At 42.3% G+C, this 70,843-nt stretch overlaps 3 protein-coding genes across 7 annotated transcripts in view; 2 read left to right on the forward strand and 1 right to left on the reverse strand.

The window, feature by feature from the left end:
- Window positions 1-2,778: 2,778 nt before the first annotated feature.
- On the forward strand, window positions 2,779-11,792 carry Adprh (ADP-ribosylarginine hydrolase). Of its 2 annotated transcripts, none has more exons than XM_046458022.2 (5): window positions 2,779-2,936; window positions 3,735-3,837; window positions 5,517-5,871; window positions 8,104-8,464; window positions 9,278-11,792. In XM_046458022.2, the coding sequence occupies exons 3-5, from the start codon at window positions 5,559-5,561 to the stop codon at window positions 9,690-9,692; spliced, it is 1,089 nt and encodes a 362-aa protein (XP_046313978.1). In that variant the 5' UTR covers window positions 2,779-2,936; window positions 3,735-3,837; window positions 5,517-5,558; the 3' UTR covers window positions 9,693-11,792. The 2 variants fall into 2 exon arrangements, with proteins under 2 accessions (XP_046313978.1, XP_046313979.1); XM_046458023.2 differs by lacking the exon at window positions 2,779-2,936 and adding an exon at window positions 2,958-3,075.
- Window positions 11,793-18,988: 7,196 nt separating this feature from the next.
- Pla1a (phospholipase A1 member A) lies at window positions 18,989-51,149 on the forward strand. 3 transcript variants are annotated; one of them, XR_009228057.1, is made up of 11 exons: window positions 18,989-19,167; window positions 32,711-32,912; window positions 34,668-34,845; window positions 35,300-35,408; window positions 36,171-36,272; window positions 39,155-39,244; window positions 41,103-41,270; window positions 42,779-42,868; window positions 47,292-47,404; window positions 49,644-49,808; window positions 50,436-51,149. XR_009228057.1 is itself a non-coding variant. In XM_046457905.2 (11 exons), exons 1-11 carry the CDS (start codon window positions 19,095-19,097, stop codon window positions 50,518-50,520), a joined length of 1,371 nt encoding a protein of 456 aa, XP_046313861.1. In that variant the 5' UTR covers window positions 18,991-19,094; the 3' UTR covers window positions 50,521-51,149. The 3 variants fall into 3 exon arrangements, 2 of the variants coding, with proteins under 2 accessions (XP_046313861.1, XP_046313862.1); XM_046457905.2 differs by having other exon boundaries at window positions 18,991-19,167; window positions 47,292-47,400; XM_046457906.2 differs by lacking the exon at window positions 32,711-32,912 and having other exon boundaries at window positions 19,027-19,167; window positions 47,292-47,400.
- A 15,392-nt stretch (window positions 51,150-66,541) lies between these two features.
- The window catches only part of Popdc2 (popeye domain containing 2), an 18,915-nt gene continuing 14,613 nt past the window's right edge, over window positions 66,542-70,843 (reverse strand). For both annotated transcript variants that reach the window (XM_046458112.2, XM_046458113.2), the window contains exon 4: window positions 66,542-67,017. Coding sequence is in view for 1 of the 2 variants with exons in the window: in XM_046458113.2 (XP_046314069.1) it covers window positions 66,932-67,017 (86 nt within the window). In the remaining variant the exon portion in view is untranslated. The remainder of the gene's footprint in view (window positions 67,018-70,843) is intronic.

Raw genomic sequence — 70,843 nt, forward strand, 5'->3', positions numbered from 1 at the left:
GGGTCAAATGGTGGTTCCATTCCAAGTTTTCTAAGGAATCTCCATACTGCTTTCCAGAATGGCTGTACCAATTTGCAGTCCCACCAGCAATGTATGAGTGTGCCTTTCCCCCCACATCCTCGCCAACACTTATTGTTGTTTGTATTCTTAACAACTGCTGTTCTGACTGGAGTGAGATGAAATCTTAGAGTAGTTTTAATTTGCATTTCTCTAATTACTAGAGATGTTGAACAGACCAATATCCCTGATGAATGTAGAAGCAAAATTTCTCAAAATTCTAGCAAATTGCCTACAAAAACATATTTTAAAAATTGTGCACAATGATCAAGTGGAGTTCATTCCAGGGATGCAAGGTTGGTTCAACATACAGAAACCAATAAATGTAATTCATCACATCAATAGATTGAAGGATAAGAATTGTGATTATATTAATTGATGTTCAAAACACTGTCATATTCAAAAACACAAGAAAAATTATGGATAGTAAGAGCATACCTCAACATTGTAAAAACTATCTATGCTAAATCCAAGGCCAACACCATCCTAAATGGAGAAAAATTGGAAGCATTCCCACTAAAAACTGGAAGAAGACAGGGATGCCCTCTTTCACCACTTCCATTCAACATAGTTCTTGAAACTCTAGACAGAGCAATTAGATTAAAGAAATTAAAGGAATATGAATAGGAAAAGAAGAGTTCAGGCTATCATTATTTGCTGACGACATGATTCTATACTTAGTGGATTATTATTTTTTAATTGTTTTTAGTTGTAGGTGGACAAATAACCTTTATTTTATTTTTTTATGTGGTGCTGAGGATCGAACCCAGGGCCTCACACTTGCTAATCAAGTGCTCTATCACTGAGCCATAACCCCAGCTCCCTTAGTGGATTATTTTTGAGCTGGCAATTTTTATTTGATTTCTTAATATTCTTCAAAAATCAGCTCTCATTGTGTCCTTTAAAGCCTAGTATCAATATATTCTATAAAGTCTATTCTGTTGATCCAATTATTGCTTGACTTACTCTAAGTGCACTTAGTGAATTTTTTGGTACACTTAGATGCTGTATTAGTTAGGGAAGCAGAACCAATAGTGTGTATATACATGTGTAATGCTGTGTACATACTAATAATATGTTAATAATATATATAATAATATGTACTAATATACTATAAACTAATAATATATACTAAAACTATATATATATATATATATATATATATATATATATATATATATATATATATATGGAGACAGATTGATTTACTTTAAGGAATTGGTTTCTAAAACTGTGAGGCTGGCAAGTTTAAAATACTACTTATAGGCCAGTATTTATTTATTTATTTTTGTACTGGGGTTTGGATCCAGCGGTGCTTTACCACTGACCTACATCCCCCATCCTTTTTATTTTTTGAGAGGGGCACTAAGTTGTTGAGGGTCTCACTCAGTTGCTAAGGCTGGCCTCCAACTTGTGAGTCACTGGACCAATTAGGGCTGATTTTTTGCTGCTTAAATCCTAAGGCAATCTGCTGGCACAATCAACCTCTTCCTGGGGAGACAAATATTTTCCTTTGGGGTTTTCAACTGATTGTTTGAGGTTCACCCACAATATGGAGGGCAATATGCTTTTCTTAAGGACTACAGATTTAAACGTGAATCTCATTTTAAAAATATTTTCACAAAGACATATGGAATAACACAAGTGAATATCTGGGTTTTTGTGGCCCAGCAAATTGACATATAAGCTTAGCAATCTAAGTGTTCCCTGAGTCTTTTTGAATTGACTGTACAGGATATGTAAGGATAAGATGCTTTTGGGTTCCTATTTCTCCTGTACTTTCTTTGGTCTTCATATTTTCCCAACTTTAATTCCTTTTGACACATTTATATCTTGCGGTATATGAAGGAACTTTGTTGCTTTTTATTTACTAGAGAATGGGGCCCTATTAACCATTTCCTGTTAGCTCACTCTCTAACATTACAATTTTTTTAAACTCTCCTTATTTAGGCAGTCATTTTACACATGCAGACCCAGGAAGTGTCAGAGATTTGTTGAATTTGTGTTGATTTTCTGTGCTTCTGTTTTTCTTCTCTTCAATTTTGGCCTTGGTGTAGTAGGAGAGGAATTGTGCGCCAGGCCCTCCTACTCTTTTGGTACCAGTCTGTGAGGGATTTTATCCTACAAGCATCACCTTATGTGAACCTTTGGAGTTGATACAGTAATTGATAAAGCTAAGGAGGTTGTTTTTTTTTTTTTTTTTTTTTGGCTTAAAAATTGTATTTACAAAATGACCCTATCCCATCCCAAATGTGCTCAAGATAAAGACTGTAAGTATATACAACCCGAGTGGTGGAATCCCATTTTACTGGGGAAGTGGGGATAGAACCAAGGCCAGGGCATGATCAGTACTGTTTTTACATTATTTGTGCAAATACTGTCACTTTTGCCCAGGAAAGCCTGGCATGAATATAGGCCAAAGTGTCAGCCCAGGGCCACACGTGAGTCACTGAGACACCCAGACCAGGGCCAGGATCCCGGAGCCTCCACGTTCTCCAGCACCAGGAGCTTCTCAGAGCCCTGCAGAGCATCGGTGGTCAGTGACAGCGGTTCCCGATGCTGGGGCTGGGACGCAGAAGGACGCGGCCTACACGGAATCCGCTTTCCCGGCCCGGAGACCCGCTGGATCCGGTCTGGCCAAGCGCAAGGAGGCGGCGCTTGCTGGCGATCTGCTGAACTTGGGCGCGGCCCGGGTCTTGGCCCCGCGGCTCCGCCCTCGGCCCCGAGGCTCCGCCCCCGCCCTGGTTCCGCGTGCTCCCGGCTCCCGAGGCGGCCACCCCCAGCCTGGCACTCCGGGATAGCCTGGCTTCTTCCGCAACCAGAATTCCAGGCCGAGGATCCGCCCTCGTGCCTAGCGCTCCTCTCTCGGAGGCCACCAGGTACATCTTTCTCCACCAGACGCCGCTCTCCTTTTGGTGACCCAGTACCCGTTTCCGGCGCCCCCAGCTCGCACCTCCCCTTGGCAGGTCCCAGCCCCGCGCGCATCCTGAAAGTGGAGGGGCCTCCGTGATTCCCAGTGTGGGTGCCAGCCGCTTTGCAAATCCTATGTGTTTGTATGCTGACCTCTTCCTCCCCAGCCCGCCCCCCCCCCGCAAAAAAAAAAAAGAAAGCAGAGGACCGTAGTTTTGAGTGTACAGAATGTGAACTGTGAAGCTTTAGAAAAGTTTTAGGAAAAACAGCGTTCCGTGTGGGAGACTAGGTAATGTGCGAATGTGAAATCGAATTTCAGAAAAAGGTGAGGGTCCTCTTCCTCCACCTTGCCGCGACTCACAAAACACACGTTAGGGTGGAGCCGGAAAGAATTACACAAAAGAAGCCGAGGACTTTGGGAGGGAAGATAAAGGATGTTGAAAGTTAGCCCTCAGGGGACAGCTAAGCTTGCTTGGGCTCTGAGAGTCTCAGCCCAAGACCAGATCTCAGGGAAGCATCGACATCCCCCTCCTTCTCTGGTCCCTTTTACAGATGGGAAAATCTCAAGCTCCAGGAGGGATGGTTTGTTTACAGTCACACAACAAATTCTTATGTGAGCCAGAATTCCAGTCCTAGGCTTCATTTATAAATAACAAAATATGTAAATCAGGCTTTAAAAATATAATTTGTGAGCCAAGAAGCTCCAGCCTCCTCAGGAACTGCGCTTTGGATGTTCAGTTCATCTTCATCATTCACTGCTTCTCCAGGGGTTTGCCAACCTGCCCTCCCTGGCCTGGGGCAGTGCAGCTGGAGAAGGACTCCAGAAGACCAAGGAGGACCTGATCTAAACCCTGGCAAGATACCATTTAGGTGAGTGGAGGGGAAGAAGAGCAATTAAGTGAAGAAGGAGCTTGAGCAGAGCTCAAACTTAAAAAGTGTTTGCCAGTCTGTTCAAGGGGGGTGGATGGCTAGGGTGGGCAGATGGTGGAAGGATTTGAACCTGATGCTCCAGGGAATGGGGCACACTGGGGAACTTGGGAAAGAAGGGGAGGGGGCTGTTAGGAAATGCACCTGCAGGGAAGCCAGCAATTTAGCAGGAAATTTTTTTTATTTGTTCTAATTAGTTCTACATGACAGTAGAATGCATTTTGACACATACATGAATGGAGTATAACTTCTTATTCTTCTGGTTGTACATGATGTAGGATCACACTGGTTATGTAATCATATACGAACATAGGGCAATAATGTCTGATTCATTCTACTGCCCTTTTCACCCCCACCCACCTCCCCTCCCTTCACTCTCCTCTGTCTAATGTGAAGTACCTCTATTCTTCCCCAGCCCCACCCCCTTATTTTGAATTAGCATTCACATATCAGAGAACTTTTGGCCGTTGGTTTTTTGGGATTGGCTTATTTTGCTTAGCTTGATAATCTCCAGCTCCGTCCATTTACTGGCAAATGCCATAATTTCATTCTTCTTTAAGGCTGAGTAATATTTTATCGTGTATACATACCACATTTTCTTTATCCATTCATCTGTTGAAGGGCACCTAGACTGGGTCCATAATTTAGGTATAATTTAGCAAGGATTTAATCTGAGCTGGGCATACCGAGATCTCAGTACTCTAGAATTCCATGATTTAAAAGAAAAACAAAGTTTAAATATTGCTATTGAAGCAAAGATTATGGGGAGAAAGTATTCTGTTTCAATAACTGAAAAACCTTTTCTCTGGTTACACATGAATAATAAAAATAATTACAAAAATAGTGCCAACTGTGCACCTGTATTGTTCTCAGTGCTTTATGAAAATTAACTCATTGACTGCTCACAACAAATCCATTAGAATGTTGCTATTATTATCCTTACTATTTTACACATGTGTAGGCTGAGGCCCCAATGGGTTGCCCAAGGTAAGTAGGCCAGGGCTGAGGCATAATGGAGTAACACACTGGAATTTCCGGCCCGTAATCTGAAGATTCCAGTCCGGGGGTTTTCACCTCTGAGTATGTGAACTTAGCTTCTATGAGACCCAGGTTCCTTATCTGTGAAATGTGTATTGCAATCCTTCCCTGCTAGTACTTAGCTTCTATGAGCCCCAGTTTCCTTATCTGTGAAATGTGTACTGCAATCCTTCCCTACTAGTGAGACTGCATTGTGATACTTCCAAGGTCAAGTCTCAACTAAAAAGAAAATTAAACACTTGGATTGACTTGCATAATTTAATAGGCTTGCTGTTCACCAAGAGGCAAAGATATCGTCATAGTTAAAATCCTGGGCTTTGTAGCCTGCTAGACCTTCATCAGAATCCCAGTCCTGCTTCATGTTAGCTCTGTGACCTGAGACAAGTCTCTTAATATTTCTGAAACTGTTTCATCTCCATGATCCTCAGTTTTCTCAGATACAAGATGGACCTAATGATACAGTCCTTATAGAGCAGTTATGAGGATAAACGAGATGTACTTAATATGATGCCTATAAGAAGTAAATGCTCAATCAAATGTACTCGGAGCTCTTATTTTTCTGATTCTTTTCCATTCTCCTTCAGGTATCTATATTGCCCCCTAGGACAGCCCCTGCAGAGCCCAGCATGTGTGGGGGACTGCTGGAGAGGTATATGGCTGCCATGGTGCTAAGTGCAGCTGGAGATGCCTTGGGATACTTCAACGGGAAGTGGGAGTTCCTCCGGGACGGGGAGAAGATACACAAACAGTTGGCCCAGCTGGGCGGCTTGGAAGCCATCGACGTGGGGCATTGGAGAGTCAGCGATGACACTGTGATGCACCTGGCCACAGCAGAGGCCCTCCTGGAAGCTGGGAAAGCCCCTAACTTGACTCGACTGTATTCTCTCCTTGCTAAGTATTACCAAGACTGCATGGAAGACATGGATGGCCGGGCACCAGGTGAAGGCTGGGGAGGGTGAAAAGAACACAGGCCCAAGGAAATCTTTAAGAACGTTTTCCTTAAGTTTGGTACAAACTCAAAAACAAAAAAGAAAAATGTTGATGGAAATTTAAATATTGAGTGAACACCAGCATGGTGGCTGCACGCACCTGTAATTCCAGTTACTTGAAAGGCTGAGGCAGAAGGATCACAAGTTCGAGGCCAGCCTCCTCAATGTAGAGAGACCTTGTCTCAAAAAAGGGGAGGGAATCAGCTGAGGATATAGCCTGGTGACAGTGCTCCTGAGTTCAATCCCCAGTACCACAGATAGAAATAAATATATATCAAGGAAACAGTAGTGTTGATAGTAGTTGTGCTAAAAATAGAAACAAATGTCTTGTAATTTACTTAATAATAGCTGTGCATTTCCACATGTAAAATTATGCAGGTGAATAGTTGCTGATATGGAAAGGTATTATACATTAAGTGAAAAGAAGTAGATTTTAAAACAGTAGATGTTTTATGAAACTGCTGTCATTAAAAGTGTAGACATGTAGCTCTGTGTTGGGAGAAGTCTGGAAGAATATAAGCAAAGATGCTAATAATTATATGTAAGTAATAGGAGTAGTTATTTGTTTTCCTTTTACTTATTTGTATTTTTAAAATTTTTGTTGTTGGTGGTTTTTTTTGTCATTCCTGTTTTTGTTTTTGTGGCAGTGAGAATTGAACCCAGGGATGCTCTACCACTGAGCTACATCCCCAATCCTTTTTTTAGAACTTTATTTTGAGACAAGGTCTCACTAAGTTTCCTAGGCTGGCCTCTAGCTTGTGATCCTTCTGCCTTGCCCTCCCAAATAGCTGGGTTGCGGGAGACCAACCTTGTGCACATGACTGAGTTGGTCTCCCACAGCTGGTATTTTCTAAGTTTTTGTAATCAACAAGCATAAAGGAAAACATATTTTTTTCTCTTAAAGAAAAATGGAAAGGATTCTGTAGAGATTCCTCATGTAGTCCTAGGTCTTCTCACAAATGGTCTTGGCCACTTTGGGAACTTGTTAGAGTCCCTCAGGCCATGAGGTGATTTGGGTCACCTTTTTCTTGCCCATCAGATTGACCCCTCTTCCTGTATTAGTCTATTAGGGCTACCATAACAAAATACCATAAATTGGGTGGCTTAAACATTTATTTTCTCATAGTTCTGGTTGTTAGAAGTCAGAGTCGAGTTGGCAGGTGTGACTTCTTCTGAAGCCTCTCTTGGCTTGAAGATGGCCATCTTCCGTGTCCTCATGTGGTGCGTGCAACCTGTGTATCCAGGTTTCTCTTCACCCTAATGCCTCATTTTAGCGTCATCACCTCTTGAGAGGCCCTGTCTCCAAATTGAGGTACTGGATGTTTGGGCTTTAGCCTATAAATTTGGAAGAATAAAGTTCAGCCCAGATTACCTCCTAATGAAAGCGCCTCTCCACCATACCCAGGGGCCTCTCGTGAGCTTAAGGATGGTCCTTAGAAGCCAATCCCTTTTCATCCTTTCTTTGCAGCTAATATCTCCTTAGTTTAGCACATAGAATATTTTCTTTGTCTACCTATGCCATCCATGAACATAGATGTGAATTAACTGACTCATAAGGGAACAATAATATTACACTCCAAAGTATGCTTTGCCATCACTTGGCTCCATGTGTATTCACAGCCCTCAGTACAATAAGTCAGTGGACAAGCCTGCTTATGCCACTGTCACAAAGGGACAGCCCAGGTCCACTACTCCTTATCTGAGCCCAGTGCTTCACCCTACAATTTGTGTCTTCTTTCCAACATCTACAGACTCTAATTAGCAGGTTCTTATTGAGCTCTTGAAGGACTTGGGTTTTGAAGTCTGGTGGATTTTACTAGGCCACTAACTAGCTGGTTATATGTTTTTGTTTTTTTTTTTAGAACTTTATCTTATTCATTTAAAACAGAGAATAATGTGTTATACTGACTTTATTGAATTCTTGTAATGTCTCTATGATAATTGGTAAAGATTCTAGGGCTCTTTATATGAATCTGCTTCTTTTTAAATTAATATTATCATGCAAAGGATTATATAAGAAGTACAGCACCTTGTTTGGTTGGGGCTTAGAGTCCAGGGGCATCTGTTGTCATAATTTCTTGCCTTTCCCTTTCCATCAGGGAACTTAAGAGATTAAGTTCCTTCTTCCTCCTGGGGCTTGGCTTTGGTTCCACTGACCGCCATGCTGGCCTGATTCCTCCAGGTGGTGCCTCGGTGCAGAACGCCATGCAGCTGGAGCCGGACAAGCCCAATGGCTGGAGGATTCCTTTCAACAGCCATGAAGGTGGTTGTGGGGCTGCCATGCGGGCCATGTGCATTGGTCTCAGGTTCCCTCACCACAGTCAACTGGACATGCTGATCCAAGTGAGCATTGAGAGCGGTCGAATGACCCACCACCACCCAACAGGCTACCTGGGAGCCCTCGCATCAGCTCTTTTTACAGCCTATGCTGTGAATGGCAAACCCCCGCAGCAGTGGGGGAAAGGACTGATGGAAGTGCTACCAGAAGCTAAAAAGTACGTCGTCCAATCAGGCTACTTCGTGGAGGAGAATCTTCAGCATTGGTGAGTCTTTAGATTCCTGCGCAGGCTGGAATGTGGGTGAATCTGCGTATGTATATCCAAGATTCAGAGATGTCCACAGCCAACATGGTTTTCACCACTCAGCTCCCTGCTAAGGATTTCAAGTTCCCTTCCAGCCACAGTTACCCCAGAGCAGCCAAGTGGGCACCTCGATGAGCAGTGTAGCCACAGTGCCTCCATGTTATGTTGGGATTCTGTTTTGTGTTTTCTATGATTTTTGTGGCCCTCTTGTGTTATTTTCCAAGAATTGTTTCCCTCTTACTTGGAGCTTGCTTGTTTAGTATCGGCTCGACATATAAACAATATTTTTAAATCCTTTCTTAGAAGCTCAAGAGCTAGGTTTCCCACTAGCTAAATAATAAGTGGTAAGGCCACTTCTTCCCCTTTTTGTAAGTTCACTTTACATTCCCTTTCTTAGAATAAAAAGGTTCAGAGACTTTCTGCTGAAGTCACGCCGGTCTTGATGTCCTAAAGTTCCCCAGGAAAGATGACATTTGGTATTTCTCTCCACCTAGGAAAAATAAACCTTTATTTCTTACCTTTTAACTTGATATATATCTATATTCTTTATTTAGCAACCTGGTCAGTGTCTTGTTGGATGTAGATGCTTAGTGAAAATTTGTTACATGAATCACACTTGGAACTGATTTTGATTTTCTTTGTTGTTGGTGATACTAATGCAAGAAGTTGAAGTTGGAATTTTCTCTCGTCACACACACCCACCTGGCACCTTTTCCTTACAGCTTTAGACTTTAGTTTTTCAGTTGACTATAGATTTTCTTTTTCTTCCTACAGGTCCTACTTCCAAAATCAATGGGAAAATTACCTGAAACTTAGAGGGATTTCTGATGGCAAGTCAGCCCCTACCTTCCCCCAGCCCTTCAATGTGAAGGAGAGGGATCAGTTCTACACTTCTCTGAGCTATTCTGGCTGGGGTGGCAGCAGCGGACACGATGCCCCCATGATTGCCTATGATGCCATCCTTGCCGCTGGAGACTCCTGGAAGGAGCTTGCCCACCGAGCCTTTTTCCACGGTGGAGACAGCGATTCTACAGCAGCCATTGCTGCCTGCTGGTGGGGAGTTATGCATGGTTTTAAAGGAGTGAGACCCTCCAACTATGAGAAGCTAGAATACAGACACAGGCTGGAAGAGGCAGCTGGGGCTTTATATTCTCTTGCGTCAGAGAAAGACGCTGCAACGAGCCTTTAGGGAGATGTGAGGTTCATTTCCTGGGGCTCCTTCTGTTCAGTTTCTTTTCACTTTTTAACCTTGTACTCAGGGAGTTTTGAGACAAGTCCCTTGAGCACATTGAGGTCAAGCTTTCCAGACTCACCCTTTTCTTTCTGAAGCTATTGTAATAAAGTCTTTTATCTTTGTTGATGGGGTCCACATCTCCTAAGCTAGAAATCTCATCGCCTCGCATTTGAGTCTTCATTTTCATCATCCAATCATTCTAAAAGATTTTTCTGTTTCTTCTTCAGTTGGGTTACCCCTGCCCCAAGTGGACTCTGAGACAAGGATTTATTCGAGTGGAAGGAGTTTATTTGGAAGGCAGTTCCAGGAAGCATGAGTAGGAGAATGGGGAAGTGAGACTGGGAGGGAAAGGAAGCGAACAGGGTGTGTGAGTGAGCAGGTTTCCACTGTGGGCAGTTGGGCTGCAGTCCATCCGGGCCCTCTGCCTAAGGCAGTCTGCAGAGTTATTCCACCTAAAGAGCAAGCAAGCCTGGGGTATTGATCCACCAACTTCCATCTGGTGTATCTCAGCTTGCCTTTTGCACAAGCCAAACATGAATGTCTTCAGATGAGGACTCAGAGGTGCTTGCAACAGTGAGCTGTAAGGTATATGGGAACAGTGAGAGGTGCACGTGAGGCCCTAACAGCATCTGCTAGGCTGTTGTACCTCTTAATATACTTTAGATCTATATTCTTTTACTTCGTTGCACTGAGTATTTTTCAGTGAATTCTGCCATCCAAGGAGCTCAGGCCTAGGCAGATGCTGCTTCTAGCTTCTCTCAGGAGTTCCTCGTGGCTTTTCAAATGTTACCAGTTTTGTTAGTATCTGCTTGTCTGTATTCTCCCCTGACAGAACATAGCCCAGTGCCTGGGCACCCAGTAGACACTCCATCAGTATATATTAAATGAATGCTGCTACCTGCTCTCCTATCTGGTGTCCCCTCGTGACCCTTGGGAGTTATCTGGACAAATAGTTTGATCATGCTAAGCTTCTAGTCAGGTTCCAGTGAATACATCATCCCCTTTATTTCTTGACGCAATTCTTTCTCCTTTTCTGCCTGGTAAATTCTCACTCATCCTCCAAGGCCCAGCTCAGACAGAACCTGCCAGGTGAAATCTCTGATTGCCAGGCAGTTGGTCACTGTCATCTCACTTCATCCACAGCCTTCTGTCCCAGCCCTGTCACCACACTGATCCTGTTGTGGAGTGATGGTGTGTTCTGGGTCAACCTCAGGCACACACTGTCCAGCAACCAGCTGGCTTGGAAATGAGAAGCCATGTCATCTTTCTGTGATCACCTCCAGTCTGCCAGGAGAGTAGGTAAAGGCCCATCCTTGTTGGGTGTTGTTAGGTGGTGAGGATGAGAACTCCTGTGCTTCCCCTTACAGTACAACCCCAGAATATGACTCCTGTGATTTCTCCTACAGATCTCTGGTTTTCAGCTGGGAGTGGGGTTGGGCTTTGTCTTTTCAAGTCCTTCAGCCTCTTTAGGGTGTGGTGGAGGAGGTGGAGGGAGGGTTGGGGGTGTCTTGGCATCTGTTCTGTGCTGTGGTGCTTCACCACAATTGGAGACAACCAGAAAATAGGGGGGAAAAAACTCTTATTATATTTAGTTACTCATTCTCACTCTTCATCACAGGCACACCTCAAAAAATTGACTTTTAGACTCCTTTTTCTCAAACCTCAACATTCCTCCCCAAACCTCACTTTTGGCTGATGACCTCGCTTCCTATTTCTCTAAGAAAATAGAAGCGATGAGAAGAGAACAATCACACCCTCCCATCATCACCTCTGCCCATCCACCTGCATCATCCTTCCTGACCATAGTGCTGCAGAAAGAGAGGGGGAGAGAGAGGGAGAGGGAGAGGGATGAGGGAGAGGGAGAGGGATGAAGGAGAGGGGGAGAGAGTGAGGAGGAAGAAGGATGAGAATGAATGGGGGAATGAGATAAACTTCACTCTATGCATAATGTTAGAGAAAACCAATAAAAATGATCTTAAACACAGTAATAAGTTTCTCATGTTCATTCCATTAACATTTGTGCACTGAAAGCAGAATAAACCACAGGTAACATTACGGACTGAGGATGCTTTTGTGACTTGTTGTGGATGGTGCTTCCTTTGCTTTTCTTCATTACCTAAGATGGCTTGATGCTAGAAGTCTTGGTGCCATAGTTTGGGTATGAAAATAGGGAAAAAATATGGATATGAGGTGTCCATCAGAAGCTCCTGCGTTAATACAGGAATGTTCAGAGGTAACGTGATGGATTGTGAGAGCTAAAATCTAACCAGTCCATCCTAACTGGGAGGAAACCTTAGGCAGGTGGGCTGTGGCTGGAGGAGGTGGTGCCCTGGAAGTGTTTGTCTTCCCTTCAGGCCCTTTCCATCTCTCTCTGCTTCCTGGCCACCATGAGCTGAGCAGTGCTCCTCCACCATGTCCTTCCGCCATGATGTCCCACCTCACCTTTGGCCCAGAGCAATAGAGCCGTCCCACCATGGACCAACTTCTGCAAATGTAAGCTGAAATAAACTTTCCCTCCTCTGAGCTGGTCTTATCAGGTGTTCTGGTCACAGTGACACTAAGCTATCACACTTGACAATAATTTTCTTTCAAGATCTGTCAAGTTAGCATTGATTGACCCACCTTTCTCCAACCACATTCTCCATTTATTCTTCATTTTCTACCTCTTCAGAGTAAGTAAATCTGCATCTTTTTTTTTTTTTTTTAAACAGCTACAAAGCTACTGGGCTGTTGTAGGCAAGGAGCAGAGGCTCTGATGATTTCACAGTCCACCCAGCCTACTGGACCAACTCCTCAAGGAATGACTGCCTGGGATCTGGGGCCATTCATATAGGGACTGGGGACGGCCTTCATAACTTTTTTTTCAGGGGAGGAGGCATTTGGGATGAGTGACACCTGGGGAGGTGGTGAAACCCCTTCCATTTGGGAAAGGAAAAGGAAAATGAGGAACAGTATTGTTGTGTGTCAGGCAGTTCACAGCAACCTATTATTGAATGAAGAAATTGGGCTCAGAGAGGTTGCCATCTGTTGAAAGTCACACAGCTAGGGTGAGATAGAGCTGGGTTTCAAACCCAGGTTTGTCTCTATAAGAGAGTAAAATATCAAGCCATAATGTTTTCCCTACTCTTCTACACCACTCGGCACTTCTGACAACAGATATTTGGGAGTCATTTCCCCATATACTAGGCAAGTTTCCAGCAGACACAGCTGGCTGTCCTCTAAAATAATTCAATTATGACACTGTCTACCTTGAGTTTGCATCGGATCCCACAGGTTGAGGGGTTGTTCCCACAAGACTGCCCCACCTGAGATGCCAATCAAAAGTTGAAGGTGGCAACCTGTGCTTCGTGCCAACCAACTGTGGATCAGAGCTCCCACGACTCCCTTCTACGTTCAATTAATTTGCTGGAGCAGTTCAAAGAACTCAGGGAAACACTTATTTAGGCTTATCAGTTTATTATAAAAAGGCGCTCACAGAGGTCACAGATAAACTGTCAGATGGACGTGAGATGCATAGGGCAAGGTGTTCCTCCCAGAAACTATTATGTGTTTAACAATTTGAAAGCTCCCCAGAGCTTGGAAAAGGGAGGGTCAACCAAAATCAAATTTTGGTTTTGTGGCAGTTTCATTATATAGAGCATGATTGATTTCATCAGTGATGGTTGGAGGCCAACTTAGCCTTTGGCCTCTCTCCCCTCCCTGGAGGTGGGGGGTGGGGTGGGGATGAAAGTTCCAACCCTCTAATCACATAATCAGTGGTTCCCCTGGCAACCAGTGTCCCTTCTGAGGCTATCCAGGATCCCATCTAGAGTCATCTCACTAGAACAAAACAAAACAACCCTCCCCCAATACAAAAACAAAAACCTTCAGGAAATTGCAAAGGTCATAGGAGCTCTATGTAAGGAAACAGAGTCAAAGATCAAATATTAGGGGGAAAAAAAAGATTCTCTTGCATCCTAATCTATAGGTTTTAGGAGCTCTGTGCCAGGAACTGGGTAGAGACGGACACCAAATCTATATTTCTTACTCTATGGAACATTACAGTCTCCAAGGCCTTTTACCTTTGCACTCTAATACACTCTAATGCTTAATTACAAGAGTTAGAAAAGTATTCCTTAGAGACAAATGAAACTCAGGAAAGGCTGGTGATGGGGATGGCCGGGCCCTTTTCAATTCCCGCACCAAGTACTGAACAAAAAGCATGTGGGTTTGAGATCCACATTTGGTGGCAGGGTAGGAAGAGGGCAGAGCAGAGTTCAGGTGCAGTTGTGAGATGGGCAGTGTCCTCACGCTCCAGCACTCTCCCTCCTCAGAGGGCCTCCTCTGCCCCTGCCCTCATTCCATCCTCTGGCCATTGAGAAGCCCCTGCCCAATGCTTGGACCATAATACCCACTTCTGTCTCTGTGTCATGTTTGGTTACAGCTGCCCACCGCCCCCCCCTTGCCAAAGCTCCCACTTCCCCTTTCTAGGCCTTATTGTCATCGTGTATACTATCTGAGTGACCTTTCAGGGTCTCTGGGTTTAGACTCTGATACCCAAAGAATGTGAGTCTGAAATGGGTTTGTGTGAAGCTGGGGACAGAATCAAAGAAAGAATCCTTGGGTGTCTCCCCCTCTACCCACTGAAGTTTGTATTGTTAATAAAAGATCATGCCTCAAACCAGCGTTTCCCATAATTTTGTCTGGGCTATGATCAGTCTTCCCTCATGGCCAATGCCAGAAGGCAAAGGTGACACATTCCACCTGCCCACACACTTCCGAGGCTGCTTGTGTTGTCTTCCTGTAAATCTGCCTTCTGAGATACATTTATTGAAACATATTTCAATAAAACATCTAGTCTGTATTAGTATGGGTGATAAGTGGATAGGTATGGCAGGAACAGGGAAGGTGAGATCTGAAAAAATGAAATTGGAAAACATGACTTTGAGCAAACAAGGAATTTCCAGCAAGATGATTTTATTTTTATTTGCAGTGCTGAGGATGAAACCCAGAGCCTCATGTATGCCAGGCAAGCACTCTACCACTGAGATACCCAGCAGGATGATGTCCATGGAGACTGTTCAGTAGAGGTGACATTTGAAATGATGTGGCCTTTCTGGCATTTCTACTGCACCAAGCCCAAATCCAGGGGACTTGGAAAGGGGGCACTCTCCAAACGTGTACATTTGCTCCCTACTGCAGGAATATGGGGATGACTGTGAATCTCTGCTTCCTGGCCATGAGTAACAAGCCTGCTTGAGGCTTGCTCTGTGATATTTTTCAGAGAGCTTCTTTGAAATGTGTTTTGCTACCAAACATGCTATTGGCCCCACTGAGTCTCAGATTACGAGGACTAACCTCAGTTGGGGCTAATGATGCTTCCCTTGACAATGTCCTAAAAATGAGACTAGTGTAGTGTTTTAGAATAAAATTCTTGCCCTGTCATTTTTTTGTAGTCTTGGGAAGCTATCAAACCTGGCTCTGCCTCTTCCCACATGTGTAAAATGAGGCTAATAGTAGCATCTACTTTATGGGATTGTATGTTTTGCAAATAGTATCTGGCCCATGCTAAACACTCACAAATGGAACATGTCAGCACACACTACCTACATATTACTGATATCTTTTAAAAAAATGTATACAGAGTCTTCTTTCTGCCAGCCTGTCATGAAATGGGAGACCCAGGGAAATCCCCAGACACATCACTTCCAGCCAGTTTCTTCTACTATTTGGGAAACTTCTGACACAACCCACAGGGTTTTCTCTCCCTTCAATTTTCTTGTGACACTGGCTTGCAGCACCACATGTCCCAGAATGTGTGATATACCCAGAAGCTCACAAATAATTTTTCTTTGAAGTTAGGCGCTCTCCAGGAACAAACACTAAATCACAGAATTAAAAAAAATATATTTTTAGTAGTAGTTTGACAAAATATGTTTTTTAAATTTATTTATTTATTTATTTTTTTTAATTTTTTTTAGTTATTGATTGACCTTTATTTATTTACTTATATGTGGTGCTGGGAATCGAACCCAGTGCCTCACACATGCTAAGCAAGCACTCTACCAACTGAGCCACACCCCCAGCCCCAATTTATTTATTTTTATGTGGTGTTGAGGATCGAACCCAGTGCCTTGCACATGCTAGGTGAGCACTCTACCACTGAGCCACAACCCCAGCCTCTAAACGGTAGAATTTTAGCATCAACTCTCTCATTTCAAAGCTGCCAACAATTTTCAATCTCTCTTCAATACTTGGGGACACAGGGGCTGGGGATGTGGTTCAAGCAGTAACGCGCTCGCCTGGCATGCACGGGGCGCTGGGTTCCATCCTCAGCACCATATAAAAATAAAATACAGATGTTGTGTCCACTGAAAACTGAAAAAAAAAAAACTTGGGGACACAAAAATTCTCTGTTAGGGCAAAACCACAGTGGTCTTTTGTCTGAATAAATGTAAGACTCCACCTTTCTGAGAACAGACAGAAATATAGCTGTTTTAAAATAAAGGCTAGAGACTGAGGTTGTAGCTCAATGGTAGAGCTCTTGCTTAGCATGCATGAGCTGCTGAATTCCATGCCCAGTAGGAAAAAAAGAAAGTTAGAATGATGTAGTCTGGAGTAAAAGGGGCAGGAAACGCTTTCTTTCTCCATAAGAATTTAGCTTGTTCTATATGTGAAGCAGTTTCACTGCCTACTGTTTACCAACTTGTCAGAGTCTGGTGAGACAGCACACCCGTGTATACACCAGTTACAGGAAGCAGGCTTGTTACTCATGGCCAGGAAGCAGAGATTCATTGGCAACCACTTCCCCAAGGCTCAGGAATGCTGCCCAGGCAGATGGAGTTTCATTTGCATCTGCTCCAACTGCGTCACAGCTGAGGAGCCCCAGAGAGCAGCCTGCCCTGGTTTTACACCCTAGGGACACATGATTTGCTGGGCTAAAGCATTGAAGGACATCCTGATTCTGGGAAGGGGGAGGAATGGAAGAGGGCTCAGGTTGTTCCAGCCAGTTCTCCACTATTTCAGGATACTGCGTTCCCAGCACATTCTGCAGTTAATCTTGAGAACTACAAACAAGAAGTGGGGGAAACTGGGTTGATTCAAGGCCACTAGAGAACTGTCCTGTACTATGCTTGTATATTATGACTTTTTCTGAGCGGAGCATGTATTTGTAAGTGCATGTGTGCCTGCATGTGCACATGTGCATGTGCTTACACATAGTACATATGGGACACCAGGAATGGAGGCTCCAAATTCATTCTATTCACCTCCCATTGGAAAGGAATCTGGCAAAAGATTGGACTCTATGAAAAAAATCCCAGGATTAATAAATTAATTAAATAAAATCCCAATTTTAGTGCTCAACTCACAATGGCTCAAGCTCCAATCCTAGGATTGGAGCTTGAGCCATTGTGAGTTGAGCACTAAAATTTCGTGACACGTTCTATGTACTGAGATTCTATGCAACCTTAAAGACTGAGGCAACTCCAAAATATCTTGTTTAGTGTGAAAAACAAGGTTCAGAAAAGTTTGTATAATAGGCCAAAAATGTGTGAAATTCAGAAAAAGGATGAGATAGAATATTCTAGAAGGACGTGCAAGAAAATGATAATGACTGCCTTCTATAGTGCTAGGGAACTGGCAAGTGGAGGTGCATGGAGATTTATTTTTTGCCATATGCTTTCATACTATCTGATTTTTTAAAAAGCATATGTGTGTAGAACTATAAGGATAAACACTTTAAAAATTGATGTGAACTCATTTTGCAGTCAAAGCTGGTGAGGCCTAAAATTATTTCCTGAGATAGGTTTAGAGGCAGAGTCACTTTCTGCTGGGCTGACCCTGACTAATGGCTGACCAGGGCGTGGCTGCCAATACAGGCCCATTTCTACAAGACACGGGACTGCTTTAGCAGGAGACTTTGACTTAAGGACTCCCCGTTGGCCTGGGAAGCATGTTCTAGGAACTGTGCTACAGTCCATGGCTGTTTCTAGGTTGTCTTCTTTTCTTCCCACTTTCTTTCATAAGTGTCAGAACGGCATTCCAATCTGAAGGCTGTCACCACCTTCTTCAACATCCCTTATTCTTCACAGTATTGGCCCAATAAACTTCTTGCACATCTAGTCACACCCTAGAGTCTTCTCCCAGGACCTGAACTAATATATCTGGCCTGGTCTCTGCCATCAGAGCTGCCTTCAACATGCCCTGCTTATTGCTGTGCTCTTTCCTGATGGCAGCAGTGCTGAAACAGTGGGATCATGTGCACAAGGGAAAGCAAGGGCTGACTTCAGCCCTGATGGTGCAGCACCAATGCCTCTTTGGGGTCGGTGATACCAGCAGAGCTTCAGAGTGTGGGGTTCTGAGGCTAACTGGTTCTGCTTGAAATCCCAGCTCTGCATGACCGCGTACAAGTTACTTAACTTCTCCATGCCTGACGGCTATGGAACACACGTGTGTAGACAGAATTCATCCCACAGAGTTATTGGGCAGAAAGGACAATCCTGGCCCTGCTGCGGGGAGGTCTGCCTTGCAGTGATGGCTTACAATTTAGGGAGTGCTGCCCAGGCAAGTGCCCTGCCCTCCCTCTTTCACCTGCCTACAAATAGCTTCCTGTGGTTTCTGCCACTCCTTTGGGTGAAGTGGCCACATGGTACACTGGACCCACCCTGGTTCCGGGCCCCCGCTCTGTGACTTTCACCAACAGCGTGGACTTTTTCTTCTTCTATTCTTCTATTTCTGTATTTGTGAATCCAGGAAGTTGTACATCTCTTCTTTGAGGTTGAATCTTACTTCTAGCCCCAAGATGCTAGGAAGGTTGTACTCTCCAGAAGCGAATTTCATTGTCTTTCATTCTGTCCAATAAATGCACACTTAATGCGTCTCATTGGTGCCATTCTGTGCTAGGCCTTGGGGATTCAAAAGTGAAAGAGAAGGTCTTCACCTTCAAGTTGCTCAGTCTTCCCGGGGAGAAAAACATGACCACAGACAATTTCAGTATAGCAAGACTATTGTGACCACCTAGAGATGAAAGGCTTCAACCCTGGTCATTACTGACATTTTGTAATGGGAAATGGGAGAGGTTCAGGAAATGGTTTCCTGATCGTGTTTGATTCAGGGAGGAAGAACAGTGTGTTTCAATGTCTCCTTGGTTTTTTTTTTTTTTGGGTGGGGAGTAAAGGGTATTTGTTTTTATTGAGAAGAAGAAATGGAAAACTCTGGAGGTTAAACAAATAGGAAGAGTTTATTTTTCTTTTATGGCTTATGAGGCCAGTTAATGATTAGTGAGCCCCAAGCGGGTGTTGGTGGTAGGCCGGCCTGTGTGCTCTGTCTGACATTAGGGGTCTGCTTCATACTAGCACTGAGACTCCAGGCTCAGCGATGCCCCCAGACCTCTGGGCGAGAAGCTTCTGGTTGTGGGGACCTCTTTTGTGGCTCAGCGTTGGAAGTTCAGGTATGTTGGGGGCTCGGGCCTTGGGTGGAACTTATCTTAGTCAGAGAGTTTATTTCTTAAATTGTCTACATACGCAATACTAACTGTTGGGAGGTCCCCTAAAAACCCTTTCTTAGCCTCTCCCAAAGTGAATTTAAAAGAGGGAGGAAAAAACCCCTACTATCATAATGGGAATGATTGGTAAACAGGGCACTTTCTCAGGTCACAAAAATTGAAACTTCCCTTGGTTGACTCATTTTCTAAAACCTGCGTTATAATCTTCTTCACCTTGCACAAGCCAGGGTGACTATAAGAAAGCAAAATTTAATTAATATTCATTTTTATCTTAAAAATGTGCATTTTCCCAAGTTATATTTAATGTTAAAAATTAAAGTTTACAATCTAATAACGATTTTGTCACTGAGATTGTGATGTCCTTTCTAATGCCACTGACCTAACTCAAGTTCGGGTTTGTCACACGTCCCTGGCTGGATTATGATAATTAGTTTCTGTGCTCCCCTTAGAGCAACCTCCCTCAGATGCCATTTGTGTTGTATCTTTCCCCTGGTAAAGAATCAGCCCATGGTTCCCACTTGCTTTATATAGCAAACTGACACATACACTGCCCCTCCCCACCCCACCTACCAGGGCAACACCTTCAGAAAGAGCCCCTCCTTATGCTTCTGAAAGCAGACTGCTTTTTAGTCTTCTTCACAAGATGTTTCTCTCATCCCTTAGCTTTAGAATGTGTTGTTCCTCTGCCTGGGGTTGCTTATACAACCCTTCGGTTATTTCTGTTTTTTTGGGGGGTAGGGGTACTGAGGATTGAACCCAGAGGGCTTAACAACTGAGCCACACACCCAGTCCTTTTTTGTCTTTTATTTTGAGACAGGGTATATTGCTAAGTTGCTTAGGGCCTTGCTAAATTGCTGAGGCTGGCTTTGAACTTGCGATCCTCTTGCCTTAGCCTCTGGAGTCATTGGGATTACAGGTGCGGGCCACCATGCCTGTCCCCTTGGGTTACTTCTATTCTTCACATCTTCCAGGAGCCCTCCCATGGTTCCTCTCTCTCTTGCAACACTTCATTCCTCTGCAACACCTTTTACCTGCTCCAAAGTCCACATGGTGATGTGACTGTGTTCTCTCCTTGCACCCAGGGGCTTTTCAAGGTGCTGCTTGGCTTCCCATGGGCTTTCTCCTGCTTCAATCATTTGCTTCCTCAAAGTGTGGATATGATTTCCTGCCTCTTTTAACACGCTTCTCACTGTGCTCTGTATACCACAGATGCTCAATGAGTATTGCTGTATCGCTACTCAGGGGAGCTCAGGTCAAGCAAGAGGGAACAGGCTCTGGGTCAGGACAAACTGATTGGAACCCTGGTTCTGTTTCTTCATGGTTGTTTGACTCTGAGGAAGTAACTTTTCTTTACCTGTAATTGGAGATTATCCTTACCAAATAGGAACACTGTGAAAGCTAAATGAGACAATCTCTGCACAAGGTCTGACCTTTTGCAATTGCTTTTTCTCTGGTGATTTTATTATTGGTGAATGGTTGTATGGGACAATGGAAGAGGAGGGGACAGGGCTGCAATGGAGCTACTTTGGAGAGAAGATGGGAGGTGTCCCTGAAGGTTCTTGGGTGAGCTATAGAGGTGGACTTGGCAGCCAATTTGCTCCTGTTTAGCAGCTCCATGCCTACTACAGGGCCAGGAAGCATCTGTTTGGTTGTGTTGGTTTGAAACTCAAGGTGGGAGAACTAGTAGCAAACTGCCTTCAAACTCTTTTTGGAACCTCATCTTTCAGCAAGCCTAGAAGCCTCAGGCACAGACTAAAAATACTCAGAAGGGGACTGAAATGGAGCAAATTATATTCCATGCATGCACTATTATGTTGAAAAGAACCCACTATTAGGTATAACTACAATGCACTAATAAAAGCACTTAAAAAAGAGTTCAGAAATACTGATCCAGGTAGCAGAGTTGGGGTCAGGATAAAGCTAATCCAGTTCCATCTTCATGTGTGGGCAGCATTCTAGACGCCATGCGCAGGAAATAAGCTGGTAATAATTTAATAGCAGGGCCTTTGTCTGCCTCCATTTTTCTCTTCACAGCTATCTGTTGCAGACCATTCTCTATTTCCCATCTATTTCTCTTCCTTCCCACTTTAACTGAGTGTGTTATCAACGGTGACAATACACATTGAATCAATGTTTTCTGTTCTTTTAAAAGTGCTATATTGGAAATCAAAATGGACAGGTGGATAGGTGGAGATACTGTGTGTGTGACCAAGAGGGACACGTGCCAAAAGGGAAAGGAAAAAGAGCGTAACAGCATTAAGACAGTCGAGAAGCAGAGAGATCAAGAGAAAGGAAAGGAAAGGAAGAGATCAAATGAGCATGAAGGAGGGAGGTTAAGGAGGTGCTGAGATGCCAGTTGATCAGGAGGGTCCCTCTGTCACACTGGCACGGCAGCCAATGCTCACAGGCCCTGTGGAAGGTAACCCTCTTGTTTCTTGACTGGGCATCTTCACAACCTTCCATAGCAAACCAGGCCGCAGCAGCTTTCTCCTTGGACTGGGGGAGGTCAAGGCTGTTGAGCTTGCTCCTTGATCAAACTGTCCCTTGTGTGTGCAGGCAGGCTGTGTGTGCTCCCTTAGGTGGTTTCTGAAGTCTTCTACCTGAGTCAGGTGTTCTCTCATCACCTGTGTTCCTGGCTGCAGACCTGATGTCTGTTTCCCGCTTACTTTTAACTTTCCCCTCTGGACTTTGAGTCCCTGAAGGTGGCTATGGTTGTATTTTACTCATCCTCAAATCCCCAGAGCCTAACCTAGGACATGGCCCTCAAGAACCATTCAATAAACCAAAGGCCATGACAGCTTAGGAGAAACTGAGCAGATTACAGGCCTCGTTTTCACTTCTTGACATATTTGGTAGATTAATTAAATGACCCTAGTTCTGAAGTAACACTTTCACCAAAAAATGGGGTTCAGAGAGTGAATAATTTCAGCCACGTTGCTGACCAAGTGATCTGTAGGTCATGAGAGAACATGGCTGTGTCTGCCGAGGAGGCTGGGGCTCAGAGGGAGTGCAGGTTCAGGGCCTGCAGTGTTGAGCTGAGGGAAGAGGTGGCTGGGGAGGAGAAGCCAGGGTTGGACCTGCAATGCTGGCCTCTCATAAGCCAGCCAATGCCATCTTTGTTGAAGGCTGGGCTGTCCCTACATGTCTGGCAAGAGCCCACCCTCAAGTCAGCTGTGTTGAGAACCCCTGCCCTCCTCCCACCCCGCAGTGTCCTCTGAAAGCATGGTGGAGGGAGCCCATAACCCCAGACACACACCCCTGTCTCCTCCATTACCTCCACATTGGACAGCACAGTGTCTAGCTATGGTTTTGAGCCCCCTTTTGTTCCTGTCAGTGCACCCCATTCCCTTCTCAGCCCAGGCCATACAATCAGATTGCTCTAGACAAAGAAAATTTTTTAAAACAAAAGCATGGGTGAGATACCAGTCTGCAGAACACACCTCAGACAAGTAAAGACAGGATCATAGAGATGACGTTTCTAACATTTACAGAACATAGGTCAACCTGTGTGAACCACAAGCAGCCCAGGCGAGGAAAAGGAGCCCTATGCATTGGGCCCCGAGATTCACTTCCCATGGGGGAAGCTGGGGCTTTGCCAGGGTCGTAGGAACGTTTCTTTAACACTTGTTCAGCACTCAGGCCCAGGAATGGGAAACTATGGGTGCTTTTCAGACTCGGACAAGCCATTATGTAATTCTCTACCTCTCCTTTTTATTGTTTATAAACCCCTGGCATGTCATGGAGATAAAGTGAGCACAAGGAAAAAATTGCAAGTTTTAAGATTCAAAAATTTTCAAAAGGGTACAAGCGATACATGGAAATATATGCAAATAGGAAAAACTCCCACAGTTCTAAAGATATGCTATAAACTATATATATATATATATATATATATATATATATATATATATATACATACATATATATATGCTATATATATTTATGTGTATTGTGTATTTTTTCTTTATCTAATACATATGTATTATATGTAGTTTTGTGCCCGTGTGTGAAAGCCTCCATATCAACACATAGAGCTACGTTTTTCTTCTTAGTGACTTTATGTACTATATACTATGTTGAAAGGATTTATATATTGTACATTTTTGCAGATATGAGAAAAATTTCCCTCCAAAGAGGTTGTAATTATTCATTTAGTTCAAAAGCACATTTCCTACCTGTCAATACTCTGCTATATCAAACATTTTTAGTATTGTTAATCTGATAGGAAAAATAGTATTACAGCATTGACTTAATTCTTATTTTTATTATGATTAAGGTCGAACATCTTTTTCTGTATCGGCTATTTTCACTTGCTTTCAATTAATTGCCTGTTTAGGCTCTTTGCCTGTTTTTTACCCTTAATTGTTAGAGCTCCATAAAAATTTGTTTTTTTAGCATAGGAGGAGTGAACGCTTTTCACCTGCACTGCTCCTTCCCATACCCCATTTTCTTTTTCAGAATCATCCAGCTATTCTAGTTCCAAGTCCTCAGTGAATCCAGGTCAAACCAGTTCTTCACTTACCTCTCCTTAAAGTGGGCCCTGGGGGTCTTGGTGAAGTGGCCCTTATCACAGGAGACTCAGAAAAGTCACACAAGGCTCTTGCTCTGCAGAGTATCTGGGATGAGGATGGAAGTCTCTTTTTAAATTTCTTCAGCAATCACATCAAGGCTCTTCAGATGTCCAGAGTTCACTGTCAGTTGCCCTCCTTCATTCAGAAAATCTCTTCACATGTGAACCAAGCCCTTGGTTCCCATGCTCAGGCCTTGGACTTCAATCTGCTATCCTTGCCCTGCCCTGCTCACTGAGCCCCACTGAATCTGCTAAGGCCTCTTTTTCTCCCGGGTTCCCTGCAGCTGCCTGATGTCTAGAATCTCCTCACCACTAGCAAGGCCAGGGCATCCCCTTTGTGAGGATCCTTCCAGCATCAGGTTCTTGCCCCCGCACTTTCAAACTTTCTCCTAGGTCTACCCTAGTGCAGAGTCTCACACATGCTGGTTTGGTTATTCCCAGCTTGAGTGTGGTCTCTACAAGGGTGGGGACTACATCTTCTGTTTTACACTATTTCTTCCATAGCCCTAGCTAGACACATGGCAAAGTCTTCAGAGTCACCATTTAATCTACCCACCCAGAGAACAGGTTGGTAGTACATATCAAAGGAAACTCTCATCTTCAAATCAGAATGGAATACAATCTTGTGCCCCCTGGTTGAAGAGATCCTCTAATGGCTTTTAGAGGCACTGGATGGTCAGTCACAAAACACCTTGGTGACTGGCAAAATTTCATTAACATGCATGGAAGGACACTAGAACAGGAGTGGGGATGTGCAGAGGAAGGTACAGGGAATGCAGGTGGGACCACTTCTGTGCTTGCCCCAGGAAGTTTTTAGTTTTTGCAAAAATGAGGATGAAGAAGGCAGACTGCCACCACCATTCCTATGGCCTGCCACTTGATTGCCATCCTTATCACCTGCCAAGATTATTGTCTTTCCCTGGACTTTCCAGGTTCTCTTCAGCAAAGTCTAGAACTCTGTTTTCCCAAAAGAAAAACCGAAGGCAAATAGCATGATATTACTCAGGAATATCCTCCTGGTCCCAGAGGAAAGTTATTGGCAGAGAGTTTAGCTTGTACATGCACATGTGCCTCCAGGATGAGAAGAGCCTCTCTGCTAGATGACTGACTTTTGGATCTTTCTGGTCCCTAAAGTCCTCTGTGTGCTAGGGAGCCCCACCCTGTCTGCAGAGGTAATTTTGGCATCCAGAGCCTAATTAATACCTTGGTTGGGATTCACCATCCCAAAGAGAAGTGATCCCAGAATTAGGTTGGCTCAGCGGCCCATTTCTCCTTTCCCAGGGAATTATGGTGCCCACTGCCTGGACTGCTTTCTTTTTTCCTTATCACCTCCCATTTCTGCTGACAAAACAGTATCCTAGAAGGGGTTTTAAGGTCTTTCCTGTCTTCTACCACTTCCCTTTTCGCTGAAGAGGCCTGTGTTCTATCTGAGTTGTATTCCAGTTTGATTGACGTAGTTTGCAAGTCCCGGTGCTTCTAAACTCGAAAAACAGAATTCTTTTCTCTTTGGCTAAGTTCTAGGTATTTTCCACTACAAAATAAATACAAAAGGAATACTTAAATATATGCAGTTTATGCCTGTTCATGTATATATATATATATATATTTTTTTTTTTCCTGGAAAGAATCAGAAGAAAATGTGTATAAAATTTACCTCTGAGGAAAACACTTTAAAATTTCAAATTTTACTTTTTACTCATCAACATGGACTATTCAGGTAGAGAGATGTTACTCTTCATTTTAAATATTGCAGATTATTCAAAATTATAAACTAACTCACAGTTCATTTACTCATTTCTCTCCACCAAAGTACAGCTAGATTTTTTTTCCAGATTTTTTCTATTATGTATATGTTGCAATATGGAAAATTTAAGATTGATTTCAAAAATTGAATCACTGGATCCCAAGGCATTGGGCTCTCCAGTTTTACCAGGTATAACCAAATTGCTTTCCAAAATAGTTAACCCATTTCAGATCCCCGCCAAAAATGTATGTGACCACTTGTCCTCTTTCACTAATATTTAGTGTTATCAGATTGTTTCATTGTTGCTAATCTAGTGCCCAGTATTGATTTACTCATTTTTTGATCTCGCTCATTATTCTGAGAATAATTTTCATCTGAGAATTCGTACTTTTTTTTTAAGTTATGGAAATGTCTTAGCAATTATCTTTAAAAAAATATTGCTTTTTCTCTCATTTTCTTCCTGTACAGAATACTGGGTAAATGTTGGAGCCTCTCCATGTATTGCCTGTACTTTTAAACTGCACTTTCATGTTTTATTTATTTGGTGCTGGGATTGAACTTGGAGCCTTGCACATGCTAAGCATGCACTCTCCCACGTAATGGTACCTCAAGCCTGTGTACTTTCTACTTTGAACTTGTGATTCTCCTGCCTCGTCTCCTGAGTAGCTGGGATTACAGGTGTGTGCCACGGTTTCTGGCTATACTTAAATATTTTAAGTTTCTCTTACTTCTGTGCTAAGTATTAGAGTATTGACTCCTTTTATGTGACCACGAAAATTTTTTTCATTTCCAGATGAAATAAGTTTTTAAAAAACCTATGATGTAGACTTTTTCTTTTCTTTTCTTTCTTTCTTTCTTTTTTTTTTTTTAAGAGTAGGATTTGTCCAAATGAGAAAAAAAGAGTCAGAACTCCTACAGGGCTAGAGGGAACTTTATAGGGTTTGCCCTGCTGTAGAATTTAAAATAAGCATGCTGAGCATACACAAGGATAAAAATACACACATAAGAAATTATGAAATAAAGACAGGCATAATGATAAAATAACATATATTTAAAAACTGAATTAGAAAATTGGATCATAAAAAGAAGAACAAAAAACCATCATGGACAAGCAAGTTTTAATCCAAGGAACAAAAGGAATTTTTTTTTTTCAGTACTGATAATTGAACCCAGTGGTAGGCTACCACTGAGCTACATCTCTAGCCCCTTTAATTTTTTTATTTTGGGACAGGGTTGCTAAGTTGCCCAGGTTGGCCTCAAACTTGTGATCCTCCTATTTCAGTCTCTCTAAGTCACTGGGATTACAGTAGTGCATCCCTGTGCCTGGCTATAAAAGGATTTTTTTAAACCCTTCACAATGTATTAATATAATTCACATATAAATGAACTAAAGAAGAAAACAACACAACAACAAAACCATTCCATAAAAGATATGTAATAGAACCCAAGAGCAAGAATCAAAGTCCTTTTTCCTGTCTTTTGAGCTTCAGCTGTCATTGTTCTTAAGTTTGGAGCAGGGGTTGGGGAGGTGGGGGTGGGGATGTCCAAGCAGGATCCACTATGCCACGTTCTCTACTCTTGAATGATCGACAGTTTGACCGTCTTCAAGTACTGGCAATTTTTTTTTCTCTCCCCTGTCAAATTCTATAACCTTATTCCATTTTGATGTCATTTTCCTGGCAAGGACGAGGACCACAGTACGATGTTCAAACAGAAACAGTGATGGAAAGCATTTTTATTTGTCTCCAGTGCTAAATGGAATTGCTTCTGTTGAGATGAGCATATGGTTTTATATTAATTATTAATTATGTTTATATATATTATTATATATTTTATGATATTATGCAATTCTTTTATTCCTTGGATTAAACTCTGCTTGGCCATGAATTTTTTTTCTGTGTGTGCTTTTTGATCTTGTTATCCTTGTTGGATTTAGATTTGATCATATTTTATGTAGTTTAAATATTCTTATTATTTAAATATTCTTATTATTTATTTATCTTTAATATTTTTATTATTTAATATTTTTATTATTTTAATATTTTTAATATTTTTATTATTCTTACAGAATGAGTTGAGATTCTGTCTCTTATTTTTATTTTTTGGTACTGGGGATTGAATCCAGGAGCACTTAACCACTGAGCCACATCCCCAGCCCTTTTTATATTATATTCAGATACAGGGTCTTAGTTGCTTACGGTCTCACTAAATTGCTGAGACTGGCTTTGAACTAGTCATCCTCCTGTCTCAGTCTCCAAAGCTGCTGGGATTACAGGCATGTGCCACTGTGCCTGGCTCTGTCTTCTGTTTTCTCTTCTCTGGAACAACATGTATAAATTAAATCTTGCAGGGTTGGTAGAACTCCTTTGTAAAGCTGGCCTGTTAGAGGTTTTTGGTTTTTTTTTAAATATTTTTAGTTGTAGATGGACACAATGGTTCATTTATTTTTTATTTAATTTTATGTGGTGCTGAGAATTGAACCCAGGGCCTCACACACATGCTAGGCAAGTGCTGTACCACTGAGCCACAACCCCAGCCCCTGTTAGAGGTTTTTGATAAATGTATTTAAAATGACTGCTTCATTTCCATTATGTTATAGTTTTGCATTTGATTTTCTGTTTTTTCTTTCTTGAGTGAGTTTTGGTAAGTTGTGCTTATCTAGAAAATTATACACTTTTAAGAAAATAGTCATATTTTCCATTTTTGGTTGGGTACAAACATGTTCTTTTATGGTTTAAATAACATTGACCATGTCTATATTTATATCCCCCTTTTTCCCTGATATTGTTTACTTGTGACTTCCTTCTCTTTTTTTACTTATTCTGTTTTATCAAAAGTACATCTAGTTTATCATTCTTTTCAAAGACATAGCTCTTGGGAGTTTATTGTGTGTGGCAGACACTATTCTAAGCAGTGGTGTGAACAAAATGGATTTTAAAAAAATCCCTGCCTTGTTTGAAAGTATAATGTAATGTGGGCAGGCAGTCAGTAAACAGTAAGTAGAGCAAATTAGCAAATTCCACAGTAGATTAGAAGGTGATGATTGTTGTGCAAGTAGATGGTGAATATGGTTGAAAATTGAACATATGATTCCACTGGTAGAGCCAACAGGATTTACTTAGCATTTGTGTTGTAACATGAAATTATAAAAATATTATAGTAAGAAACCAGTGCCTGGGGAGAGGGTCAGTTCCTTTCCTCTCTCTCAGCCTTTCTTCAGGAACCTCAGGGGTCCCTATCTTTTGGATTATATATTAACTACCCTGGGAGTTCCACTTCTCCCTCTTGAAATGTAAACATACCTGTACCAGGCTTTGTTAATATTAAAAAAAATTATTTTTAGTTGTAGATGGACACAACACCTTTATTTTTATGTGGTGCTAAGGATTGAACTCAGTGCCTTCCCCACGAAGGCACTGAGCAAGCACTCTACCACTGAGCTACAACCCCAGCCCCTGTACCAAGCTTTAAGGCTAGAGGTTTAACAGATGCCTGTAAAAACAGCTGGTTCTTCTCTGTTTCTGTAAGCATGCTTTCTGTTAGAGACCTGGCCCAAGGCCTGCAGTCGCGTAGATTAGGAACTCTTTTAAAAAGAGGAAAAAAGCCCCAAGGATAGGATGGCATCTAAGATGATGCCAAATAACATATATATATATTGTGAGAAACTGTGGATCAGGGCTCAGAATTTGTATTCTCTGGGACTGCCCATGTAAATAAAGTTTGGAGTTCTCTCCGAATGCTTCTGGCTAATGGATGGGTCTGTTTCCCGCAACAGTGAGAGGAAGGGAAGAATCAAGACATGTCCAAGAAGCTTGGCCTACAAAATCACAGCGACAGTTGCTGATGGTGTTGCTTGGGTTGCACTGTTTTCTATATTTCAACTACCATAATCTAATCTAAATCTTTCCCTTTTTCACAGTAACATTTTAATTTAAGGTTATGTATTTGCCCTGTTAAAAGATAAACTTAGGCACTTAAAATTTGCTTTTCGAAGTTTATTAGAGCCAACAATGATTCATGAATTAGCTTCTGACCGCAATTGGTCCAGGACTTCACCAAAGAGGCATGAAGGAAAAACTTTTAAGAGATACATGTGGAGCAAGGCAAAAAAAAAAAAAAATACTTGAGTGGTTAATGTGGATTGGAGCCAGGTGCTGTGGCAATTCGTAATCCCAGTGACTCAGGAGGCTGAGGCAAGAAGATCACATATTGGAGGCCAATCTCAGCAACTTAAAAAGACCTGTCTCAAAATAAAAAATTAAAAGGGCTGGGGACATAGCTCAGTGGGAGAGCATCTCTGGGTTTAATTCCCAGTACCATAAAGAAAGAAAAATGAAGTGGTAGCATTAAAGTCCCTGGCTATAGATTAGTTGGCCACTTCAGATCAGTAGTGCTTAAGTTTCATTTTCCCCGGGGGGTGATGTTCTCCATTTGTTGGGTTTTGGTTTACTCAGGTAGGCACTCAGGCTCTAGCACTGTCTCAGATAATGGCTTCCCAATAAACCATTTTAACACCCTAGGAGCTGTGTTAGCCGCCTTACACAAATTTTTATCTGTATTGTTTTTTTTTGTCATTTAGTTTTTAATATTCTTTACCTTCCATTGTGATTTTTCTTCAACCCACACATTACTTAGAACAGTATTTTTTTCAACATTTCACAGATGTATTTTAACATGTAACAAATGTATTTTTAAATAACTTTTGGTATTGATTTCTCTTTCTATTACATTTTATTTAGATGATGTTGTCTGGATGATATTGATTCTTTGATGATTGTTGAGGCTTGCTGTATTAGAATAGAGTTACTATAATGAAATGCTCTAGGCAACTCACTTTAAAAAGAGAAAAGAGAGATAGGGATATATAGCTCAGTTGCTGGAGTGCTTGCCTTGCATGCACAAAGCCCTGGGTTCAACCCCTAGCACCGCCAAAAATTAAAAAAGAAGAGACCTAGTCTCAAAAATAAAAAAGGCCTGGGGCTATAGCTCAGAGGTAGAGCAACATCCCCTGGGTTCAATCCCTAGTAACACATACACACACACATACACAAATACACACACACACATGAAGGGAGGGGTGGGAAGAAGAGGAAGAAGGCTTATTTAGTTCATGGTTTTGGAGGTTCAAGTCTAAGATAAGGAGGCCCTTTTGATTTGGCCTCTGGTTTGGGTGGCTCATCGTGATGGGTGTGTGTTGGAGCAAAATGTTACATCTCAAGCCAGGAGTTGAGAAAGAAAGAAGAAGAGTTCCAGGCCCCACAGTCCCCTTTGAAGGCATATCCCCAAAGACCTAACGACCGCTCATTAGGCCCCACCTCTTACAGATCTACTGTACCTCCTAATATTACCACCTTGGGGACCAAGACTTCACATAGAAAACTTTGGGGGACACCCAAATTATATCAAACCATAGTACTGCCTTGTGACATGTTATGCTCATCCAAAAGGACTCAATTCTGCTGTATGGATGCAGATTTTTCTATATGACCAATAGAGTAGATTTACTAACTTAAGTAGTTTAAATCTCATGTTCAAGCAGAATCCTTTCATCTAAAAGCCAAACAGTGGGGAAAGCAGATGAAGAGTACAGGTGAGCATCTTTCTCTTTCAAGTGTAGAGTGCAGGCTGAGGAGCTCAGGGGTGAAGTAGGGGAGCTGCACCCAGAGTGGGCTTGGATCCAGGAGTGTCTAAGAGCTGGCTGTTCAGAAAGGCTTTGCCAAGGAATTAGGGACAAGATCTGGGGCTTAGAACCAGTGATGGGCTGATGCTCCATAAGGCCTTGCTGTGTGAGGTATATTCTCTGAGGACTGAGGATCCCACAATCCGCTCGTGGCACCACATTCTAGTTCATCCCAGATCCTGTGTTGTGTCTGTGTCCCCAGTTACCTCTGACAGCAGATAATTGCTTCAGAATCTAAAATTTCTGTCTTCCTCTGTGGAGGGGCCTGCACAGAATAAAATCTGCCATCTGGACTTTTCTTGGAACCACTGATTCTGGGAATCACTTTGTTCTGTGGCAGTGCAGCTAGGAAGCTGCCAACAGCACATGATTGTGCTGTGTGCTTAGGTCAGTGTGCACCCTGCTGCTCCTGCCAAGCAATCCCTGTTGGTGGTATGGAAGTCAGGGACCACACCTCTGCATCGCATAAAGGGACATGGGTGTGGGATGCCTGGTATTGACCATTTTCAACTTCCTGAAAGGAAGCTGATATTGTAAAAGACCCTTCAATGACCTTGGCCATAAAATAGCCAGTTTAATGGTGTGTATTATAAGGTGCTGCTGAGTAGGTGTAGCTTGTTAAAGCTGTTCTCTGTCAGTTGGCTAGCAGCCAATGGCTGGGTGCTGGAAGGTTCTAGAATTTCTCTGGACTCCACATAAGGACAAGAAGTGGTTATGTGGGGGTAGGGCATTTGAAACCCTCCAGGATGGGCAGTTAGAGCAGGATGAGCCTAGTCCCCAGGGCAATGGCTTGTTTGGTGTGTCAAGGGTTCTTTTTAGAAAATTGTTTTACTTTGGTGGGGTGGCCACAACAACGTGCCACAGGCTAGGGTAACTTAAACAACAAAAATTTTGTGTCTCACAGTTCTGGAAGCTGGAAGTCTGAGATCACGGTGTTGGCAGGGTGGGTTCCTTCTGAGGGCTGCAAGGAAAGAACATTTCCCAGGCCTCTCTATGGCTTCCAGATGGCTGTCTTCTTCCTCTGCTTCTTCGCATCGTCTTTTCTCTGTTGCTGTCCAAATTTCCTTTTCTTATAAGGACTCTGGTTCTACTGAATGAGGGACCACTATACTGGCCTCATTTTAACTGAATTACCTTTGTAAACACCCTCTCTCCAAATTTAGTCATATTCTAAATTATCAGTGGTTAGAACTTCCACATAAGAACTCTGTTAGCCCATGATAGCCATTTCAACGTGGGCTTTAACCTCCTTTAATTGAGCAATATTCATAATCTTCTCTGGTATTTCATTCTTAGGCATGAAAAATATTCACAGATTTTGGTTACAGAATTAATGCAGGTTTTAATCACTAAGTGATTCTTGTCCTAGCTGACTTATGATAAACCGCATGCCTGAAAGCCCCTGTTTCTTTCTTCCTTCCAAGAACATCGTTCTTTCCTCTAAAAATAGATGACCTTACTCTGGATGTTTTTGTTCTATTTTATTTTCCTCCAGGGGATGTACCTCTTACCCCACAGCCAAAGTGCACTGATTTCCAGAATGCCAACCTCCTCCGAGGCACCAATCTCAAAGTGCAGTTTCTCCTCTTTGCACCTTCAGATCCTAGCTGTGGGCAGCTACTGGAAGAAAGCAGTGACATCCAAGACTCTGGGTTCAATGCCAGTCTGGGAACCAAACTAATTATTCACGGATTCAGGTGGGAGCTAGCCAGCCAGTAGGATCTCTTCAACTGAGAACTATGAAGGGGACATAGTGCCACAGGAATTTAGTGGGGAGCAAGGGGAGGATTTACTGACCATCACATGATCCATCTCTCAAGCCCTGCTGTTTTTGAAGACATCTCATCAACACGCACACCCCTGTGTCCTTCATTCTTGTGGGCCATGCATATGTATATGCATACTCATAAACAGTACATATATGTGTGACCTTGACAAGTCACTCCATACACAGAGCTTCAGTTTCCACATCTGAATTAAAGAAGTTGTAGAGACAGTCTCAGTGGTTCCTGAGTGAAAACATCATGCTATTACCCCTGAAGTGTGGGCTGTGTGACATGATTCATCTCAGACAGTAAGGTCACAGGCTTTGTGAAGTTACCCAGGGGTAATGGCATGGTGTTTTTACTTTGGGTTTTATTTCCTTTTTTTCACTTTTTCCCTGGTTTTGTGACCTGAGAAACTTCTATTTATGGGTACTTCCATCATACCCAAAGGTTAGCGTTTCTCAGGAGTTAGAACACATCTCTTCTACAAGTTCTGATATCCTATGGTCCAAATTTTGTCATAACATATAGTCACTGAGTCTCAATTCAATCACTCCTTCCTTCCAACAACTTTCACCCGAAGTCCAAGACAAGACCAAGAACAGAAAGGTTCCCAGGAGGAACGAAGGAGAGACTGTGGTGGAATAGCAGCACTGTAGAACCACTCAAGTTGAGGGTATCTGATGAAGAGGTAGGCACAGAGGATCACCACTTCCTGATTCCTGTCCTTTCCACCTCCTGGATCCCTGGATTCCAAGCCACATAATTCCTAGACATTCCCTCCTCACTCTTGTTGCAAAATCTGTCCTCAGGCAAGCCTCACACTCAGTCACTATCTAAGGCTGAGCCTATGCCTCCAATGCAGGGATGGCTAAGAGAGCTGGAGAGCTCATCAGGCCAGTTGTCTGTCTGCTTCTGTGTCCCCCCAAACCCCTTTCCATGGCACAATCCAGTCTGCACTCCTCTGCCCACATGAGCATGCTCAGATTGTTCCTACAGTGGAGGTTATTTCAAAAACTTCATTTCTGATCCCAATCTATTGGAAAAGATTTCTGAAAAAATTTCCATCACTCTGTTTCTACAGAAGTCTCATTATACCTTAAGTTTCAGAAAAACAGGGACTATATCTTATTTGTTTTTTTATCTCTTAGAAAACACATAGCATACTACCTGGCCCATAGGTACGCAAAAAAAGTTTGTTGAATGAGTGGATGAGTGAATGAATGAATGAATTAAAACATCCTCAAGGAAAGAGCCTATATTCTAGAATAAGAATTAAGGTCACAAATATAAAGTTTAAGGTACAAAGTCATCTTTTCCACAAATAACACAAACAGGAGTTGGGCAGTGCATGTGGTTTATGTAGTTTAGCATTGCACAAATGTGCCTGATTGAAAGCACATGGGTTGAAATTCAGCTTGAGCTCTGAGCCCTGGCTTGAGGCTGCAACTATCTGGACCATAAGGCACCCAGGTATAATTTATACAAAGCCTCCTCTGTTGGCAGGAGGCTTGGCAACTTTGGGATCATGTTCTCCCTGTGTCCAAAGCACTGCATGATAAATTGCCCCTTATACCAACTTTCTAGTTTTGACTTCTTCTCTGGGTTGGGATTAACAGAGGCTTCCATGACAATGGATATCAGCTTGGCAGGTCATTTTCCTCTCCTTTTTGTCCCCATGTCTAGGGCTTTAGGAAAAAAGCCTTCCTGGATTAATACATTCATTAGAGCCCTTCTGAATGCAGTAGATGCTAACGTGATCGCTGTGGACTGGGTTTACGGATCTACAGGTGTCTACTACTTGGCTGTGGAAAATGTGGTTAAGCTGAGCCTGGAGATTTCCCGTTTCCTCAGTAAACTCCTGGTAGGTGCAAAAGAGCTCAGGGTGATTTGGGGCTACTTACAGAGGAGAGACAGGGCACAAAGAGAAAAAAAATCACCTGTTAAGGGGGCTCAGGGCAGAAGCAGAGCCCTTCAGGGCTTGTTGGTCTTTAGATCAAATCTTGAGTTAGTCACTTGGTGTTGAACCTGGCCGAGGCTCCTGCTCCTCCTCTGTAAAAGGAGTAGTAGATGGGCAGTGCAGATTGCCTGGAATTTAGTGGCTCCTTAATAGGGGATGTTCTGGTCATTAGTCACACACTTTGAAGTGAGGGGATTGTCAGGGAAGGGAAGAGGAAAAGTGATTGATGGATGAGAGGTCTGCCCTTTTCTCCAAATCATGGGTGGTGGGTGTGTCTTGCCCAGGGCCCTCAGCCTCTGAAGTCTGTGGGAAAAGTTGTTGTGATCCAAAACAAATTCACTGTCAATGCCCATTCCAGGCGCTGGGTGTATCAGAGTCTTCTATCCACATCATTGGAGTTAGCCTGGGGGCCCATGTTGGGGGCATGGTGGGACATTTCTACAAAGGCCAGTTGGGACGGATCACAGGTAACATTTTCCCTGACCATCCTCCCAGGGTTCAGAGATAGAAAGGAATTGCCCTGGACATGCCTCTTTTGAGGTAGGCAGAGTGGTGTATTGAGCCATTATTTGTATGATTGAGTCATCTATCACCACTGACATTTATTTATTGTAGTTGTTTTACATAAAATGCTATCATTACTATTGCACGGTCTCTAATATTAGTATCAGAGGCTGTGTACTTTTGAGCCCCAGTGTCTAGATCTATAAAATGAGCTGTAAAATCCCTTATCTCCTTGGCCCACTGTGGGAATCACCTTCAGTTTTGCTACATACCTTCAAATGTGGGAGGGGGACTTTATGCTTCAGGAGCCACCCTCAATCAATAACGGACTAGGGCAATGTGGTAAATACCCCAACTTCCTGGCTCTTTGGTGGAATAATTCTGAGTCATGTTCCACATACTCTTCCAGTGAGGCCCCGATGGGGTGAGAACTAGATGCCCCTGAAGGTTAATATGAGCACATTAGCCATTGCCAAATTGTTGGTATTATCTAACTCATTTTAGAGCCAGAAAAACTGGGTCATTGAAGGTTACCACAACAGAGACAACAGTGAGTGGGGCTTCTTGAGTGAGGTGGTCCTGAGTTAGTTCTCCCAAACCTTGGTCTTTGCTGGAGCACTCCATGATCTGAACTGGAGGGGTATCCAGGAAGGCGTATGGTGGTCCCATTGCAGTTCCTACAGCTGAGAGGAAAGGGAGCTCCCAATAGCTATCTGTTCTTGCAGGCTTAGACCCCGCTGGACCAGAGTACACCAGAGCCAGTCTGGAGGAGCGCTTGGATGCTGGAGATGCCCTCTTCGTGGAAGCCATCCACACAGACAGCGACAGTGAGCAGGATGGGGGTGGGGGATACTTGCGTCTGGGGAGAGGGAGTAAGCACAAGGCAGAGGCCAGGAGGCTGGCACCTAGTGGTATGGCCCTGTCTCTCTCAGGGCTTCTGCTGTACAGTCATTACAAGAATGATCTTCAAAGTCTCTTTCGGGAGTCATTCTGTGACCACTGAGACAACTGGTTTTCTTTTTAGCAGCCAATACACATAGGATTTTCATTTATGGATGAAACTCGCTTGTTTGGGAGTCCCTCTCTCTGATTCAAAACCAGACTTTGTACTGAGAAGGGATTGGGGAGGACGTTGCTGCCCAACTGACTTATGGGAAAGCTATGCTGCTTTTTCAGGGTGATTGTGTCTGGTCCCTGGGGATGGGGGGATTCCTCTCCCCATCTGGACTCCCCTTTTCCCCTGTGAACAAGCCCAATCTTCAGTGCAATGGAGAATGAGAAGCCCCCTGCCAATGGTGACAGACACAGGAAAGACGCCCCTCAATCCATTATATCCAAATTAAGCCCTTCTGAGCAACTGGGAAACGAGGTGGACAGTCTTCCTCATTTCTACTTGATAGAAAATGCCCAGAGTCTGTGCCAAGCACTGTACTCAGTGTCACTGAAGCAAGGAGAAATAACATCTGGTCTGACCAAAAGAGTTTTCAGTCTACTGAGATCTTGTCTCAAAATAAAAAATAAAAAGGGTTAAGGATGTGGCTCAGAGGTTGAGAGCCCCTGGGTTCAATCCTAGTACCAAAAACAAACAAAGATACAAAAAAAAAATGGTACCCACATTCACCAAATAAAATCAAGAAATACTCCTCAATCAAGTTTGCATGAAATAATATTATAAACTTGGTAAATTTGAAGGAGATGTCTCATTCTATGTGGTCATAAGGCTTCTCTAGCATCCAAGACCCACAGACAAGTGATTCTGGAAGAAGCCCATGTAGCCTCGTTCACACCTTCACTGCCCAGAGGGGAAACCAAAGCCCATGGCACTCTGTCTGCCTCTGTCAGGTGAATTAACCTTGTTCATTAATAACACAAGTCCTTTATGCCCCTAATTTGGCTAACCAGATGACTTATTAGGTCTCCAGTTACCTGAGATAGGTCTTAGGCCCTTCAAAGTTCCTGATTGGATTGAAAAAAAATTCATTCCATTTATTCAATCCATCTTTACTGAGCTATGTAACCAGTACTGAGAATACAGCAGTGAACAAGGCTTAGACAAGGTCCCTGCCCACTCAGAACTCATAGGCTTCGGGATCAGGCACTCATCTATTTATTCACTCAATAACTATTAGGCACTCACTACGAGCCAGGGAGTGTGGTAGGTGGTAAGGACCCAGCAGAGAAATGTCAGGCAAAAGACCTGCCACTGTGGATCTTACATCCAAGGAAACAAATGAGTTGCTTACACATTTTGATTGTTACAATGAAGAAGCAGTGAGAGGGGGGTGACAGGTAGGGGATCTGCTCCATAGGATTCTTGGGGAATATCTGCTCAAGAAGAGGTGAGGTAAATCTTAGCGGATGAGAACAAGTCAGCCCTGGGAAGGCTGGGAGAAGAGCATTCCAGGTACAGAGGATCCCTCCAGCTAGAAGTGAAATGCAGGCCTGGACACAGGTTTGTTCTAGAGACAAAAAAGGGAACCATATGGTTAGAGGGCAGCGAAGGAGGAAGAGGTGTTGAGTGTGTTGGAGAAGAGGGAACAGTCTAGGCTGGACTCTACAAGGAGCTTCCCTTTGGTTCTAAGATCCCTGAGAATAGGGCAGTGACTTGGATTTCTTTAAGAGACTGCAGCTTCTATACAGGGAACCAAGTACAGGAGGGTACTAAGGGAGGCCCAGAGACCCAGGACAGGGCAATTGCAGGGGTTGTCTGGGTGAGAGGTTGGAGACTTGGGCCAAGGTGGTGGCAGTAGAGACAGACAGTAGGAGAAAGATTCAGAATATATTTCTGAATATACTCTGAGATAGAGCTGACCACACTCTAATGGGCTGGGTGTGGGAAGTGAGGGTAAGGCTGGGATTAAGGGTGATTTCTGTGTCCCTGCTTAACCATTGGGTAGATGTTATTAAACAAATAATTCACCGTTTCTTACAACAGTGACAGATGACCTGAAGGAGAAAATCAGGGTCCCTGGTGGTTGGGCTAACCCGGCCTGGGGTTGGGAGAGTGGTCAGATGTGCTATATGGGAGAGCCTAGGATATAGCCCCAGTGACAAGAGGAAGACTAGAGTCTCTCTTAAACTCAGCTCTTTGTAGTCACATCATATTTCCACTCAGTGAAGAAAGCACAAAAGTATGTTTTGTGGGAGACTGTGGAAATGTGGCCCCAAACTTATTTATCTGAAGTATTGCTTGAAGGAAAACAGAAACTAGGAAATTTACCAAGTTTATAATATTTTTTATAATACAAACTTGATTGAGGAGTATTTTCTTGATTTAATTTGGTGAATGCACGTACCATTTTTTTGTTGTGGCTTCTTGATTTGTTTTGGTATTGAGGATTGAGCCCAGGTGCACTTAACTTCTGAGCCACATCCTCAGCCCTTTTTATTTTTTATTTTGAGACAAGATCTCACTGATTTGCTTAGGGCCTCACTGAGTTGCTGAGGCTGGCTTTAAACTCATGGTCCTCCTGCTTCAGCCTCCTGAGCTGCTGGGATTACAGGCGAGTATGGGTATCTTATACATTGATTCTTCTTTGGTTCAGCATGACTCTTCTTACAAAGTCTTGGAGCTCTTTGGAGTGGGGTGGACACAGACAGGGTGGGCTCCTAAGGCCAGAATTCAGGCACTGCTGCCAGTGGACCCTACTGTGGGTCCCGGAAGATATGTTCCTGAAGTAAGAAGGTAATAGGATTCTGCCTCTTTCAGATTTGGGTATTCGGATTCCCGTTGGACACGTGGACTACTTCGTCAATGGAGGCCAGGACCAGCCTGGCTGTCCCACGTTCATTCATGCAGGTCAGAAAGTCAGAGCATTGGTGTTTGCCTGCCGCACAAGCTGGAGACCAACGTTGGTCTTCACACTGAATTGACCAGTGAGGGCCAATGAGGGTTTTCTGACAGTACCCTTTGCTGAGTCCTATAGTGCCTCACTCTGCACTTACCAAGAATCTTTGGAGACCCGAATTTCAGACAATAGTGCCTGATTTTGGAAGCATTATACTTGTGCTGCCCTCCCCACTTATCTTAGGCCCTGACACAACTTCACATCACTCAAGCCAATCACGTCTTATTCTTCCTTGTGCCCTGATTTGTGGCAAAGCCCACACAAGCTACATTCTCTGCAGAGTGTGGCTGTGGCAGAAACAAGCCAATGGGCCCAAAGCTAGTTAGCCCAGGAATCCATTCACTGCATGACCACTTCACCAAATATAAGAAACTTAACTGTTTTCTAAAATTATCTTCAAGATCTCCTCCTCCTCCTCCTCCTCTTCCTTCTTCTTTGTACCCAGAAGCACTTAATCACTGAGCCACATTCCCACCCCTTTTTATTTTTTATTTTGAGACAATGCCTTGCTAAGTTGCTGAGGCCGCTTTTGAACTTGCAATCCTCCTGCCTCAGCCTCCCAAGCCACTGGGATTACAGGTGTGCTAAGATGATCTTCTTGAACACATCCAATCAATATACATTTCTTCTATTCTACATACATTCTTCTGGAATGTTCTTTTTGAATATATATTCTTCATAGCATTATTTATTTAAAAATATTAAATTTGTCAAAAGCTAAGCATTAAGGATTGTTTAGCCATATTCTTCGTATGACCATAACTAATATATTGACACTTCATATAGAAGTTTTAAATGCTGATTTCTGTTTCTATGTTTTTAATCTTTTCCGGCTTCACTATATTCTTAACACTTTAAGGATACCTTTGACAATTTTATTGAATAATCACTAATCTGCTTTACCAAATTTAGTAGTTTTCTAAAAATATGCTTCTTTTTGACAGTTTAATGAGTAATTTCAGTTATTTTGATCAGGTGGCCTAGTTTGGTTTCAATGGTGTTGGAAAATTTCAGAAGCATTTTAATGAACCACTTTTCATTTCTTCTTCATAAAAATTTTGAGAAAGGTATGGTTTGTCTCTGCCTCAGCTCCCTGTTAATGAAGGAAGGAACTTGGCTGTGGCTGGGTGTCTCAATCTCAGGGGAAAAGAAAGTCAGCTCGAAGTTCCATCCTGATTACCAGTCCCACAGAGAGGGTCCCAAGGGATGGGGAGGGGCTAAAGACCCAAGAAGCCTGCCTGGGGTTGTAGCTCACTATTTACCTTAGCCCCAGCCAATCCAGCCAATGGGAGTTGTTGCACACTTTTAAATAGGGTAGCAATAACAACAATAGAACCAAGCTTTTAGTAAATTGGGGAACTTGGCAGACTGATTGCATCAGTCATTTGGCCAGTCAAGTGTCAGCACTTCAGCTTCAGAGACAACTGATCATGATTGCCTCACTGCTGGGTTGGGTAGAATGAAGTTGTAAAAAATTGGCTGTGTGGTTGGTGATGAAGAAGGCAGCCAATCATGTCCAGAAGTAGAGTTGGCATCTTCCCATCTTATGAAGGAGAGTGTGCATGATCACAGAAGAATAGCTCTGAAGTCAGGCAATTTCCACTGTAGATTAAGCTTATATAACTCAGGAAAAGGAAAAGGGAGAAAGTGGTAACCATGTCCATTAATACTTAAGAATGTGACTCAGGGGACATCCTATGTATTTATAGCCTTCTCGAATAAGAAATTTGGTAGAGTTACAGTAAGTAGCATGAAGGGAATTTCCATTTGTCTTGACTGAAAATTGGCTGTTTTTTCCCTCCTGTTCAGGTTACAGTTATCTGATCTGTGATCACATGAGGGCTGTGCACCTCTACATCAGTGCCCTGGAGAATTCCTGTTCATTGATGGCCTTTCCTTGTGCCAGCTACCAGGACTTCCTTGCTGGAAACTGTGTGGATTGCTTTAACCCTTTTCTGCTTTCCTGTCCAAGGATAGGTAAAATGTCACCCTTTGGACTCACTTGGACAATTTGGGGAAAGTTCAAATCCTGCCAGTTGTCACCTCTTTACCTTCTAAGTTCCAATGGTTGAACTATCCAATTGAGGGAAAGAAAAATTAACTCAAGAGGTGTTAGCCTGTTCTCACAGAAGATAACAGCTGGCCCTCTGTGTTCTGCCTCTCACCAGCTCTCCTGCTCCCTGCTGCCACACCCCCTCTGCACCGACAGCCCCTCTCATCTGGACGCCCAGCCTCAGGACACTCTCTAGAAACATTGGCACAATGCAGAGCCCCTGCCCTTCTCTGACAGATACTTCTATAAGTCCTTCTTGCTAGGTTGGCCATCTCCAGCTCTTCACAGCCCCTTAATTAGTGTGTTCTGGGGAAACTCTAAAGTGGCACACGTGCCCACTTCAGAGGTGCGACACTGTGATGGCCACATGCCAGCCAGTGTGGAAGGAACTGACTAACAGCTGGGCCACTTGGGCATGTTCCTGAATGACTCAGGCCAGTCTGGGGAGAGAAGGCTGATGGAGCTGTCCTCTAACTTGCCTGTGTAGACTATTGCTGCAGATATCCTGGGGTTATCCAGGGTGAAAAACCCCTGAGTAGTGGAAATACTCTTCCCCCATTCCACACTCTCCCACCTCCCACCACTCCAAACTGCAGCAGCCTAACATTGCTTATACAAATGAAGTGGATACCTGCTTGATAAAATGTTAGAGGAAGGGTATCTTACCATAACAAAACAAGCCAGCACTATTTCAGGCTCAGTGGGTGTGGTCTGCATTGTCCCCAGATGTGATGGACCAGTCGATGTAACAGCCACTTTCCATTGACTGCCCAGCCTCAGCTCTCTCTCCACTTTCCCTTGCACTGAACACCCTAGGGATGCTAACCATGTGTACTTCCAAGGGTATAGCACATTTCCTCATCATGTGGGCCTTTTCCCTAACTCTATTCTCTGCCCTGATCACCCTCTCCCTGACTGGCATCTGCAGTCTCCAGGTCCAATATTTCCCTTGCACTGTTTTTGCTGCACAGGATACAAATGCCATTAAGCTGTCATGTAGATTGATTTGCAAGAAAAAGACATAATTTTAAATTTCTTATAATTATCTATTGAGAATGGGTCATATAGCCAGGCATGGTGGCATACAGCTGTAAAACCAGCATCTCAGGAGACTGAGGGAGGAGGACCGGGAGTTTGAGATCAGTTTGGGCAACTTAGAGAGATACTGTCTCAATATAAAATTTTTTTTAAAGGGTTGGAGGTGCAGCTCTGTGGTAGGGTGTTTGTCTAGTATGTGCAAGGCCCTGGGTTCAATTCCCAGCACCTGGAATGAGTACACAGTGTAGCTGTCTGTTTCTGGGTATGCGAATTAATTTGTATATGGCTGGGTGCTGAGCCCAGAGCTCAGACTCTGGTCACACAAGACCTGGATTTGAATCTCAGCTTCTCCATTTCTCCTGAAATGGCCTCCTCTTTGCTTCTTAATTTCCAGGGCTAGGAGACCAAAGTGGTATCAAGATAGAGCCGCTTCCCAAGGAAGTGAAAGTCTACCTTCTGACCATGTCCACGGCCCCCTACTGTGGTGAGTAGGGAGAAAATGCATGCTGTGTCAATGTGCCTTTTGGAAGAGTCCAGGACTCCAACCTGGACTGTATCCAGCCCAGTGTTGGAGCCCAGCTGGGAGGCGAAGGACTGGGGCAAAGATATACTGGGAGGAGCAGTTCCTGGTCTTGATGGAACCAGACTGTAAGAATGAGGCCAGTCCACACTTCCACAGATGAGGTCTTGGGATATTCTATTGTTTATGTACTGATCCTCTTTTCTCCTCTCACCCAGATTTGCTCTGAGGGTTGGGTCTCTCTAGAGCAGTATTTGCTCACACTTCTGGGTCCTTCCTTCCTACACATTTTCTTCCCCCTCCTTGATGAACACTGTATATGTCTCCCACCGGGGCAGCCCTACTGGATGAGGGTCCTGGGTAATGCACCCTCCGCCCACCTTCCCCTTTACAGACACATTCAAATGGTCCATAGTTGCTTTCACTGCATTTCTTAGAAGCTAAAATGTCCGTGATTGTAAAAGATGTAAAACATGAAAGCCTGTCTTAGGACAATGTAGTTCCTTCTTCCCCATGCTATTTATGTCTTCACTGTACTTCCTGGTTTATGTGTGTTGTCTTGGGGTCTTCCTGACTGCTTTGTGATGTATACAGGGCACAATTGTGCTGGTTTGGATGATACATTATGTGTCCATCATTTTAACTGATTTTCTGATTAGCTTGTGTTGGAGTTAACGGAGGGGTCTTTGTGACTATTTCTTCCAGTTACTGGAAGGCCTAGTGCAATGTGATATGGAGCCCAGAGCTCAGACTCTGGTCACACAAGACCTGGATTTGAATCTCATCTTCTCCAGGCTTATCGGCTGTGTGATCAGGATCAATTTACTTAAGCTTTCTGGACTTCTTATGTGGAAAATGGGAACAATAACAGTACCTACTTGCAAGAATCAATTGTGAGGATAAAACAAAATAGTATAAGGGAAGTCTCTGGCACAGTGATTGGAACCAAATAAAGAAGCATATCCTTTCCTTCCCTTAGAGAATTTGAGAGAAGAACAGATGGAGGTGTTGCTACCTTCAGGCCAGAGAGAATTCATGGCCATATCTCTCAGGGTCAGAGTAGGTTGCAGAGTCAACAGTGGCCTTTCTACGCGTGTCAGTCATTGGCCAGCCCAACTCTGAGAGAAGTGGGTGAGGAAAGGGAAGCTCTGAGGGACCAAGCACATTCTTGCCAACACTTACTGTTGTTTGTATTCTTAATAGCTGTCATTCTGACTGGAATAAGATGAAATCTTAGAGTAGTTTTGATTTGCATTTCTCTAATTGCTAGAGATATTGAACGTTTTTTCATATATTTGTTGATTGATTGTATATCATCTTCTGAGAAGTGCCTTGGCCCATTTATTGACTGAATTATTTGTTTTTTTTGGTGCTAAGATTTTTGAGTTCATTATATATCCTAGAAATTAATGCTCTATCTGATGTGCATGTGGTAAAAATTTGCTCCCATTCTTCAGGCTCTCTATTCACTTCATTGATTGATTGTTTCTTTTTCGAGAAGAAGCTTTTTAGTTTGAATCCATCCCATTTATTGATTCTTGATTCTAATTCTTGTGCTATAGGAATCTTATTAAGGAAGTCAAGTCCTAATCTGACATAATGGAATTTGGGCCTACTTTTTCTTCTACTTGGTACAGAGTCTCTGGTTTAATTCTTAGGTCCTTGATCCACCTTAAGTTGAGTTTTGTGCATGGTGAGAGATAGGGGCTTAATCTCATTTTGTTGCATATGAATCTCCAGTTTTCCCAGCACCCTTTGTTGAAGAGGCTATCTTTTCTCCAATATATGTTTTTGACCCTGGGACTCTTGAAGGTTAAAAGCATTTTAAGGTCCCTGCTAAGATAGATTCACAGACTCCTGATTTTTCTGTTCATGTTTGTTGTGAGACCTCCTCCTTCTACCAAGAAACATGGCCCTGTATGTTCAAAAACCACAGAGAGACACAGAAGAGAGCAAGCCAGCATGAACACCTGCTCACCTGTGTATTGTAAGTCTCTCATTCTGAGGATGGAAGCAGGTCTCCCCTCCAGGACCAGGCATGAGCAAGCCTATCTAAGAATGCTCAGGTGGGGCCCAGCTGCCAGCTCACAGCTATCCAGCCACTCCCAGGCTTTCATGGCATTGGGCTCCCATGCCAGTACCCTTGGTCCGCTTCCACCTCAGCACTGCCCATGAGGACAGTGGTCACCCTTGATTTCTGCCAAGCATGTGCCAGTATGAGCAGACGATTTTCTATAAATAATATTTTTAAACAATATTACTTTTGCTTTATAGAACAGTTTTTCACAAATTGCCTTCTCTCCATTACCTCATCTGATCCTCACCATGTCCTATTGGTGATATTGGGATTACTGCTTATAGTTGAGGGAACCAAGACACAGCAAGGTTCAATGGCTTAGGTCAGGTGCCTACAGCCTGTGAAAAGCACGTCTGGCCTTGGATCCAGAACTCCCAACCAGCCAGTCAGGGGCTCTCTGTATGCTGCTACCTATGTCCTACTCCCATGTAGATTTGATCTTACTACCAGTTCTCATCCATTCAACCTTAGGCCTGGGTTTCTTGGATTTTCCAGAACCATGTAAAGAAAAGACAGGCAGAACCTTAAGAAAATTTCTCCATCAATCATATCTGTTAGCAAAGGAAGATGTGATATCATGAGTCAAACTCATCCCAGAAAATTAAATTTCTAAAGCTTTCATAAGTTAGGCTCACAGGTATCCACTTCAGTTCAGACTTTGTCTATCCCCACAACAATCAACATCCCATAGTAAACAACTGGGAGGGAGAGATGGAAGACATGGCCTTTGGTGTTTTCCCTGTGGAGGGAGGAGCATACAAGCATCTCTTTTCTTCTCATGAGTTTCTAGCATCTTGGTGCTTGCCAGAGAGTTCTGTTACTAATCCTGTTGGGCCCAGAAGTACCACAGCACTCCTTCAACTTAGTACTGAGTTCACCTATATCTCTTGAATGTCCCTCACCACCACCCAATATTCATCCAGGAAATGAAGCAATTGAAAAAGTAAAAGTACAGACAGGGGAGAGGTGAAGAAAAGGTACATCTTTAACCATGTTCCCATCACCCAAGGAGCCTCGGAAATTTTTCTGAGAACAAAGTTACTGCAAAATGCTACCAGGTGCACCTACTACTTGATAAGAAAAGGATGGTGCATTAGGGGAGTTGTAATCTTCCTTACCTTTTCTTGCTAGAGGGATGATAAGCCCTGAGGGTATCACCATCTGCCAGGCTGATTGCCCAGTCTGTGTCAACAACACCCTCTTTGAGAGTACCAGCATCCGTGCTGCCCAAGGGAGGGTCAAGATGCCACACAGTTGACCAGCTGCCACAGGGAGGGGAATAGCCTTCTCTTATACACATAGCTTGGTTCTCTGACACTGTGTTTGGGAGGGGGAAGATCACTACTGTCTTTTAGGAGTGAATTATTTAGCATATGTCTTAGTCTATTTGTGCTCCTATAACAAAAATCTGAGACTGGCTAATTTATAAAGAATGGAAATTTATCTTTTCATAGTCTGGAGACTGGGAGGTCCAAGATGAAGGTGTTGGCATTTGGCACCTATGAAGTCTGTTCTCTTTGCTTCCAGATGGCACATGTTGCTGCGTCACTGCCATTCTTCATATGGCAAAAAGGCAGTTTGGAGCAAAGGGCCCTGACTAGTTCCACTGAGGTCTTTTTTTTTTTTTTTTTTAATACTGGTGATTGAACCCACAGGCACTTACCATTACATTCCCAGTCTTTCTTTTTAAATTTTTATTTGTTAGTTTTTGAGATAGGGTCCCACTAAGTTCCCCTGGATGGCCTTGAACTTGCAGTCCTCCTGCCTCAGCCTCCTGAATATCTGGATTACAGGTGTGTGCCACCAGGCTCAGCTCACTAAACTACTCTTGAGGAATCTGTTCTCATGACTTAATCACTTCTCAAAAGTCCCCACCTCTTCATACTGTTGTGTTGAGGGCTAAGTTCAAATGTGACTTTGGAGGGGAAACCGACATTCTAACCATAACAGTAAATGCTAGATTCTTTTGGGTTCAAGATTACATAACCATGATAAAGACACCAAATAAGGGAGAGTGAGACATTCTGGTTCTACAGGTAATAAAACTGACACTGAATGCTTCCTAGGTACAGACACTGTCCTAATAATTTTATATGTATTAATTTGCTTACTTCTCACTCTGACCTGTGGGACATCTATTTTACTATTCCCAATTTACATTGAGATGACTTGGGATCTGGATCTGCTGTGGGGTACACAGCTACTAAGAAGTAGAGCCGAGATTCCCAACTGCTCTGCCACTTTTGGGGGCTTTCCAAACATTGCATCTCTGCCTTCTGCCTTAGTCTCTGCTGTGCTTTGGTTTCCTAGTGCATCACAGCCTTGTGGAGTTTTACTTGCAGGAGCCGAGAAGAAAGGACACAAGCATCAAGATCACCTTTGTTAGCAGCAATGTCACCTCCTCAGTCAAGATCACCATGTACGTAAGTGTCCCACGTGGCTGACCCCTCTCCTCAGGAGCTGCCTTTACATTGTCCAAGTGTACACACTCCAAACATCCCAGGTCAGGCTGAGATTGCCAACAGTTGGACCTAGATGACCCGGCTGGTGCAGCACCTGTGTAGACTGACCCATAGACGCATTCTGGGGAAATGTCCCAGGTTAGTACGGGTTAGTATGGGATTAGTACAGGTCCAAGCATAGGGTATTCAGATGACAAGGCAAGCAGGCAGCAGTAATGGGATGTCCCAACAGGTGGTTAGAACATAGAAATCAGGTCCCTAATAGGAAACAGTGCTCAGGAAGGCCTCAGTCACTAGCCCAGGGAAGGTTGGCCAGAGTTTGGGGACCACCCAGGATTTTGGCAGCAAGTCAGTGAGCTGAGTACTTTCTATTGGATCAATTCAAGATCATGGTATTTCTAGAAGGGTGTTTGCCTCACCTCCCCAGAACACTGTAGGTCGGTCAACAGTGGCAGAGTGATGTCAATGATGCACAGTCCTGGCTGTGTCTTAGAATCACCTGGAGAACTTTAAAAATGGGGTCCACCCCACCAAAGTTCACTCCAGATGAACCACACAGCCAAAGTTCCATGAGTGAGTCTAATGGACATCCACAGGTTAGTGCCTCCTCCCCAAAAGACTTACATGAATTTTGAAGATGGCCACCAGAACATGTTAGCTTCTACCTTCATTTTTTAAAATTTTTAATCTTTAAGATCAAAAATTGGGGATGGGGCTTCCAAGGAGAAAGTATGTTCTTTTTCCTACAATCTTTAGCTTTGAGCAACACCAACATTAACTTTGAATTGTAGAATTTACTGGAGTCAAGTTCCCAAATTACTCACATAAAGCATTTTTCATATTCCTTCTATTTTGTAAGCTCCTCAATCTAAGCAGTTTCTTAAAAAGAACAATCTTATTTTTTCTCTACCGTATTTCAAAACACTTTGAAGAGTAGGGAATTTTTAAACAGTTATACAGTATCTTCCCTCAAAAGGAAAAAACAAACTATATGCTTAACCTCAGACTAAAAGCTACACCCAAAAGATATGTCATCACTGCCAAGGAAAGAGAAATTGGGCTGGTGAGGTGAGGAAGGACCCACCCTGCTACATGGTGTGGAAGGGACCATGGCCCTTCTTTCCCTCTTTCTGCCCCAGAGCCCAGGGAGGAACAGAAAGGGTGGGAAGACCAGATCAGGGCCCAGGAGGCAAGTTCTTTCCCTCTAGCCTGGTGCAGTCCTTGCTGTCCTTCTTCCTGACTCCCCAACATCATACCCTCAGGACTCTTCTGGAAGGGCTGAGCCTTGTTCCAAATTTGATGACTTTCATGGAAGGCCTCTTCTTCCACACTTGGATCTTACCATCTCTGGCCTTTATCTAAGGTCCCACAGCCCTTTTTGAAGCACTCCACCAGGCTGGGCACTTCACAATCTGCCTGCATCTTTGTCTCATTCTCCTTCTTCAACTTTGTCACTGATGAGGTGGTGCCTGCATCTTGTACACTGATGGGGAAACTGAGGGCAAGGCCCAAAGAGTGGATTAAGAGAGACCTGGGCATTTTCACTCTGGGCCTTCTAGGTGGAAGTCCAACTGTTCTGAACACTGTGGTTCAAGCTCATGGTGGCCCATGGGGAAGCTGGGATTTATACTTAGGACTGTGTGAATCCAGGGCTACCTTCCTAGGTTAGGTCACTTGTCCAAAGCCAGACAGCTTAAAGAGTCAAAACCTGGGGTCCACCCCAGCTCTGTCTGACTTCAAGACCTATTTTGTTGTTGTTATTATTGTTTTTCCATCTGTACATTCATACCTGGCTTAATGCAGAGTACCCTTACACTATATTCTTTGAACTGAGGGGCCCTAAAAGAGGATTTCTATTTTCAAATAGTTGCATCTTAAAGTAAAGCTCTCCTCTACTTGTGAATCCAAGAGTAAGGGACATTTTTCCAGATATGAAATTCTAAGAATTCTATTTTGCCACAGGGTCTACTCTTTTATTCTCAAAAATCAAGAAGTATTTCTTGAGTCACGGTCAAGACTGAAAATGTGTGGGTAGAGGGGCTGGTGAAGTAATACAAAGGACCATGGTTCCCACCTTCAAGGAGCTAGTCCCTTTATGCATGACAACCAGCCAGTGTGATCAGCAAAGTCCTATCACAGCCAAAGAGGAAGTGAAGCAGAAAGTACCACAGACATTCACTTTCCCTTTCCCTGCCCCTAGACCTGGACAGCAACTCCGGGGAAGAGGAGTCATAGCCCACCCTGAGCCACAGTGCCAGATAAAACAAGTGAAATTAAAGTTTCAGGCTTCCAGCCAGGTTTGGAATAAAAACAAGAGTACCATCGTTGGGAAGTTCTGCATGGCTCCTCTGCCCGTCAATGACAGGTGAGCCCCCGTACCCAACCCCACCCCAGACACACACACACACACACACACATAAACACACCAAGCAACCACCCCTCCCTTAGGTGCATTGCTTGTTGACATTCAATTTTGCTGTGGTATTTACCATTTTAGCAGCAGAGAGGACAAAAACCCAGGGTTTTCCTGAAGCTCCCTAGTGGGACCTCTAGGGTTGGGGATGTTAGGAAGGATGACAAGGAGGGTGGCATAAGAAGCAAGAAAAGGAGGATGGGCTTTGATTCTCCACCTCCACTTCAATATAAGAAACTCACCTTTATAACTGCTTAATGTGTTTGGTATCCATGTAAGGTTTTATTGGAACAACATTTTCTCATTGCCTATTTCCTCCTACTTAGCCTCCATTTCAAGTGTGTCTCTGGTACAGTCATGGCTATGGATCTGGAATCCACATTCCCTTTCCCCTTCCTCTAGCAGGCATTTATATTATTTGTATTACCACCCCTGGACACTTGGAGGTCAAGGATAGGCTCCATTGTAGAAGACTTTAAACTCCTGTCACTGGACATCATGGGAACACAGAGACAAATAATTGACAGCCCTCTTTCTTCACCAACCAAGAAACTGCCTTCTGTTGCTCTTCTCTTGCAGTAAAAACACAGTCTGTCTGCCTGAGCCAGTGAACTTACAAGCAAGTGTGTCTGTTTCGCATGACCTGAAAATAGCCTGTGGATAGCATAAACATGGGTAGGACACCTCCCTGGACTTTTTTTGAGGAAAATATGGTGAGGGACATGTATATGTGTATGCAACATGTGCTAGACTATTGCTACTAACGAGGAAGGTCAAATTCTTGATTATATTCCTCATAATCAGTTTCTATGGAGGGGAGATGACTCATTTTACAGAACTTGGTCCCCATTGCCGATCTGAAAAGCTCACATGGATGCTATTTCAGCTTCCCTATTCCTACGTAACTGCAATTGCCTCACATCCTTCAGCATCTATACTTAGGATGCCATTGAAACAGAGAAGTTTTTTTTTAAATAAAACATCATGGAATTTCTGAATCATTTAAATATTTTATTGGAATGGAAATTCCCTTATGTAGAAAAAAATGATTTGTAGTCTATGGGATTGGAGAAGACAGTAGATATTGAATTCTCTGTATTAAAATAGCAACTGAAAATTAGTTGGAACAAAAGAGGGGATGAAGAGTGGGGATGGGGAGGGCGCCACTGACCATCCCCGTGCCTCCTTTGGGTCTCTGGAAGGTTTGGAGGATTTTGATCTTTGTAAATAACCTTGTTACCAGTCATAGTCCATAAAAAAAAAATTAAAATAAAATAAACAAACAAAACCAGATGGTGAGCTCAAATTAAAAGTACTGTTTTCAATCATCTGTTGTGGGGAAGCAGTTGTCTGGAGCTAGTGGCGTGGGGGCTGCTGAGACATGGGGCCTGAAGTTGCGCGGAGAGAGCACCTGAGCCTGGAAGCAGAGGGGGCTGGGAACAGCCAGTCCTCCGGGGAGGAAGCGATTCCTGACATCACTTTTCTGGCTCCTTCACCCTCTTGCTCATCCTACCCATTGAATGACCCTCAACTGGAAGCCAGAAGACAAGAAACACCTCAGTATAGCCCAAACAGGTCCAGGGCAAACATCAGAACAAAAAAGGGTGGGGATGGGTAGGGTGGGTTAAAAATGTTTGGGAAACAAACACATATGATATTCACCTTCACCACCATTCCTCCTAGATTCTTCTCTTTAACTATTTTAAAAAATGAAATAAATATTCTTTAAAAGGAAACTGCTGACTTGTTGATTCTCCCTCCATACCAAAGTTGGGCAGAATGACGTAAGCAGCAGGCTGCAGTTACTCCCCTGGGCCACTCACCCAGGGCAGCTGAAGCCAGAGCTTCCGCCTTTCCAAGCTGTGAAAATAAGCAGATGGCCAGGTGATGCAATGTGAATATTAGCCCACAGGCTTAATTAGCATGGTCACAGCCAATAGACAATGACACATCTGAAGAACCCACATGTTCCCCAATACGTAGGCTTGGAATTTTCTATTTTTTCAAAACCAAAAAAAAAAAAAAAACTCTCCTCCTTCATTTTCCTTGCTGCTTGTTGCTTTTCTTCCAAGTGTGGGTAAATCATATTACCCTTTTGTGATCAAAATTATGTCCCACGATGTTGACATTGAGGTTAAAATGACCTGACCTGCTTTTCTCTGACCTCATACTTTCCATTTTGCTTTTGGGCATAGCTGGGGGTGTTTCTTCATTAATAGCTTCTTATTTTAAAGCAGTACTAAATCCACTCACATGTTATTTTGCTCCCCATAAGAAATGTTAGATTATTACCTTAAATGGAAAAAAAAACAGCTTCCCTTATAAATTAACCCTAGAAATAAATACAATGAGAACACGACAATGTTTAAAATTCCAACTAAATACTGTGGTCTGCCAAAGGCTCTAAGCCCCAGGACTATTTTTTCCCCCTAATTATAAAGGGAAGGTTGGCAAGTACAAGAGATGTTACAAATTTATCCACAACGAATGGAGATTTTCTTCTATTTGTAACAGTGGATTAAAAGAAAATGAAACATGCAAGATTTCTCACTGTGGGGTTTAATGTTATTTAATGGTGGGTCTGTGTGCCATTAACAGTTAACTTGTGCAGAGTACATGCCCTCACTATGGGAAACCTGACTTGAGTAGGTAGGATGTCTGTGGGGTTAGGAATAGCAGGAAGTTAATCGTAACTCTGCTCCATGGCAGGCCAAAGGCAGAGTTTGGATGGCTCTCCACACCCACATTGCTCACAGGACTCTGCTAAGACATTTTCATGAGCAGAGACTATTATTTATTTATTATATTATTATTTATGATTTATTTGACAGAAATAATTCAGTCAAAAGTCAGATTCACCACCAAATGCAAGACACACTGCTGAAACTGCAAAGCAGCTTGACCCTGGAAAGCCACACAATAAGAACAGCTGATACTGCATAGCTTTCTATTATGCTCCAGGTATTTGAGTGTTTCACACATGCTAAAATTTTATCCTTCCACAAGCCTATGAATACCCCCACTTTACAGATAGAAATACTGAGCCTGAAGATCTATCAAGATAATAGGACTAGTAACAAAAGAACCAGGATTCAAATATGAGCTGTCTGGCTCTAGAGTAGGTGATTAACCATTCCTCAAACCAAGCTCAGGAACAGTACACCTTAAACCCATGGAAAAGGAAGCTTCCAACAATGGAAGCTTCTGGGACTGGCTACATGATTTTCAGAGAGAACTGCAAAATGAAGATCTGTGCTCTTTGCAAATAAATAAATAAAATTTTAAAAAAATTAAGAATTCAAGATGATGATAGCACATTAGGAAATAAATTGTGGGCCCTTCAAAATGTAGGGCCCAGTGTAATGGCACAGGTACATGTCCAGGAAGCCAGTCCTGCAGCCGGGTGAGACACAGCCACTATTAAAGATGCGCTGGACAGTCCAGTCAAACTTGTGTAGTGTAACTGAGTCTAGATCCAGACAAAGCTTCAGTTGGCTAAGGAAGACAGTTGTAAAGGATGAAAAAATCAGCCAGGCACAGTGGTGCATGTCTGTAATCCCAGCGGCTTGGGAGGCTGAGACAGGAGGATCACAAGTTCAAAGCCAGTTTCAGCAAAAAGCAAGATGCTAAGCAACTCAGTGAGACCCTGACTCTAAATAAAATACAAAAAAAATAGGGCTGGGGAGGGAGGTGGCTCAATGGTCAAGTGACCCTGAGGTAAATCCTCAGTACCTGCTCCCCCACCAAAACAAAGGATGAATAAAAATCAAGGTTCTAGGGCCTTTGGGAGGGGTGCAAGTGTTTCATCCGATGTTCAGATTCTGGGGTCTTCCAGTGTCAAGCACCACTTGATTTTTAGGCAAACCATAATTAAGGCTTTTTAGCCCTTTCTACACTAGAGACTGGGAGAGTTTGGTCCCCACAGGTACAGCACTGTGACAGGTGGGAGGAAGCCCATCTCCATTTGCATTTTGGGACCATCTTTCTCAACATGTGGGGCACTGGAGGCCTAGGACACATTGACGAGGAAGAAAGTGGCTTCCTGACATCTTTTGATGTCTGATGATGAGACCGGACAGAGGAAAGACCTTCCAGCTATGTCTTACAGCCTTGAGGTCACCTAGGTACTGTGGGGTGGTAAACAGTGAGGAGGCTGCTTCTGAAGAGCAGGGCAGGCAGCTTCCACAAAGGAAATCCAGCTGAAATTTTGTCGATCTTTTCTAAGAAGCAACTTTGGTTTTCTAGATTCTATTTCATTACTGTTCACTCTAATCTTTAATATTTTCTTCCTTGATTGGATATTTTCCCACAATTTTTAAAATAGAAAAATCCAAGCTTATGACTTGACTCTTATTTTCACTTTTGATTTGTCAAAAGGCAAAAGATTCTTCATGGCCTACTGCCCCAAAATGGTAGTGTCATGGGATCACAGAGAGTTCTGGGGAAAAGGTAATTGGTTAATAAGACAAATGTTATTCTGCTACATACAAATTACTTATTTTTCACTTCTGGACTCAAATATCTGTTTCAGGAGACAAATTTGGAATGGAATTTCCCCTAAAATAACCCTCAATAAAATTGGAGATATAGAATGCACTAATTTTCTCACTAAAATCTGAGCCCCTAGTGGTGGTTTAGTAGGCCTCCTCCTTTGGAATTCCTAGAAGGAAGACCATTGTCTAAAAATCATATTCCTCAGGACAGAAGTTTAGAGTGCTCTAGGAGAGGCCAAAACATTTTGGGGTGTCTTTTGAGCTCATCCTTTCTCTGAGAACTGACCCCTGTCTAGGATGGGTCTACTGTAGGACCTTGTCCTTAGCCTTAGTTGATTGGACTAGCAATGGACACTTGAGCTTGACCAGTTATATTTCTCTTGTAAACTTGAAATTGTGACTAAGGCAACCAGTCCTTCTCTTCAGGTAATTGGAATTCTTATATGAACTTGAGAGCTGAGGGTAGTTATAATTCCCCATATAATATAGAATTTAAAAACAGGGAAGGCTGATATGTAAGGAAAGAGAAACATGTTAAAGGTCTCCTGAGAGAAACAGAAAGATGATGTTGGGTTCCCCGATGCCTTTCTATTTCCCTCGTCTAGTCCCAAATTGAAACTTAGTGGCAGTTCTAACCTTGGATTCCCTAAGACAGCCCTGTGTCCTTATAATGAACCCCCCTTTGCTTCATCAAATTATCATTATCAAAAAATAATAAAATTTTCTGAGCATTTAGTATGTGCCAGGGAGGGTTCCAATCACTTTACCTAAATTATTTTATGTAATACTCTCAATAACTCCATGCAGTACTTCATTTTATATATTAAAAAACTGAAGAACATAAAAATTAAGTAACTTGCCCATGACATGCAGCTAGCACTGGATGAAAAATCAGGATTCGTGCCAGGACGGTCAGACTTGGGAGCCTGGGCTCTCACTACTGTGTTAGACAGCTCGGCCTGCTCAAGTCGTCATCAAGTACTTGCAACCAAAATGTCTTATCTAAATGAAGATCTCTTCAGCCTGAACCCACTCTGTCTAACTAAAATTATCCTCCATTTTCTCCAAGGTGCTGAAGACTGTAGTTACCTAAAACATACTATGGTCTATGTCTCCTCCATGATTTTTCTCTCCCCTGCCCACTTCCCAGTTCTGTGTCCTGATGTCATTTCAGTCAGTACTTATGGTGCATTTCGGTAGTGGTCAATAGCTTATTGCATCCATGTCAGGCTTTCAGGGTGAGATATAAGGAGCTTAGAAGCAGAGCTATTTTTTCTTTCTCATAGGAAGGATGCAAGAAAAGCCACTTGAATTGGATTAAAGAGAGTAATCTTAATCATGGAAACAAAGGCAGCGAAAGGAGTTCAGGCATAAGAGAGTCTTTACTTTAAAGGATCAGTTGATGTCTTTTCTATGTTTCTAGAATGGTCTTCATTTATTAATCTTTAAAATCTCACTTGCCAGTGTTGCATTTCAACATTGTAAGTCTCTATAGGAAGAAATCACAGTGGTAAATAAAAGATATTCTATTAAAACATAAAATTTCCTTAATTGCTGAATTTTCAATGAGCCCTTGACCTCCTTTGCTGAGTGGTCCCTTTCAAAGCTCAATACTTTGAAAGTGATGTATATGCTTTTCCCCAATCTCAAACATACCCTGACCTCACTCTCAGACACAGCTCAGACCCTGTGATGACCATCACAGCCTTCCCTCCACCCTAGAAAAGGCTGGCTTCTTTCCCTTTGAGGAAAGTTTGGGGGTGATGAGAACACCCCAGTGTCCTAGTTCTTCCATGCTCCTATGAAGGACTTTAAGTCCTCTCCAACCCTCGATTTTTACCCCTCAGCTATGAAACCATAACTGCTTGCTTTATATATCCATCTAGTATCCTGACAATAGCCCAAACTCAATCCATCCAAAACCAAATCAAGATCTTCCCCTAAGTTGTTCTTCTTCTCCTTGTGGAATACACACCATCACCTAATCACTCAGGCTTGAAGCCTGAGTTATCTCAGACTCAGAACACCACAGTGCTAACTATTTAAAGAAAAAAGTCATTTCCGTCTTTCCCCCCAAATATCTGATTTATTTTTAGACACTGTCTCTCAGTTTCTTCAAATGTTCCTGAGATTCGTCTCTTCCTCTCTGTAAGGCTCTGGATTTGGGCTCCAATCTCTGTACCGGTCTCTTTTCCTGCAGTTTTTTTTCCCCCTCTCTGGTCCATTGTTTTACTTGCCAAGATTTTCACTGAATCCCCCTAATGTCCTTAGAATAGGGACTACCTTGACTTCTAACCCAGACTCCAAGAATTTCTGTGGCCAGAAATCAAGATCATTTTTCTTGATTTCTCTCATACTCTTTCCCAAAAGGAAGTTTTTAACCACAGCAGAGTTGATCTTCTATGATTTTTATCATGTTCTTCAAATAAAACATGTAGACTAATCATGGACCCACAGAGTGTTGGGAAAGGAAGCCGCGGCCCAGAAAGATTAAGGGAATTGCCCAGAGTCCAACAGCCACCAGAAAAGAGCACAGCCAGCCTTCCTTTTATATTACACTGCACTTCTAGTCACTTTTGATGACTTTGATTCCTTTTGACATGTGATCACTTTTTGAAGATAAACAAAGGACGGTGTTTATTTGGAAGAAAATAATTCACTTACTCTTCCGCTGCTGCCTTGAAACTCTGGTTCTCTGACACCTACTCAGGCCTAAGCCAGTAAACAGATTATTATTTTGGATGTAACTGAAGGTTGGAGAGGTGGAAGGATATCTAGGTAAATATCCAGGGAAGGGCAGCCCAACAGGTAGAGTCCCCACTCTGCAGTGCTGGGGTCAGACTGCCTCAGCTAAAATGTTCCTTCTCTCTGGTCATCATCATCCTTTCCAACTTTAAAATTCCCAGTGCTCACTCATCCTTCCCGGGAGAGAATTAATAGTCTGTCTCCCCAATCCTGAGATCAGTCCCTTTGACTCTACCCAAAGTTCTATCCAGAACTTGTTCTTAGCCATATTTCTTATCTGGAGAGTACAGAGAAATAGGTAAAACTGGAGACAAGCAATCACAAAACCATCAATCGTATTTAGTCACTCATTTGACAAACCTTTGTTGTGATTTTTATCATGCTCTTCAAATAAAAAGTGTAGACTAATCATGGACCCACAGAGTGTTGGGAAAGGAAGCTGCGGCCCAGAAAGATTAAGGTAATTGCTGTGTGCCTACTACATGCCAGGCACTGTTCTGATGAAAACCCTCTTAAAAATGATTATAATTGGGCTGAGGATGTGGCTCAAGTGGTAGCGCGCTCGCCTGGCATGTGTGCGGCCCAGGTTCGATCCTCAGCACCACATACAAACAAAGATGTTGTGTCCGCCAAAAACTAAAATAAATAAATATCAAAAATTTTCTCTCTCTCCCTCCTCTCTCTATAAAAAAAAAGACTATAATCCATTGGAGTCTTATTGTGTGCAAAGCATAGTTTTAAATGCTTTTATAGACATAGATAAAGCCATAGGTACAGATCCATTGCATTTTTATAGCTTCATGTGATAAGTTTACTTTTGCTCATTACTGTTTTGTTATTATCATTTTGTTTGCGTTTCATTTTGCTATCTTACATACCAGCAAGTGCAGATACAGAGCAGTTCAAGTGACTAGAAAATAAAACAAAGCCAAGTAGCAGAGATGAAATTTGAATCCACATGGTCTGACTACAGAGCTTTGTATCTGTGACCCTGTTTCCTTGTTGATAGAACATCCTAACCTGATGCTTACTCACATCACCCTATGACCTTTAAAAAGAGAAAAACAAAAAGCTTTCATTTAACAGATATTGCCTGTAATGGCAAGGTGTCTGGTCACATGCTAGGTGCTGAGACTATAAATACAAAATAAGACAAGGACTTTTCCCTTTGGAAGCTCACACATGAGCAGAAAAATAGTAACAAGAGCTATATGTGCCAGTGGTAGTGGTTTACAATGTACCTTAAAATACACCAGCATATAAAGACTCTGGTGTGAGTTCATTTTAGCAGCGACCGTAGGGGAGTTTGATCAATTATCCAAATCAGGAATCAGGGGCAGTCGTCACCTGGCATTTCATCAGAAGCTCACAGTCCAAAGACAGTTACAATTATCAGCTCAATTATTTTTCTATCCCCATATAAACATCTCAACCCTCAGAATCCTTTAGATTCCAAGCCCCAGCTTCCTGGAATTCTGTCTTAACTTGGTATTTTTTTTTAAATGTGTGTGCATGTGCATGCATTTACTGATATAAATATATGCTTTTAGATATTTACTTTTAACCTTTTTATTATGGAAAATTTCAAACACACATAAAATTAGAAAGATAGCATAATGAATTCCTATGTATCATTAACTTCAACAATGATTAACTTTCATGGATATCTTGCTTTGTCTCCCAGTTTATTTTAATATATAGCTGGGGTTGAGATCACTGATCTAAATGAATAATCACATTGGGATTCCTGCAAACATAGAAGTATGTGTTGATTATAGAGAAATCAGGAAGGGGGGCAATGAATGCTGACCACAGAGAGAAAAGAAGAGACTTCCATGTCTCCTCCCTGGCTCCTGGGGTCTCGAAGGCCACAGGCAGCTCTGATATCTGGATCCCAAGCAGAGATGCTTCTCTAGTGGGGCCAGATGACCCAGGTCAGGAGCTGGAATCATGAGCCTGCACACACATGAAAATTGGAGGTCTTCTCAAATATTAAAGTGGATTTACTAGGTTAGATCAAGTACAGTGAGAGAGTTTAAAAATATTTTTTTGAAGAAAAAATAGTTGTTAGTTTAGGTAGTATTGTAATGCCAGATTCGTGGGACCCCAATAGACCTCCAGGAACTAAATCTGATGCAAGCACACAAGAGTCTTTATTGCAAGCTCAAGCCTGGACTCACAACTGTTCCTGAAGCAGCGGTCCCAGGGAATGAGTCCTGATCCTTTGTCTAGTGAGATTTTATAGGTTTTTTGGGGGATATTCTATGCATCACAACATCACACAGCAAATCATTCCATACCACGGGAAAGTCAAACAACAACTCTTAACATTGATTAGCACATTCACTGGTGGGAACAAGTTGGGTAGGGGTGATTGGTTAGTACAAGAGGGGGATTCCTTTGAACTGATTGGTTTAAGCCACGAGGGGTGTATGTGCTAAACTACATGGTTTCCCAACATGTTATCAACCACCATAAACTACTGGGGAGTCATCTGGTATCCCAGGTATTTTCCCTGTTTCATGCTGATTGGTGGTTGCTGGGGGGTTGCTATGGGTCCTCACCTAGCCTGACTGAGGCAGGGACACCTGGCTCCGCAGATTTCTCCTGTTATTTGCAGACAAACAACTCAGCAGGGTGGTTATCTGCCTAGAAAGGCTCTGTGGGTTTTCCCAAGGACAAGGGTCATGCCCCCTTCCTTAGGACAGGCCTTGAGGTAGAAGCTGCTGTTATTTATTTTAAAAAATGGAGTCACATCAGTTTCTCAGTATGATGGGGGAAATGAGAGAAAACAGAAGATTAGTGAATAGAAAGAAATCAGATTCCAGGAAACTAAATTCAGAGAAAACAAAAGAGGATAGTAATTTTCCTCTCAGACACTAGAGGGAGATGAGAAGGCCAAGCTGCCTATAGGCAGGCGATGGTTGGCAGGGGTGGGCATCAGGCCTGAGCAACTTGGCAGGTCCTCAAGAAACCATTCAGAAAAACCTCCTTCCTTAGTGACTGAGAGTCCAGGAGAAATGGTCCTAGCTTGACTAGGGAGCATGGCAAAAGAAAACTGGAAAGTGGAACTAAAGGTTTCTGAAATCCCAGGTGTTAACCTTCCCCATCTTTAAAGGGTACGTGAATCATTCCACTAACGATAGTTAAATTGACATCTAACAATTACCAACTAGATGCCACCCTTGACACTATGTGAGGTGCTGGGACCACAGCAACAGAGCCTCCCAGCACTCAGGTGCCTCGAGAGGGATCCTGGAAACAGCCAGCTGAGGAAGGGGGTCCCTGGGGCCCACGGAGTCCTGCAGGGAATCAGACAATGCTGACATGAGTGGAGTGGAGGGTGGGGAGTGGGGGAAGGTAGGGACATTTGCACTAACCTTGAGGGATGAAAAGGATTTCAGGACAGAGGGCAAAGGGCAGTTCCAGGCCCTTGAACAAAGGTTCAGTTTATAGACTGAGTTAATTTTATTTGTGTATTGAGTGTGTCCTGGGCTTACCCAACTAAGAGGAGTGATTTTGTGACAGTGGCAACAGTATGCTGTGTAAGAGAGAACACTTTTGGAAAGGATCATATCAGTGAAGTGAACCAGAAGTAAAATAAAGTCTCAAGATCTTCAGGTAAATTTCTGAGTAGGAGACATGTCAGCTTTTTAATTTAGAGACAATTGAAAGTGAGACTGCTGACAGCATTGCTCACATTTTAGTCCTTAAGATTTGCGTGGGAGTCTGCAGGAACCCAGGATGTCAAGAATATGGAGGGAAGGTGCAGAACCACTGAGATGGGCTCTGCTTCCCGAGCCCCCAGCAATTCTTCTCCCCAGGGTCTCTCATGGGGTTTTGCCTCTTTGTTCCCATTGACATCACTTGGTTCCAGACCTAGGCACACACAGGACCACTGACCATTTCCATTGCCTCTTGGCTTTGTTCTCCCTACTCAAGCCCCTCAGAACATGAATATTTCCAACACAGCCACATTCTGCCAGATACCCGCCTGTAAGCACTGCATTGAGTGCACCAACTGCCTGCTCATTCTCTACTGCCTTTTGATTAGAGCTTGGATGCCACAGCTGGCCACTCAGAACCATCTATCCCACAGGTCACAGTCAGTTTATCCACAAACACTTCCTGATCTCAGCAGGAGTAACACCTTCTGCTGAGCCGTAGCTCAGGTAACGGTTCAGCCCAACCTACTGGCAGGGCTCACGGTTGCATGTGTCAGGGAGCCAGCTTCATCCTGAGTTATTTATGAGCCCATGGATGGATCGCCAGTTAAACAAGAGGCTGAGGAGTCTTCTGAGAAAGATTAATCCTCAGGGGAGCCAGGCCCCAGGAGCTTGACTTAATAAGGCCTTGGTGGGGAAAGTAGTGGGTGGGGGGGTCTATAAGTCATTCATCTCCTTGTCTAGATTTTGAGATCATGAGGGCAGAGACTGGGGATGATTCACCTAGTGAAGTATGTAGTTAGTCTCCAGTGTAGCATTTGGCAGCAGGAGACATTCAGTAAATAGTTACAAGATAAAAAGAATATTAACTGTCCTTTCCTTGGAGCAAATCTGATGGTTTATCAGATTTTATTACTAAAAGTATAAAGTTAAAATCCATAGATTTTCTTTTCAGATATGTGGACCTATAGTGCAGTTATTATATGAGGTCCACAAATCCATATCATATCAAGCATTTCTGTAGACTAAATATAATGCTTTATATCTATATGTGATACTATTTTTCAAATATATAGAGATACTATTGCAGTTAATTTTTAGAACTCACAAATTTACCAAAAACTTTATTGAAATCCAAATGACTTTTGCCTTCCATATGCTGTTAGGTAGAAGCACCACTTCTACTATATAAGGTCTGACCCTTAAAAAGAAAAAGAAAAGTGGGTGGGGGAAGAAGTCTAATCCTGTGGAATTTCTATATATACTACAGGTGTCTAAGGACACCTGCCTTGAGGATCCTCCAGGTGGGAGAAGGGCACCACACTCAGGTTGAGGCCCAATTTACTGGGAATAGTATGCTCCGTTGTTTGTTATTTCTTCATTTAGTCTCCCTGAAGGGTTGACAAGAGAGCTGTTGAATATCTAAAGACTGACAGAGGCCTTCTATTATAAAATGTGCATGGAAGAAACAGAATAAACACACAAAATAATTTTAGGAAAAAATGAGAAAAGAACACAGGAGTCATAGAGACACCTGAGTTCTACAAAGCACACAACTAGAATCCTAAAAGGAGGGGAAAGAGAATAGAGCTCTGAAGTCTAAACAGGGCAGCAGGACAATGTGACAGTGAGGTGATGTGGGCATCTTAGCTGGACTCAGAATGTCTGAGCTGAGAACTGGATGAGAAGAAGCCAGCCAAGAAGAGGTATGAGCAAAAAGCCTTGAAGACAAAGAACAACTACAATTTTAGTATTTTAAGGTGGTGGGTATTCCTGAGGAACACCAAAAAGATGAGAGAGAACAAGCAGAATGAGCTATGGCTAGAGGGACAGGCAGGTAGGGCCTTGAGCTTAGATGTAGCAGAACTCTTCAAACCTTCCACAGAATTCCCCACATTTCCAACCCCTTTAATATACAAAGCCCAAAGCTGATTATTAAGTGGGTCCATGTGACTGATTCTGGGCAGAAATGACTCCGCCACTTCCAGGCCAAAGTAGAGAAAAGCCAACATGAGGATGTCAAGCTGTTTCTTCCTTGAGAGGACAGAGCCTGATGGTCAGCTGAATCAGAGTTGCAGCATGAAGCACAATTACCCTTGTTAGTCACACAGACTCTTAGTACACTTTGAGAAAGAGAGAAATGATAAATCTTTGTGCTCTTAAGGAAGCCAATGCTAACTAATACTACATGGTAAGTTTGAATTTTATTCTAAGTGTAATAGGAAATCATTTGTGCTTTTGAGGTAGAAATGATGAGCTCTTACATGTGTTCATTTATTTTCTTTACAGCGAACACATTTAGAATCCTACCACTTTGCTCTGTATGTATAGAAGAGTTATGGGGAGAAGGGACAGGAGAGATCAGACCAGTTATGTGTCTTTTGCAGGTACTCTAGTTATGAAGTAGTGGTGGCTTGAAACTAGTGGTGGCAATGGAGAGAGTAAGTTGAATTCAGGATATATTTTCAAGATAGATCTGATAGGACTGATGAAAAGACTCCAAGGTTTTGGGTGTAAGCAACTGAGAGAATAATACAGGGGGAGCAGAAGTTAAGGCAAGTGGGGTGGGACTCAAAAAGTATGTTTTGATTTAAAGATCTCTTCCAGAAAATTGAGGGAAGAAAAAAAGAGAAGTGTGAGTGTTGGAGGTGGGGAGAGGAGTTCTTGACTCATAAAACTGCATAACTGTGACACTCAAACTTAATGATTCCACAAAATACATAGATGCAAAAATCCTAAACAAAATATTTTCAAACCAAGTCCAGAAATACATAAAAGGATAATATATTATAATAAAGATGAATTTATTTCAGGAATAAGTTGGGTTTGTTCCAGTAATACAAGGGATTTTTAACATTTGTTTATCTATTAATGTAACTCACAACATTAACAGAATGAAGAAGATAATCTCAATAAATGCAGAAAATAATCTGATAGAGTTCAATACTCATTTATGATTTAAAACTTCGCAAATTCAGAACAAAGAAAACATAGTTAATTTGATAAAAGTATTATAAACCCCTAATAGCATACATTGTATTAATGGTAAAGTATTGAAAACATTGTCCCTGAGATCAAGTATGAGACAAAGTTGTCTTCTCTCACTCTTGCTATTCTTCCCTGTACTGAAGGTCCTACTCAGCACAACAAGGAATCAAGAGGAGGAGGAGGAGGAGGAGGAGGAGGAGGAGGAGGAGGAGGAGGAAGAGAATAAAGAGGAGATGAAGAGGAGAGGAAGGAAGAGAAGGAAAGTATAGGTCAGGAATGAAGAAATAAAACTATAATTATTTATAGATGAGATAATTGTATCTATGGAAAATCCTAAAAACTATATGGATTAATGATTAGAATTAATAGTTAACTTATCAAGATCATTGGATGAAAGTTAAAGATAAAAAATCAGTAGTATTTATATATAGCAGTAATAAATGATTATGAAGTATGATACATTTATAACCACATCAAATTTATCAAACTCCTAGAAATAAATTTAAAGTCAACCTGCAATGACATCTACATGGAAAAAATTATTGAGCAGAAAGAAAGAATATCAAAATATGCTAAACTACATTCATCGATTGAAAAATCAATATAAAGATATCAATTCTTTACCAACTTGATCCATAGTGAAAATGAAATTCTAATAAAAATTCCAGGAAAGATTTTTTTTCAAAATTGACAAGCTGGTTCTAAAATTTATACAGAAATGCAAATGGAAAGAACAGGGATAACTAAGACTTGAAGAGGAACAATGTTCAAAGATAAGAAAGTTCTTTGTAAAGCTATGATAACTGCAACAAGGTGTATTGTCAAAAGACAGAAAAATAAACCAATGGAACAGAATAGGTGATGCAGAAAGAGACTGACAGATATAGGGGCATTTGATTTATGACAAAGGGGACACTCAAAACTAATAGGAATAAAGGATAAGAATCTAAATAAGTCTTGCTCAGTCAAGTGGATATCCATATGGAAAATAATGTATTCTGAACTTTTACTTCATAACAACAAAAAAGCAAATCCAGGTTGATTGTAGCCTCACTGTGAAATGTAAAACGATAAAACATCTAAAGGGTAATATAGAAGAATATCCTCAAGAGAAGAGAAGTTCCTTGAACATGACACAGTGTTAGAGTCTGTAAACAAGTCAAAATAACACCTGGCATTTAGCCAGGGGAATGTTAGAGTTCATAAACAAGTCTGGATGGTGCCTGGCAAAATGCCAGAGGGAGTGGTTTGAGAAGTAACAAAAGCGAGCCATTAAGTGTAGAGATTCCTTATTGGTTGACTGATGTATCTAGTTTATGCTAATTAGATAAGCTCTGTGGAATGTATAAATACTGCTCCTGTCCTGCAATAAACGGCTCCTACTCCTGCTGTATCAAGTACACAAGTTATTCGTCACCCCCCGGCTAGTTTGCTGCAGCCAGACAGACTGCGGCAACACAGAAAGCACTGATCAGAGGAAAAGACTGAAAACTTACTACAATGAAATAAAAAACTTATATCTATCAAAAGATATCATTTTAAAAACAGACATTAGTACCCTATATACATGTATGAGTACAATTCCGGTGTGACTCTGCACCATGGGTAGCCAGAGGAATATGTTGTGCTCCATTTGTATACAATGTGTCAAAATGTATTCTACTGTCATGCATAACTAATTGGAACAAATTTTTAAAAATATATCATTTAGAAGGGGAAAAGAGTCACAAGATAGGAGAATATATTTGAAAAACAACAACAACAACAAAGGACTTTTAACCTGATTGTTTAAAGAATTTCTTTAGGACAATATGAAACAGCATATAAATTGAGATACGGACAAAAACCTAGAATAGAGACTTCACAATAGAAGATATCCGTGTGGCCAAGAAAAGAAAAAAAAAAAGGTATTTGATTTCATTTTTCATCAGGGAAATGAAAATAGGAACAATAATATTATACTACTACATATGCCCAAATGGTTCAAATGGGGGTTGGGGGGGGTGATGACAATGACAACTTGGGAAGGATAAGAAGCAACTGGAACTCTTATACCCTGTTAGAGGGAATGTAAATTGTTACAATCACTTAGAGAAACTCCTCAGCAGTAAGAGAAGTTACTTCAGAGAGAAAGAGAGGCCCAAGTTTCCCTGGCTGGTCCATTCCTCAACTGTTTGAGTTTTCCTAGTCAAGGCCCCAGACAGATAGGTGAAGAGAACTTTGAGTTGATTCCAGTCCCAGCTATGACCTGACTGCAACAGCATGAGAAACCCTGAATGAGAACCACCTAGTCAAAACCAGGCAAGTCCCACATTCAGGAGCAAAACTACTGTTTCTGTTTCAAGTCATTGTTTTAGGATTACACACAGAATAGAGAGCCAGAATATATATATTAGGATTAAGTATACACAGAATAGAGAGCCAGAGTGTGTGTGTGTGTGTGTGTGTATATATATATATATATATATATATATATATATATATATATATATAAAGTAACAGAATATAGTTAATTTATAAGTCCACTTTTAAGTTTTTAAGGAAACTAATTTACTAAGTTTAATTTATTAAGTTTGTAAAAATCCTTTAAAAAACTGTTACCTGATACTAGACTCATAGATAGAATAAGAGATTTGTAAGTTGAACTTAAAAGCCTAAGGGAAAACTATATCTTCAGTTTCTACTTCCATAAATTGAATCTTAATTGAAAAATAAAAAATAACCACCAATGAAAACTTGTTGAATAGTTGCCTCAATTGATCCTTCTAGACAACTCAAAGAAATAACATAGGAAAAGAGCTGAGTGATTTATTGAGTGCTTACCATGTGCCATGCCACAACATAGGTGCTTCACCTAAATCAACTCATCTGATCCTCACAACAACCCTGTGAGGTAGGTTTTATAATCCCACTTTAGAGATGAGGCTCAGAGAGTCTGTTACTTGCCAAGACTGCAGCTAGCAAAGGATGGAATATGGCCCTCATTCCTGTGGATGGCTTCCTTAGAGTGTCTCAATGTCCCCCAGGCCCTCTGTGTAGCTGCAGGGGTGGCACTTTGTGTCCACTCCTGCTTTGCCCCAGAGCTTTCCAGTGGGTGAGAGGAGGGGCATGCATGCAAGTGACCATCCTGTGATCGTGGAATAGAGCTGTGCTGGCCACAGAGAAAAGGGCAGCCTGGTGATCCTTAAAGTTCAGGAGTGTGGATGGGAGCCAAAGGGGCCTGACTCCTGGACTTAACTTGAGAGGAGATTTGGAGAGGAGATCTAGAGGCTGTGGAAAGAAAAAAGAGGAAGAATTTCAGCACTATGGCTCCAGATTGTGCCTAAAGTCATGGCTCTTTTCATTCTTTTTTTCCCCAATTCCCAATTTTAACTGTACCCAATGCCTGACATGGTAAAGCAGTTGTACGTTTGAATCCTTCCATTCTAGGATATTGGTGTAAATCAGTTTTGAACTTATCTAATCTAAACCTCTTGTTTTATAGGTGAAAGGACCAAGAGATCTGCTGTGATATCTCCAGTGAATAATCTATAGAACTCTCCTTCGTATCTAACCCTGCTGAATGAGTTAACAACAAAAACCTATATTGAAATATGGTAAATTTTGTAGGACTCTTGTGTTTTATTTTGACGGAGAAGAATAGGTACAGTGAGGCCCTTAACACAGAAGTGGAAGAATACCCAGAGCTGCAGGGTTTCAGAGCCCCAGGATGCAGGCAAGAACTGCTGCTCCGTGACCTGACTGATACAGGAAACCAATGGTGGCAGAGGCAGCACTACTGGAGACCCCGGTCCTGTCATGCCACTATCAAAAGCAAGGTTTCTGCCCCAGAAGTCTTTCCAGTGTTTCTGAGAAAAGTGCTGTTGACTCACACTGACAGCTACAAAGCATGTTACAGTCATTTCTAAAGGAGAAAGCCTGAACACAATGTGTTCAGGAGGAGATTTGTCTCCTCCTAAACAAATACAGGAGAATAGCCAGAGGCCCAGCCCGCACTGGGCTGTTCAGAAGCTGGGGAACTAGTCTGGGCTCTCTTTAGGCCTCCACCTTTCAGTTGCTCAGGGGATTCTGCTAGCTGTCACCTTTCCTGGAAAGACAAACTGCAGGAAATAAGAAGGAGAATCAAGTATCTTTGACAGAGAGAAAGAATAAGAGAGGGCTAAACAAAATAAAAGACAGGAGCTCTACAAAGTTTACCATATTTCAATATAGGTTTTGGTTGTTAACTCATTCAGCTGGGTTAAATAGGAAGGAGAGTTCTATCGATTATTCGCTGGAGATATCACATATGGAATTTTAAAGTATAGACACTTTATCTCACTGATCCTCACAGCAACCTGGTAAGGTAGACAGAGCAGGAAACTCCTCCTGATGGTGCTTAACAGCAGGACTAGAGTCAGATCTTAGAATCACAGAATCATTGCCTGGCAGAGTTAGAAGTTATCTTACTAGTGATAATCTAAGGCATCCTTTTCCCAGAGCCTGAATCACTTTACAAAGTCTCTTCTGGCCCCTGCTTGAACTCTCCTAATGATGAGTAACTCACTATCATACAAAAAATTCATTATGGATATTAAGCCAAAATATTTCTCCTTAGGACTTTTAGACTTTAATTCAAATTTCTGCCCATAAGAACAACACCAAGTTGAGTAAACTATAATTGCTGTTCTTTTTAAATTTTGAAGATATCATACTTTCCCTTTTCTTGCAGATTAAGTATCTTTAACACTTTAAACGGTTGCTTATGTGCTTAGAATAGTGCTTGAAATTTATGCTAGATTGTAAATGATGAGTTAGTTGGTTCTTTAGCCTTGGTACTAATTCTTAGTCCTGGGCTCCTTCCTTGAACCACAATTAACCTCCATATTATAATCTGTTTATAATGTGCTTATATAAATAATAGAGAAAGAAAATGGTATATAGTTTCTTAAAAAATATCTTTTTCTTTGTGATACTGGGGATTGAACCCAGGGCCTTGCTAGGCAAACACTCTGCCACTGAGCTACATCACCAGCCCTTTTGATTTTTTTATGTTGAGACAGGGTTTCACTAAATTGCTGAGGCTGGCCTTGAACTGGTGATTCTCCTGCATCAGCTTCCTGTGTTACTAGGATTACAGGTGTCCACCACTGCACCCAGCTTACAATATGTAGTCTTTATCATCCAAACCAGAGTTTTCAGAACAACATGGAAACAATCAAAATTAGCCAAATTGCAGACAACTTCCAATTTAGTCTGTGATAATAGATTCATTGTCTAACTTAACTGACCACCTCAGAGATGCAGCTCAACGTGGCCCCCCATTCATTGAGCATTTCCATAAGACATAAAATGGAACACTTTAGACAGTGTCCACAGAATGCATGTGAAAAATCCTAGTGAAGTCAGGGATAACTCAGAATCTGGCAGGAGTTCCTGCATGAAAATATGATCCACAGCACTTCTCCTGTTAAGAGAAGCAGCACCCTTTTTAGTTCAATTTTGGGAACCACCAGACTAAATAATTTCCTGTCAAAAGAATTCCAGTGGAAGCTCTGACTATTTTTAGTTGTTCCTAAATTGAATTGGTGTGAGAGACAAGCCCTGGTGTCCATGTGAGGCAGTTGTGTCATTCCTAACAGTACAGAATTCAGCCTCTTACGTAAGTGCTATGGTGGAATGAATAGCAAGGAGCTTAAAATTTTGGCAATTAAAGGGCAAGGAAATAGATGGTAGCAAATTGTGACCAATCATGGGGAATATGCTTATTCATTAAAGTAATAACCCTATAAGGAGTCTGATGGCAAATCAATTAAGCCAAACATCCCAAAACACAATTTCAGAAAAAGATCTCAAGTTAAATTATCCTGTTATCACAGACTTAGCTGAAAGCCATCAGAGATTTGGCCAATTTGATCATGTTTTCAATTTTTTTCTAAAAACTATCTGATTTAAAAAGTAAACAATGTATTTTTCCCCTCTCTCTCTATTACTAAAACAAACATAAACCACCTACTCGCCTTATGTTGCAAATTCCAGTACTTAGAAAATGAGTTTCATGAGCTGTTTTCTCATCTTAAGTTTCAAAAATGTCTAAATTTGGAAAAGAGGTATTTCATAATAGTATTAAGGGTAGAGGGTGTGGAGACTGAATAGTGACCCTCTTTCATATAGAATGCAATAACATGGCGGGTGATGATTCATTACAAGTACAGAATAGAGGGAACTCTGGCCAAGAAGGAAACCCTACCCAGGGTGAGCAGTCACAAGTGAATAGAGAAATGGTAGTGAAATATAGCAGAGTCCTTGCTGAGACATGCAGATGTCTTGGGGCTTGCGTTCATTGCTCAGTGGACAGAATGATTCTCTTTACCTCCTCTGAAAAGCTTATCCTTTGTTTTTTCACATTAATTGAAGAAGGCTCTTAGGGACAGCTGGTTCAACCATTCAAAGAAGAAATCGAGGTTCGATCAGGTTGTATGGTTTGCAAAAAGTCACACTTTACTTAGCAGAGCCAGACATAGAAGCCCGGACTTTGAGTTCCCAGTTCTGGTCTCTTTCTTTTTTACCATGCTGCTTCTCCCTGATGTTTGGAAAACATTCCTAAAAGTTGGTAATTTAGACACTTTTACTTTAATGGTTTTCTTTATTCAGAGAAAAGGGTATTGATTTTGGAAGACTTAGAATTTAAAATTAATAAAATGGAACCACAAGGTGGTTTGGAGGAAGAATAGAGTAGAAAAAGGCTGAAAGTAGACAAAAGGAAATGAAGGTAACAGGAGATATATATATATATATATATATATACACACACACACACACACACACACACAATAAAAGGGGAGATGACAGAGGACAAAAAGAGAGGGAGAAATTGAACTGAGGAGAAGAAAAGGGACATTTAAGAGCAAACTCTGTAATCCCAGAAGCTTGGGAGGCTTAGGCAGAAGGATCACAAGTTTCAAGCCAGTGTCTTAGCAATTTAGCAAGGTTCTAAGCAAGTTAGCAAGACCCTGTCTCAAAAAAAAAAAAAAAAAAAAATTAAAAAGGGCTGGCACAAGGTCCTGGGTTCAATTCCCAGCACTACACAAACAAAACAAAACAAAAAAGGGCTGGA

This window comes from Marmota monax, unplaced genomic scaffold (assembly GCF_021218885.2).
Source record: "Marmota monax isolate L192 unplaced genomic scaffold, Marmota_monax_Labrador192_F-V1.1 WCK01_AAM20220418_F8-fsc00052, whole genome shotgun sequence".
In the NCBI taxonomy this organism is placed as follows: Eukaryota; Metazoa; Chordata; class Mammalia; order Rodentia; family Sciuridae; genus Marmota; species Marmota monax.

Bases quoted from the DNA above. Each gene is read 5' to 3' on its own strand.
- Adprh (XM_046458022.2), top strand. From the start codon at position 5,559: ATGTGTGGGGGACTGCTGGAGAGGTATATGGCTGCCATGGTGCTAAGT. The intron at 5,872-8,103 runs GTGAAGGCTGGG...TGATTCCTCCAG, and splicing joins CATGGATGGCCGGGCACCAG to GTGGTGCCTCGGTGCAGAAC. The intron at 8,465-9,277 runs GTGAGTCTTTAG...TTCTTCCTACAG, and splicing joins GAGGAGAATCTTCAGCATTG to GTCCTACTTCCAAAATCAAT.
- Pla1a (XM_046457905.2), top strand. From the start codon at position 19,095: ATGCCCCCAGACCTCTGGGCGAGAAGCTTCTGGTTGTGGGGACCTCTT. The intron at 42,869-47,291 runs GTGAGTAGGGAG...TTGGTTTCCTAG, and splicing joins GTCCACGGCCCCCTACTGTG to TGCATCACAGCCTTGTGGAG. The intron at 49,809-50,435 runs GTGAGCCCCCGT...CTTCTCTTGCAG, and splicing joins CCTCTGCCCGTCAATGACAG to TAAAAACACAGTCTGTCTGC.